Source organism: Asparagus officinalis, chromosome 6 (assembly GCF_001876935.1).
Source record: "Asparagus officinalis chromosome 6, Aspof.V1, whole genome shotgun sequence".
In the NCBI taxonomy this organism is placed as follows: domain Eukaryota; kingdom Viridiplantae; phylum Streptophyta; class Magnoliopsida; order Asparagales; family Asparagaceae; genus Asparagus; species Asparagus officinalis.
This window is the reverse complement of record NC_033799.1, coordinates 40656547-40728635: the sequence shown is the minus strand read 5'-3', so window position 1 is coordinate 40728635 and position 72089 is coordinate 40656547. Positions and strand designations below refer to the sequence as shown.

Genomic DNA, 72089 nt, shown 5'->3' with positions numbered 1-72089 from the left:
TGTGGTTGATAAGGTATTCTATTAAACATGACAACTCAGAAAATTTATTACTCATAATCCAGTGGACCACAAATAAACCAATCCCCAGTCTTGAACAAGTGCATGAGGGGGGAAAGGTAGATAGGGCACATCGCCTAGTGGGCCACTATCCGTCAAGTCATTCATTAACATTGGAGTATAAAAACTATGATTGAAATATGTCACATAGCAGGCCATTATCTAAAGAGTTTGGCTATCAGAGGTAACTGTTAACGTGATAGCTTTATGGACCTGACATCCTATTGAAGAGAATTGGCTTTAGTGGTGGTAGTATCTTCCCTTCTGATTGAGAAGATTGGGCTTGGTCTCATTGCTCAGGTTGATTCTGCTTACTTTGTTCTTCAGCTTTGATCCTGGAAATAATTTTTGAGCATGTTCGCCTTGAGATTAGTTATCTCCAGGAACGGCATTCTGTAACCCTCATTTGTGCTAGAAGGTTGATCTGCAAATTGTGTCCACAGGTCTCCACTAAGGTAGATTGTGTCATACCTGACGAACATCGAAGAACCATGCTTCGGAACCTCTTGACGAAGGCTTTGACGTGCTCCTTCTTCTGCTTAGTGGCGAGAAGGGTATGGATGGAGACTTCTGTATCCTCTTCAAAGAATCTTGACAGAAAAAATCTCTATAGATCCATCCACTTTTGGATACATCCAGCAGGTAGTTTCTTGAACCATTTAAAGATAACTTTCTTTAGGGTGCCAATGAACAATCGAGCTAATATGGCATCGTTTGATATTAAATTTCTAGTCTGTGATTTAAAATGATAGATATGTTGATTCAGTGATCCCGTGCCGTCAAAAGTTTGTAGTGTCGGGACCTCAAACTTTGGAGGATAAGGGGTTGCATCCCATTCGACAGAATATGGTCTAGCAACTCCCTCGTCTTGGAGCTCACTTCTGTTAGCAATGGCATTGACGTGGGCTTCAAATTCTTCCATTTTGACAGATTGGAGATTCTGCTTGTTCTCAGTCTCTCTTCCTTCATCAGAGAAAGATTCTAGGTTGTGGGCTTCTTAGTCAGAAGCAGCACCATCAATCACTTTTTCCTTTCTTTTACTTGTATGAGGTCGGGATGAAGACGTTCTTCCTCTTCGGGAAGATTTTTGCCTTTGTAGTGAATTTGTCTTCTGAGATTTGGCCCTGTCTATGACATATTGAGTCATCAGGAACCAGATCAGTTCATTGATGGCTTCTTGCTGTGCTTTGATCATGGCTTGTTGTTTATCAAGTCTCTTCACGAGATTTTAATGGTTTCCCGTCATATAGGCGGAGCTCTCATGCTCTACGAAAGAGCTAGAGGATTGAGATTCTACGATAGCTGAACGCTCACCATCGAATATAGTTCCTCTAGCCAATCTTCGATAATCGACAGAAGCTATGACACCCCTTCGAGTTCGAGTATATTGGTAGATTCCCTCGGACTCATTTAGGATCTCTTTGAAATTTAGAGACCGGTTCATCTCTGACTCATCAGGACTAAGGATTGATGATTTTCCTCTACTGATCATGTTGGAAGTAACTCCAATGTATTCATCCTCTAAAATCTTCTTCCTGTGCGAACGTCGTTGTTTGTTAGGCAAAGCAACGTTCATTAATTGGTCGAACCCCAACATTTTGGCTGCATGTGAGTAACATTGACATCCCAAGAGGATCGTAGAAATCAGTCGTTCACATTGGCATGAACAAACAACTCATTGCATCGGTCTTTCTCTCGACATAAACTCTCTCAAATCTATTGCAAAGACTCGAGAAGAATTAATCATTGATCATGAGGTTTGAATTGGAACCCCCTACCTATGATTGGGTGAGACTGGCTCCTGGTGAACATGGATCTTGTTATGATGCCTTGAATCCATAGACTTCTTATGTCCGCCCATTAATCTAGTCATGCTACGGATAACCCCCCGGTGGGGTTCGGGGCAGTACCCCAAAGCTCCACGGTATATACCAGGTTCTATATTGGATTTTATTACTCGGGCACAAATCTGTTGTTTGAAATCCATGTCGGTCACCCTGAACACGACTTGACACATCGTGTAAGAAATACGAGGGTCGTGTTTTGTTTGTACAATGCACTGCTGCGGGCTACATTCTGGTTGTGAAACACGGCCCTAAGGGCTATGTTTAATTTGGGAAATGCTCCCCTGAGGATCGCATTTGAGTTGATCAACACAATCTTGGGGGTTGTGTTCTGATAGTAAAACGCAAGCCTGAGGGCTGCGTTCTAAAGATGAGACGTAGGCTTAAGGACTGCATTGTGCTTGAATAACGCGTCCTTGGGGGGTGCATTTTGATCGTAAAAAGTTCGTCTGAGGACTTCGTTTTGGTTGCATAACATGCCACTGAGGGTTGCGTTCAACTTGGTTCACACGAGATTCTTGTTTGGGCTCATAAACACGAGGCTCTTCTTTCGAAACAGAAACGCAGAGCATATGATCGTGTTTCGGCTCACAAACGCAAGGCTCACGTTGGTTGAGAGATCGGCTTTCTCGGAGTTGTGCTCGTCGTCGAGATCTTCTCCTTCGTCGAGCGGCGTTCTTCTTAGCCTGTTTTAAGGCTTTTGTAGTAATGTCACCATCTGTAATGATAAGCCTCTTGTGACCCTATACCCGTTATTTAGGCACGGGCATGGAACCTTGCACGGGCATGGAACCTTCAACTCGATTGAGGAGTTTAGCCAAAGCTAAGTCTTCTCCTTCAGAGAGGGGACTGTATGAACAGTGCAACCCCCAGAGAAAATAGTCCTTTGACGAGTCGGTCACAACTGGAGCTTTAGTCTCCTTAGAGACTTTGCAGATCTTGTGCATAGCCTTGGGGCTAAGGGATCGGGAGGAAAGTATCTTCTCATACTTGGCTTGATCGAACTCGATGATCAGAGTTTCAACGGTCGTTCCAGCGAGCTTGGTGTCGGATTACGCCACCACTTCTTCATCGGTGAAAAAGCTAATCCCCAGCAGAGTTGCCATCTTTTATTTGATGAAAAAATTAAAGAAGAAAAATGGATGTAGGCTATCTAAAAATTACTGCAGATAGTTAATCCCCATCAAACACTAAGAATGGAAGTTATAATTTAACGGCTTTCAGAAGACTACAATTTAAAAAATTTCATGTAGATCGATGAATGTTAAAATCTGACAACCTTCACAATAACCGATGAAAGCTCTAATTTAACAGCCTTCACAATCAACATCGGAAGTTACAATCTGACGATTCTCATATTTTCAAGGAGCCATGACGAATATTACAGGAGGATGATCTTTGCAACGCTCTAGCAAAAGAGACTATAAATTGACGATCTCTTCAAATCAAAACGCAAGTGGCCTCATTCTAGAGTCAAAGCAATACAAACGTAGCTTCAACGTAGCGACAAATGCAGCTCCTAAACGCTGCCAAACGTAGCTCTTAAATGCTTCCAACACAGCTTTCATCCGCTGCCAAACGCAGCTCTTAAATGTTGCCAATGCAACTTCTAACTTCTGCCAACGCAGCTTCCATCCGCTACCAAACGTAGCTTCTAAGGTACCAACGCAGCTTCTAACAAGCTGCCAACGCAGCTTCCAAATCACTGCGTCCGAGCTTGCGGACGCTACCTTCGAGCTTCCAGACACTGCGTTCGAACACAGAATTCTTGCCAGAATGCGAATTTTGCGTTTGACTCATTCAAATACGAGTTGAACGATTTCAAAACTATTTTTCGCGATTTGAGAGGATCACTCCCCCACTTACGAGCGAATTAAAGGAGCAGTTACACCCCTTAATCCCTTTATAAATCTCAACAAACTCAACTAAGTTAAAGGCTGACTTTTTGGGATCAGGAGAGATCTCTTGGGCAGATCGGATCTTGGCAATCTTCGGCTCTTCTGGAGCTACTCTTGGAGATTTTCTTTGGCTTGAAACTAATTTCAATTAAACCAATTAACTCTTCCACAGAGTTATAACTCGTTCAAAGTTCCCTAACTCGTTAAGAGTTATTTTCAAACTTGCCACACAAGTTATCATCGACATCAATCAAGAGGATTCAACCGTGTTCCATGAGTTTAAACGTCGGATCATCAATGAGAAGCAAACTTGACATGAGTTTGAGGGAGGCATCTCATCGCTACCGTGAAGAATTCAGATTTAAACAAAGGAAAGGATCTCCGTCGATCTTTCTCTCTTTTGTAATTCAGGAAATCGATTGAGAAAATTGAAATTTCTTTTTCTAAATTTGTTAGAGAGAGATTGCAAAGAGAGAATTATAATTAATTCTTTTTCCGAGTTTTTCAAAGAGAATAATATAAATTTAATTCTCAATTTCTTCTTTGAATTTTCTCACCAAACAAAAGATGGCGACTCTGCTGGGGACTAGCTTCACTGACGAAGAAGTGGTTTATTTGTGGTTTATTTTTTTCCCTTGAACTTGTTCAATACTGGAGATTGGTTTATTTATGGTCCACTAGATTATAAGTAATAAATTTTCTAAGTTGTCATATTCAAAAAGACACCTCTGTTAACTGTAAAGTTCTTCCCATGTTAAGTCTTAATCAAGACTGGATGTTGGTTACTTAGAATCCACCGGATTAAGAATAACGAATCTTTCACATCGTCGAGTTAACATTACACTTCTGACGATCATCATCCCTACGGAGTATGAATTCAGTTTGCATTACTCACAATTTGTCGCGTTAATAATACACCTCTGACAATCAACTTATCAATCATTTCAATAGGATGATAAGTTCTCAAAATTGCTCAAAATTGCTCAAAATCGCAATCTTCACCAGCAAGACGCTAAGTCTTCAAATCTTATTCAAATTACAAGTACAAATTCATGTCACGTTAATACCACACCTCTGACAATCCACTTATCAATCCTCTTTAATAGGATGATAAGTCTACAAAGTTGCTCCGATCGTAATAAATTCTTGTCACGTTAATATCACATCTCTAATAAAATCAACTTATCGACTCTCTCTAATAGAGCGATAGGTCCTCAAAGTTATCTCAATCGCAACAAATTCATGTCACGTTAATACCACACATCTGACAATCATTCATGTCATGTTAATATCACACCGCTGACAATTCACTTATCAATCCACTTCAATAGGATGATAAATCCACAAAGTTACTCTGATTGCAACAAATTCTTATCATGTTAATATCACACCTCTGACAAAATCAACTTATCAACTCTCTCCAATAGAACGATAGGTCCTCAAAGTTGCCCCAATCGTAACAAATTCCTATCACGTTAATACCACACATCTGATAATCATTCTTGTTATGTTAATATCACACCTCTGACAATTCACTTATCAATCCTCTTCAATAGGATGATAAGTCCATAAAGTTACTCCGATCGTAATAAATTCCTGTCACTTTAATACCACACCTCTGACAAAATCAACTTATCGACTCTCTCTAATAGAGCGATAGGTCCTCAAAGTTGCTCCGATCACAACAAATACTCGTTAAGTTAATATCACATCTCTGATGACCAAATCAACTTATCGACTCTTTTCAATAGATCGATAGGCTCATAAAATACTGTTAAGTTAACATCACACTTCTAACAATCAAACCCCCTAATAAACTTGTTAATCTTTTTTCAACAAGAATAGTAAGTTTTCATTATAAAATCCCTAGTGGATTAAAGCTTTTCTGGAATTATCCTAGTGATAATAAAGAAATTTTTTAAATTTCACTCTAAGTGAAAATTCATGCCAAGTTAATACTATACCTCTGGCACTTCCAACTTTCTTTTAGTGTTTCAAGTGAAAACATAACAGAGAAAGAAACAACGATAAAGCCTATATATTCAATATCGTAGCATGGTGTTATTAATAACACCAAAATCCATGTCTTACATGCATGGAGGACGTTATCTCGATCCCTAAATAGAGATAAGTCTACGCCTAACACGCATTGTTGGTTAGTCTTTTGCCACGAAAAAGACACCAGAATCCACGTCTGGGAGATTATTTCGATCCCTAATTAGAGATAAGTTTACACCTAACACGCGTTGCCGGGTAGTCCATTCCCGTGAAATTGACCAAGTCTATGTATTCGGCATCATAGCACTAAGTCTAAGAGAGCCGGGTAGTCCATTCCCGTGAAATTGACCAAGTCTATGTATTCGGCATCATAGCACTAAGTCTAAGAGAGTTTATTCTTTTAGCAGGTAGTCCATTCCCGTGAAATTGACCAAGTCTATGTATTCGGCATCATAGCACTAAGTCTAAGAGAGTTTATTCTTTTAGCACAATGTTACATGTGAAACGGACTTAGACAATCCACATGCTAGCTTGACTCAAACGGTAATCGATAAAGGCTTATCACATCCATTGATGGCTGAGGGTTTGCTAAAAATCCTATGAATGTTTGCGGGCACATCAACTGAATGGATGCGAGCCGTTACATGACGTTTGAGAGCTTCTGCTCATGAGTAGCTTGTACCATCATTATAGTTTCTCTTTGAAGCTCAGGTCCTGCGTAACAAATCTCTTCAACCAATATGCCTTTGGAGCAGGTACAGAAAATAACTCCTTTATGATAAGGAATCAACAGCTCCAAGATCAGAGTTGAGATCCAAAGTATTTTAAAATTTTATCCCGGTCAACTGTGAACTTTCAAAAACTTTGGAGGGAGTTCTGTAGGCTACCTAAAAATAACTATAGATAGCTGATCCCCGTCAAACACCAAGGATGGAAGTTACAATTTGATGGCTTCCAGAAGGCTATTATTTAAAAACTTTCACGTAGATCGATGAAGGTTACAATCTGACAACCTTCACAATAACCAATGAAATCTCTAATTCAACAACCTTTATAATCAACATCGAAAGTTATAATCTGACGACTCTCATATTTTCAAGGAGCCAAGATAAAGGTTACATGATGACGATCTTTGCAACGCTCTAGCAAAAGAGACTACAAATTGACGGTCTCTTCAAATCAAAATGCAAGTGGCCTCATTCCAGAGTCAAAGCAATGCAAATGCAGCTTCAACCCGGCTACAAATGTAGCTCCTAAATGCTGTCAAACACAGCTCTTAAATGCTACCAACGCAGCTTCTATCCGCTGCCAACGTAGCTTCCAACAAGCTGTCAATGCAGCTTCCAAATCGCTGTGTCCGAGCTTCTAGACGTTGCGTTCGAGCTTCCAGACACTGTGTTCGAACGTAGAATTCATGCCAGAACATAGAGTTTGCATTTGACTCATTCAAATATGAGTTGAACGGTTTTAAAACTATTTTCCACGATTTGAGGGGATTACTCTCCTACTTAGGAGCGAAATAATGAGCCAGTTACACCCCTTAATCCCCCTATAAATCTCAAGAAACTCAACTGAGGTAAAGGCTAGATTTTTGGGATCATGAGAGATCTCTGGGGCAGATCGGATCTTGGCAATCTTTGGATCTTCTGGAGCTACTCTTGGAGCTTTTCTTTGGCTTGAAACCAATTTCGGTTAAACCAATTAACTCTTCCATAGAGTTATAACTCACTCAGAGTTCCCTAACTCGTTAAGAGTTATTTTCAAACTTACCGCGTAAGTTATCCTCAACATCAATCAAGAGGATTCAACTGTGTTTCACGAGTTTAAACGTCGGATCGTTAACAAGAAGCAAACTTGACACGAGTTCGAGGGAGGCATCTCATCGCTAAACAAAGGGAAGGATCTCCGTCGATCTTTCTCTCGTTTGTAATTCGAAAAATTGATTAAGGGAATTATAATTTTTTTCTAAGTTTGTTAGAGAGATTGCAAAGAGAGAATTATAATTATTTCTTTTTCTGAGTTTGTCAGAGAGAATAATACAAATTTAATTCTCAATTTCTTCTTTGAATTTTCCTACCAAACAATAAAGAATTGAATTTATATTATTCTCTCTAACAGACTTAGAAAAAGAATTAAGTATAATTCTCTCAATGCAATCTCTCTCTAATAAACTTAGAAAAAGAAATTACAATTCCTCTCAATCGATTTCCCGATTTATAAAAGAGAGAAATATTGACGGAGATCCTTACCTTTGTTTAAACCTAAATTCTTCTTGGTGTCAATGGAATACCTCCCTCGAATGCTCGCGTCAAGTATGTTTTTCATTGATGTCGAGGAGAACTTGTGTGGCAAATTTGAAAAGAACTCTTAGCAAATTTTAGAACTCAGAGCGAGTTTAAATTCTGTAACAGAGTTAAATTGATTGAATCGAAAGTTATAAGCTAAGCTCTTGCTCCAAGGATCTTTGTTGTCGAAGGATGGATGCCGATCTCCTTATGCAATTACGATGCAAAAATCCGATCTCTCTAAGATTGATTTTCGAACTCAGTTGAGTTTGCTGATAGTTATAGAGGGATTCTGGGTGTAACTGCCCCTTAATCCACTCCTTAATGGGAGTTTATGTGGTGTAACCATCCCCTTAAATCTCTCTTTAATGAGGGTTTATTAGGTATAACCACCCCCATTAAGTGGAAAAATAGTTTTGAAAACATTCAGGTTTGTTTGAACCAATCAAATGAGAAATTCGTATTCTAGAATCTCTGCGTTTTGATCCTAGGATGCAGAGTTAGGCTCTGCAAATTGGGCTGAAAATGCAGCAATGAAAGGTGCGTTTGGATCTGAAACGCAACGATGAACCCTGTGTTTTGGGCTAAAAACGGAACAATGAAAGTTGCGTTTGGATCTGGAACGCAGTGATGAGCTCTGCGTTTGGGCCAAAAACGCAGCAATGAGCTCTACGTTTGGGCTAAAAACGTATCAATGAGCCTTGCGCTTGTGCTTGGATCAGAAGAGATTGTTGACTTATAATCTCTTCTGTCAGAGCGTTGTGAAGATTATCATTTTGTAATCTTCGCTCTAGCTCCTTGAAATGTGGGAATCATCAAATTGTAATTCTCGCTGTGAAGATTGTTGATCAGAACTTTTATCGGTTGTCGTGACGGTCGTTAAAATTGTAACCATCATCGATCTACGTGAAAATCTTTACATTGTAGCCTTCGCCTATTAATGCGAAAGTCATCAGGTTGTAACTTCCATCATTAGTGTTTGATGGAGGGATTACTATCTGCGGTGATTTTTTTAGACAGCCTACAATAGATAGAGGGAGCAACTATCTATACTAAAAGAAAATATTCAATTTTATTTGCTCTTGAATAATGGTTATTTATCATCATAAAAAAGGGGGATATTGTTAGCCCTCTTGTTTTGATGATAATTTACAAACACCATTATTGATGTTAATTGTTTTTTGAGCTATATTGTATAGATTATAATTTTTCAAGCATATTAGTGTCAACGTTGGAGGATTGGATGGAACAAAGAGCTACAACGATGATATCCAAGGAGGTGGAGGTATTATGATGGAGCAAAGCTTTCAAGAGTACAATACAAAAGTAAAGCTTCATCAAAATATGGGCAAATATCAAGACCAAAAAATTGTATTCATATATGTGAGATATTTATATTTTTATTTTCTCTCTAGTGCTTAATGTAGACAAGTTATTAAGTTGGTAATATTTGAAGCTCATTGGGTTCACACACACTTTCACAAAAATATTATTTTTGGACTATTTTAAAAATTCAGTGGTTTTCACAAATGGGAAATGCAAATTGGAAAATTCTATTTGTAACATGTTCATTTATGTGTTTATAAATATTTCACAAAGTTTTACAATTTTTAAAATTTATTTAGTATTTTTTCAGGCACTCAAAAACTCATTTTCAGAACATGCACAGACCATGTGCATGTTCATAAGTCGACTTATAACTTTGAAAAATCGACTTATGAACTGCTCTGGGATTTGCATTTTACTTCTGCTGAGTCGACGCATAAAAGTTATAAGTCGACTTATATGTAGTAAGTTGACTTATGCCTTTTTATAAGTCGACTTATGCTTGTTTTTCAGCCTGTAACAGCTAGTTATAAGTCAACTTATACACTGTAGCAAGTCGACTTATAACACTGTAATGACTATATTTTGGCTGTCTTGAAAATACGGGATTTTGATATTTGTTTGGGATTTGGGTTGTTGTTTGGGGTTTCTATAAATACCCAACCACTCTCATAACTTTTGTAATAAATTGAGCAAGATAAAAAATCCCAAGTTTGATTTTCTAAGTGTTCTTGAGCTCTAATTTTCAATTAATCATTCTCAAGTTTGTTTTAAGCCTTTGTTTTTCTCACATCCATACACCACAACTCTTGAGCTTCTCTTGTTCTCTCTTGATCCTTGTCATACGATTGTTGTGAGAGTTTGCCTTCTTATATTGTGTTTGTGTGGAGAGATCGATCTCGAGGAGATCACTTGTATGTGTTGCAAAATCTCAAGAGGAGATTGTTGTGAAGAAGTTCGGCCTTCCGAACAGGGTGTGATAGTGAAATTCTCCTCGGGAGTGGAGAGCATCGAACCTTGTGAACATATCGTGTGTCGCCATTGACTAACTATTCTCTAAACTCATCTCTCTTTTATTGCTTTTACGTTTATTTTAGTTGTTGTGTTGCATTATCATTTTTTATTGCACATTTATTGTCTCATTACCCTATTCACCCCCTCTAGGGTATTTCACTTCTTTGTTGGACCCAATTCCTTCATGTCAAATTACTTTGACAATTGCTGCTTCAAACTCCTGATATCCTTCATATATGCACCTGCAACCAACATATCATCAACAAACAGCAGTAAGATGATATAACTAGATTGATATCTTTTAAAGTAGTAATAGTAGTCGGTGTTGCACTTCTAGAAACCTTTCTTGTGTATGAAGCCGTCAAACTTCCTGTACCACTGTCTTGGGGCTTGTTTCATGCCATACAAGCTCTTCTTGAGTTTACACACCATGTTCTTCTTCTTTTCTTCTGAGAAATCTTTTGGTTAGTGCATGTATATCTCCTCTTCTAGATCTTCATGAAGAAACATCGTCTTCACGTCCAACTGCTCGAGATGAAGATCTTCAATAGCTACAATACTCATCACTGTAACTGCTCGAGATGAAGATCTTCAATAGCTACAATACTCATCACTGTCCTGATAGTATTTAGCTTCACCATGGGAGCAAAAATATCGGTGTACAATAGCTACAATACTCATCACTGTCCTGATAGTATTTAGCTTCACCATGGGAGCAAAAATATCGGTGTAATCAATTACTTCCTTCTGCTGGAATCCTTTGACAACTAGTTTGCCTTTATATCTTCTGGAACCATCATGTTCCTTTTTCACCCGATACACGCATTTATTGTGAAGTGCTTTCTTACCCGTGGGCAACTCAGCTAGTTCCCACATCTGGTTTAAGATGAGAGACTTCATCTCTTCTTTCATGGCAAGCTTCCATCCGCTCGCATCTCCATCCTAATAAGCTTCATCATAGCTTTTAGGCTCTCATCCATCTGTCAACAACAAATAGTTCATATATCTCCTATTGGGCACAGGAGGCAGGCGGAGCTAGTGCGTCGGGCTCCTGCGCACCGTTCTGTCCAACAGGCTCTTTTGGCTGAGGACATGCTGCATTTGGTTCTTTCGATAGGTCACCTGGGACATCATCTGCATCTACAAATGTTGACTCGCTCTCCTCTGAGTCATTAGCATCTGTCTTGTGCATGTCCTTGTACATTACCTTCTTGTTAAATATCACATCTCTGTTGCGTATCACTTTCTTATTTTCGTTGTCATAAATATGGTAGCCAAATTCATCTTCACCATAGCCGATGAAAGTGCATTTCTTTGACTTGGAATCAAGCTTATTCCTACCTTGATCACTAATATGCACATAAGCTTTACAACCGAAAATTTTAAGATGTGAGAGTTTCACCTCCTTTCTACACCATACCTCCTCTGATATTTTGTGCTCCAATAGAACCGATGGACCTCGGTTGATCAAGTAAGCTGCTGTGTTGACTGATTCTGCCCAGAAGAACCGTCCAAAAATGCTGTGTTGACTGCTTCTGTTTAGAACTGCTCTCTCTATCAATGTGCTGCTCATCCGCTCAGCTACACCATTATGCTGAGGCGTATCGGGAATGGTTCTCTTCATTCTGATCTTGTGCTCATAGCAGAACTTTTTGAATCCTTTGTCTTCATACGCACTGCCATTATCGATCCTGAGCTTTTTTATCCTCACTCTGGTCTCATTCTCAGCCATAACTTTCCATCTCCTGAAAGCCTCAAATACTTCTGACTTATGTTTTAGAAAGTAGACTCATACTTTCCGATAGTGATCATCGATAAAAGTCACGAAGTAGTGTTTTCCTCCAATGGACACGATGGTTGTTAGTCTCCAAACATCTGAGTGAATGAACTCAAGCTTTTCCTTCTTTGGGGTTCCACCACTTGTCTGAAAGCTAACTTTCTTCTACTTTCCAAGTATGCATTCTTCACACATATCAATCTCTACTGATTGTAAACCTACGAGTTTTCCCTTTGTGTGCAAAATCTTCATCCCCTTTTCACTCATAAGACTGAGTTTCTAGTGCCACAGCTTTGAAGTCTTATTGTCTGCTACAACTGAGATCAAACAATGTGCATCTACTATCATATACAGAGTACCAATCTTTTTGCCTCAGGCAATTGTCATTGCACCCTTTGAGATCTTTTGATCATCTCCATAAAAGGTTGTAGTATATCGTTCGCCAGCCAACTGGCCTGCGGATATTAAGTTCTTCCTCAGATCGGGAATATGCCTAACATCCTTCAGCTCCCATACTGACCAGTTCAAGTTAATTTTCACTACATATTTGTCCACAATAGCACACGATTAATCATCATCAAGGTATACATATCTAAAATTTTCAGGAACATACTTCTCGAAGAATTCTTTTTGAGAAGTAGCATGGAACGATGCTCCTGAATCTAACACCCAAGATTCCTCATTGCTCTCCAAAGAGCATATCAATGTGTCGTCTCCTCCTGAGGTGGAAGTGACATTCACCTCTGGCTTCGCCTCCTTCTCCTTCTATGCACTCTTGCACTGATTCTTATAATGCCCGATCTTTCCATAATTCCAACACTCGATAGCCTTCGAGTTGGTGCTTGGACTCCTTGACTTGGACCTCCTATCCTTTGATCTACCTCTGTAGTTTGATTTGCCTTGTCCGTTCCTTCTGGTTGAATTTCTATCTCTTGACTCTGTATGTAATACTGAAGAGGTTGTAGCTTCACTTGACTCTCTCCGTCGGATCTCCTCACTAAGAACCGGATCACAAACGTCATCGAATTTTAACTTGTTACTTCCTGATGAGCTACTCACAATCATGACTGTAGTGTTCCAGCTTTTGGTAAGGAAGACAAAAGGATCATCGCTCAAACTTCCTCATCAAACTCAATTTTAACTGAACTTAATTGGGTTGTGAACGTATTGAGTTTATTGATGTGTTGTATTACTGACGCGCCTTTCGCCATTTTCAGATTGAACAATCACCTCATCAAATAAACTTTATTTGCGGCTGATGGCTTCTCATACATATTTGAGAGTGCTGTCATAAGACCTGTCGTGGTCTTCTTCTTTGTAATATTGAATGCAACATTACGAGTTAATGTCAATCTAATAACTCTGAGGGCTTGTCTGTCTAGAAGGTCCACTCATCCTCCTTCATAGACTCTGGCCTCTTCCCTGAAAGGGGTTGATACAGATTTTTCTAATACAGATAATCCCTTATTTGCATTTTTCAGAATCCAAAATATGTTCCATCGAACTTCTCTAATCTCACATTTTCTTCATCTGCAGCCATCGCTCCCACTTGAATATGACTTTATCTAAATCATTTCAGACTCTGATACCTGTTGTTGGGAAATACACATGGTTATGCTAAACCCCTAAAGCAGCAAGAAACACAGTATAGAGAAAAGTACACCCAGATTTACGAGGTTCGACAAACTTGCTTACGTCCTCAAGAGTCACACAATTAATTTCTTATTAATCAAAGAAATTACAATGCAAGAGTAGATCTGAAACTTGAAATCTGTCAATTCACTGTAGCTACAGTGAATAATTCCTCTTCTTAAATCTCCCCCCAAATCTTCACTGTTGAGAGCTGAGAAGAGAGAGAGAGAGAGAGAGAGAGAGAGAGAGAGAGAGAGAGAGAGAGAGAGAGAGAGAGAAAACCCTAGCGATAGCCTGGCGACAGGCTATCACTGGAGCTCACCTGCGCCTCATCGCCCTCACCCGTTTGAGCTTGCCTGACGCAAGCCTCGAGCTCGCCTGACACAAGCCTTGAGCTCTCCTGACGCAAGCCTCGAGCTCGCCTGCAACTCACCGACAACCTCGCCTGATCTCGAGCTCGCTTGCACAGCGCTCAAGCTCGCCTGGAGGAGCTCGACCTCGCCTACAGCTTCGCGTGGAGCTCGCCTGAAGCTCCTCGAGCTCACCTATGGAGGTTTGGATCCACACCCAAATCCAACAGCAGTGCCCTATCTTTGAGGTCTCCAGGTTGTGCCCTAGGAACAAAATTGAATTTACTGTTTGTACAATGATACGGGTGTATCTTCTCTTCGGGAGCTTAGCGATCCTCATGGAAGCTTGAGGATAGATGATTCTCATGATAGCATGAGAATAGGGGTGTAAAACAGTACAGTGGAACGCAGGTGATAGCATGAGAATAGGGGTGTAAAACAGTACAGTGGAACGCAGGTGGAAGCGTGAAACGAGACGACGAACAGCAGATTCGGAGAATCTAGTTTTCAGCTCGTGAGTCGACCCATACATGAACATGAGTCGACTCATTAGGTTGAGTGGACTCATGACTGTCATAAGTCGACTCACGAAACCCAACCGTTTTGTCAAAAGTTTCTGCTCGGTCGACTTATCAGTTTATGAGTCGACCCATGAGTTACGAGTCGACTCATGTGAGGTCATGAGTCGACTCATCGATGGTTTCTTGATTCGTTTGGGTTTCTGTTCACACGAATTCCTGTTGATTTTGGGCTTGGTTATTTACCAGATTACCATCCACATTTGTACACCTATATAAAGGATTGTTTTAGGGTTTCTAAGTAATCAGAGGGAATTAAGAGAGACTCTAATCATTGTATTAGGGTTTAGAGAGGATTGAGAGGTTGTTCTCGATTGTAGAGAGATTGTGAGGGAGAGATTTGTAATAATTGATTCTTCATAATCTAGAGAAGGTATTTTCCTTCGCCATACTAAATTGTTCTTGTGTTTTAGTTGTCTTCTTCTCAACCCACCTTTTGGTGAGATCCTTATTTCATTGGAAGGAGTCCAGGTTTTAAGGAGGAAGAAAATGGTTGAAGGAGACAATTCCATGGGGATTGATGCATTGGAGAAGCAGATCGAGACGATAGATTCGACTCTCACACAACTCATCAGTCTTATCCATAAAGGTGGCAAACAAGGTGAATCTTCTTCGAAGAAAATTGTTGAGTCCGATGTGAAAAGAGTATATTCAGATTCCGACGAGGAGGAGGAGACCGTTAAGGCTGCATTGCATCAAGGGGGTAAGAATTCTTATCAGAACCTGAAGATTGACTTCAAGGTGGAGATTCATGTTTATGATGGGAGTATTGATGTCGAGAGGCTTGATTACTGGATCGAGCGGATGGAGACATATTTTACTCTTTATGGCTATTCGTCAAAAGAAAAGATTGTGTTCACGACTTTGAAGCTTTCAGGACACGCGTTGACGTGGTGAAAATCCTACTGTAAGCAGGAGAAGAAGGCGGTATCGTGGAACAAGTTTAAGGAGTTACTGAGAAAGCAGTTCTACCCGGTGGGATTCCTTGAAGAACGTTGGTACAAGTGGTACGACTTGCGCCAAAGGGTCAATCAAACCATTTAAGAATACACCACGGAATTCCAGCAGCAAGCGATGGTCCTCAACATTGCGACAGAGGAATATTCCGTGTTTATGAAGTATATGACGGGATTGAGCGATTACATCCGAAAGAAGATGAAGCTATTCACAGTGGAATCAATTGCAGAGGCGAACGTGAAGGCTATTGCCCTCGAGGGCAAGCAAAAGAAGGGCAACGAGACTAAGGGAGACTCTAAACAGACGGGAGGCGAGTCTAGTGGTTCTCAATCTAAGGAGGAGAAGAAAAAGGGTGATCCAGGGAAGGCAGGGCTATTTTGTAGTCACTGAGAGAAGATAGGACACCCAGTTGATCGGTGCTGGGAGAAGTATTCTCATCTCAAACCAAGAGGGTTGAAGAAGGAGGAGAAAAATCATACATTATATCTCAAGGTCCGAAAGAAGTCCCGGGGATGACAGAGCCCAACAGTAGTCTTAACCTTATAGCGGGGAAGCAGACCACGATAGAGGACGATGACCCGAGAGAGCAACTCTTTGTTCTTAAGTTGCAAGTGAAGACCAGTTTGGTTGATGCCATTGTTGATTCGGACAATGAGAAGAATTTGATATCCGAGGAATTGGTTCAGAAGCTTGGTCTGAAAACGATCAAGCATCCGAAGCCCTATCCATTGGGGTGGATTAAGAAGGAGGAGAAACTGAGTGTAGTTGATCAATGTACTGTCAGATTTGCGTTCCACGAGTCGTATATTGAGAGGGGGCTCAGAAGTACACCTTCACTAAGGATGGTGAAAAGTTCATATTTCGTTCGGCATCTCTTCCGAGGGAGACAAACTTGGGGACGGTGACGCGAGCGAAGAGACTAGTGCATACAAGCAAGAAGTTTGTCTCGCTGTGCATTAGACTTCCAGAAAAGCCATCGATAAAGGATTGCAACTTGGGGCGAAAGGTGATTACGACGAGACGCGGGATGGATGAGATATTTCCGATCGGACGTCGAGACCAGGTTCCTAGCAGGGTCAGATGGTGCAGAAAAGATGGAAGAGCTCGAGAGTTTTCTCAGCAAAAATTCTAACTTGAATGGGACTTCAAGTTCCTAAAGAGGAGACCCATGATACGGGTGTATCTTCTTTTCGGGAGCTTAGCGATCCTCATGGGAGCTTGAGGATAGATGATTCTCATGATAGTATAAGAATAGGAGTGTAAAATAGTACAGTGGAACGCAGATGGAAGCGTGGAACGAGACGACGAGCAGCAGATTCGAAAAATCCAGTTTTCAGCTCGTGAGTCGACTCATACATGAACATGAGTCGACTCATCAGGTTGAGTCGACTCATGACTGTCATGAGTCGACTCACGAAACCCAGCCGTTTTGTCAAAAGTTTCTACTCGGTCGACTCATCAGTTTATGAGTCGACCCATGAGTTACGAGTCGACTCATGTGAGGTCATGAGTCGACTTATCGATGGTTTCATGGTTCGTTTGGGTTTCTGTTCACACGAATTCCTGTTGGTTTTGGGCTTGGTTATTTACCAGATTGCCATCCACGTTTGTACACCTATATAAAGGATTGTTTTAGGGTTTCTAAGCAGTCAGAGGGAATTAAGAGAGATTCTAATCATTGTATTAGGGTTTAGAGAGGATTGAGAGATTGTTCTCGATTCTAGAGAGATTGTGAGGGAGAGATTTGTAATAATTGATTCTTCATAATTTGGAGAAGGTATTTTTCTTCGCCATACTGAATTGTTCTTGTGTTTTAGTTGTCTTCTTCTCAACCCATCTTTTGGTAATTCCGCGACCAAAGGGTGCTCGCACGGCGACTCGTATCAAAGGTGGGACCCTATAAACAGAAGCCATATGCTATAAATATGGAGCTTCACCCAGCTATTAATTGGATTCAAAAGAGAATATAGAAATGACAATGGAGAGATTAGCATTTGAGAGATTGACTGCAATCCTTACTGATTATTAGATAATTAATCTCATTGATTGTGGAACTTAATTAAATCCCCGTATATCCAGGATTATTTCTCTTTGTTTTCTTTCTTTCTTTCGTCAACCTGCAGTAGAATTCTGCTATGTTGCTAACAAACTCATGATTTTAGTGAGACAAATCCCACACCCACACTTAAGGGATGTGAAAGGCTCCTAACAAAAAAAAAACAACCGAATGGATGTGAAATGCTCCAAATTATAAAAACAAACCAAATGCGTTCATGTTATATGTAGTAGGACAAAACTGTATCGTAACACTATCTAAACGACAGAGGACTAAAATTCAAACCTTTCATGAATATCAAGGGTAAGCACAAATAATCCATATGAAGTACAGAAAACAGGCATATGCAGAACACAATCATACCTTAAACATTGCTGGCCCGTGTAATTCAAATAGTAATGCATCACCAAGTTCCAATTTATGCGCTCTCGCAAAATTTAACCACCCACCACTAAAACCAGTGCTATGACTAATATAGTTGACCTTATACTCCAAACCCTCCTCATCTTGTAATATCATTTGCTGATCATAAGCAGGGAGGTTCTCCTTGCAGAATTTTACAGGAATATTCTAAACATAATAAAAGAAAATTTAAAATATCAGTGGTAGAATATGTCAGTCACAATGCATTTAACTCATGTTTATAATCTTTAACTTACAAGCCAAAAGCTACCGGAGACATGTGACAATCCCATAGTTTTAATGAATGTGGGGTTGCAAGACCTCCAATTTTTTTGCAATTTTTGTGCTCTCTTTTCTGCATGTTCACGTTGTTCAGAAGATGGAGTTCTGCCAGTATATACTCGATGAGTTTGGTTCATAGAGTTCCTGATAGAATGATGAATGCACGAGAAGGAAGAATAAGGACACAAAATACATCAATATGCTAAACAAACATGCTCAGTAATTGTCAAATAATACCTTCTGTTGTAACTTGGAACTCCTTTCTCGGCAACCTGATAAAAATGCTTAAGCACTTCAGGATTCAAGCTTTGCTTTCAGGAACAAACATAGAAAAAGTAGAACTCAACTATAGAAAACAAAGTATCCATAAACCTTCTGTAACTCAAAAGGTGTAAGTGTCTCAAAGAGACCAGATTAGCTATGAATCCATCTTACATAGTTGCGTAGACATATATTTAAGCCTTAGAAACCTCGTGTTTGATCACCATATGCAATAATACCATAGTAATGAATCTTGCAAAGTTTAGACAGAAGAGAAGGAGGGAAATTTTGAAATTACAATTACAAAGATCAGATGTCACTGTATAACATATGTTTGTGTTACTAAATTCCTTATCTTTCTCAAAAATGAAACGACTAAAGAAAAATGGCACAAGTTCTGCATAAAAGAGAATATTGAATACTAATTCCACAAACATATTCTTAAGCATAGACAAATAGCACATTTGGAAAAGATCCTACCAACTTGAATAAGTCAAGCACTCACAGTTTAAGAGCTTTGAAATGTGTGATTATCATTGAGCATGAAACTCTTCATTATGACAGCATAATAGGATTTGAAATGTAACCATGTTAATCCTAGCTCATTAGAAAATTATGTTTATCAAAAGGGTTTTTTTCTGTGATGCAGAAAGTTAATCTAATTTTAAATAAATGTATAAACGTATAACACATCTGGGAATATACTTAGAAGTGATATGTGCATTTAGCAGCCATAAAAACGTACAGGTGAACAAGTATTGTGCACATGTACCACGACACTAGAAAAGAACATAAACCCTTGTTCATGAGTATATAACATCCTCTAGGCAAGCTCTGGATACTACTATCATGTATTACGTTATATTTTTTCTTGATGCGATAAAAATGGAAGATAACTTACCCCAATGTAACCAATAGAACTTCGTTTTCTTGCTGTTAAAGAGCAGCTCAAATCAGATTTGTTTAACTTTTTCCTTAAACTTGGCCCTCTGTTAATTTCCTGTAACACAAAAAAGGTATTATAATGTTTTCATTCAAATCCGAATAGTGAAGTATAATAAATACAAATTTAAACATATACAAACATTTTAAAACATTCTATTATACATTTATACTAGCAGAAAGCTTCTGTGTTTGACTTCTGTAGAAGTACGCTTCCATGTAGAAAGGGATCAAACAAGTCCACCAGACACTAAACTATCTAAAATGCAACTTACAATGAGAATGAGACAATTAAAAAGAGATTGATTCACCAAGATTTCTTAATGCTTACCAAGAGAACGGATTTAGAGTCTTTGTTTGTGTGCATATTTCCAATTTCTTCTGATTTCTTTGTAATCATGCTGCAGTTCTTGAGAACGGATTTTCAATCATTTTTTTTTTGGTCAATGAAAACTTTATATTCATTTACCAATTTGGAAGAATTAATTACATCATATCAAAACCAGATAAGAAACTGGTTCTCAAAACTCAACTAAGATATATACAGACACTCAACTCTATCTCTTACATGAATTGGGATTTTTTCATTCAAAATTTTTGAGAAAATAGAGAACTTAATATCTCGGAAGATTGCCACAGGTTGTCTAGCTTTACTCTGGAAAATTCTTTGATTCCTCTCCTGCCAAATCAGATATACTGAGACAGATAAAGCAATTCTCTTGAGTTTTTCAGTATAACCCTTCCTCTTCAGCCTATGACTGTACCAATTAACAATACAACTCCAATCACACGACCTCCAGCTGAAGTTCAGCCAATCCAGCACCAGATTCCAGACAGTATTTGAAAACTGACACTCAAAAAACAAGTGACTGCAGGATTCTTGATATCTTGAACAAAGAACACATTGATTTGTATTGAGGATGTTCATCTTGCATAGTCTGTCCTGAGTTAATAATCTTGATTGAACAGCAAGCCAAAGGATGAAAGCATGTTTAGGAAAATGTATATTGTCCCAAACAGTATTTGCCCAGTCAACTAGAGGTGCAGGTTGTATCAGTAACCTGTAAACAGATGATATATGTACTTTTCCTCCAGAGCAGCATTTACCAATAATTTCCTGCAGATTATCTACATTCCCAAATCTGTTAATCAATTTGTCTCTGGCTTTTATTATTTGTTTCCACATCCAAGAGTCATTTGATCTTGACTGAACTTGCCAGATATCAGCTCTCTGCAGATAATGACCATGAATCCATTTTATCCATAAGATGTCTTTCTTAAGATGGATCATCCATAAGAGTTTAAGCGCCGCTGAAAGATTCCAAAAGCTAGCAGAGAAAACACCTAAGCCTCCAGATTTTTTCTCTTGACAGATTGAAACCCAAGATACTAATGATATCTTATGGTTCCAAAGGAAATCAGAGCACATACTATCAATTTTCTGAAGAACTTTCTTAGGCAAAAGATAATTGCTAGTCCAATATATATATATACCCAGGATAACAGTTTTAATCAGCTGCAATCTGCCAGCAAAGGATAGTGATCTTTTCTTTTGCCAATTCTGGATCTGCTCTGAGATTTTGCTAATCAAGGGGGAACAGTCCATCCAGGTCAATCTCTTTGTAATCAATGGCATACCAAGATACCTCACAGGTAAAACCCCCTCAGGGAAATTAAGGTATGAGCAAATCTGAGCTTTGAGATTCTCATCAATCCCATTCATGTAGATTGAGCATTTGTTAGGGTTAATACTCAAACCAGAGACCTGACAGAATTCTTTGAGGCAGTTGTGAAGCTTAATAATAGAGTACATATCAGCCTTCCCAAAAAGCAGCAAATCATCAGCAAAGAACAAGTGGGTAATGTTTAATCTTGAGCACATTGGATGAAATTTGAATAACCCATCATGTCTGAGAGAGTTGAGTTTTCTAGACAGGTATTCCATACCCAGTACAAAGAGATAAGGAGAAAGAGGATCTCCTTGCCGTAAACCCCTAGCACTTTGAAAAAATCCATGAAGAGATCCATTAAGTGACAGGGAAAATTTTGGTGTAGTGATGCATTCCATAATCCATTTAATCATTCTATTTGGGAAACCAAGTCCCACCAGCATAGCTTCAATAAAGTCCCAACTAATGGTGTCAAAGGCTTTTCTCAAATCAATGTTGAGAGTAGCTCTAGGTGATGAATGCTTCCTACCATAGTGCTTGATAAGTTCATGAGCAAGAAGGATATTATTAGAAATAATTCTCCCCTTAACAAATGCACTTTGGCCTTCACTGATTAGAAAACCCATAACCCTCTGAATTCTGGAAGCAATAATCTTAGAAATGATTTTGTAGACACAATTACAACAAGAAATAGGACGGAAATCAGATGGAGTTTTAGGATTTAAAACCTTAGGCACCAATGTGATTGAAGTGGTATTTATAGCACCCAGAAGTTTGCCAGAGCTAAAGAACTCTTCCACTGCAAGGTATAGGTCCTCATCAATTATGTTCCAAGCTGCTTTAAAGAAAGAGGCATTATATCCATCAGGGCCAGGAGCTCTATCATCAGGCATAGAAAAGATAGCTTGTTTTATCTCTTCTCTGGAAATAGGGAGAATCAGATCATTGCTTTGAGAAGAGGAAAGAATAGGGTCATTTGCAATCACTTCAGAATCTGGTCTGGAAACAGGTGGAGATGTGCCAAGGAGTCTCTGATAGTATTCAGTGAATTCTGTAATGATATCATCCATTTCAGTGATTCTATCTCCATTATCAGAATATAGAGATAAGACTCTATTATTGTGCCTTTTTGCTTTCATAATGGCATGAAAATAATGAGTGCATTTGTCACCATAGATCCCCCATTTGATATTGGCTTTTTGCCTATAGAAAGATGTTTCACAGTTAAGAAGCCTGACATATTTGCTTAAACATTCCCTTTCTTTAGCAATCAGCACAGGACTGAACAAATCAGAGTTTAGTTGCTTTTGAGCCTCTGCAAGTTGATCCTTAGCCCTCAACACTTGTTCACTAATGTTCATAAAATGCTTTTTATTCAGCTCCTTTAAGACAACCTTGAGCTTCTTTAGTTTAGTATGAAATTTGAACATTCTGTAACCCACAACATCTTGGTCCCAGACTGATTTTACTGCTGAGAGGAAATCAGGGTGGTTAGTCCACATTTTAAAAAATTTGAATGGCCTCTTACCCTCATAAGTATCATCAACAATGGTAATAAGGGCTGGAGAGTGGTCTGAACAAGATGGAGGTAGGAATTCCACCTGGCTTGAAGTATATTGTTGCACCCATTCTTCATTGATAAGAACTCTATCGAGTCTACTCCAGATTCTTGTGTCTTTATCTTGCTTATTACACCAAGTATAAAAGCATCCTGTGGTTTTGAGATGCACAAACTGACACGAGGATATAAAATCCTGGAAATCTTCAGTTTCTGACTCAGTTACCATAGCACCACCAATTTTCTCTCCATTATTGATGATAGAGTTAAAATCTCCTCCAATAACCCAGGGACTGGTGACAGATTGTTTGAAAGCCAAGATATCATGCCAGAGGGATTTCCTTCCAGATATATCATTAAGAGCATATACCACAGTGATTATACCTGATAGTTTGCTGTCTTTTGAAGCTATTGCACATGTCATGAATTGATTTGAGGAATTTATGAGCTGAACAGATAAAATCTCACTATTCCAGAGAATCCAAATCCTAGCATTATTTGCTTGATGACAATTAGAGATCCAAGTCCAGTCTTTAACCACTTTTTTAGCAATAGATTGCAATTTATCACTAACAACTTTTGTTTCTAAAAGAGCTATAAAAGGAAGATTATATTGATGTATGAATTGCTTCACCATCATATGTTTAGAGGATTTATTAAATCCTCTAACATTCCAAATAGCTAGGTGCATCCAGATATAGTACCACCTCTATCAACACTAGAGAGGTCTAATTCTTGCATCTGTTGATCCAGGGGGGAGAAAAGTGATACCTGAGAATATGATACACCTTCAGCATTTGCTTTTGCTTTAGAGTTAACTCTGCTGGCATAATTTCCTCTGCTGATACTGGTAAAACCTGTGGCATTCACTGTGGGAGATTGTAGAACATAAGTTAGGCCAGCATTTTCACCATTGACTTTTACTGTTTGTGCATGTTTTTCAGGTGTTTGCTCCTTATTTCCAGGTTGTCTTATGAAAACATGCTCAACCACTTCCTGAGTCTGAGTTTGCTCTCTGGAGATTTCCTTTTCCTTTTCAGATGTCACCACACCATTTTGTTTTGCATGTGCACCAGAGACTTGAGTGGCTGTCTTATTAACAGGAACCCAAACTTTCCTTCCAGCTTTCCTTCTACAATGTTCAGTTACATGGCCAATAATATTACAAGAATCGCACCATCTTGGCTTGAGCTCATATACTACTTTCTGAGTATAACATTTCCCATCAGGATCCTGAATTATGAGCTGATCAGGCAAGGGGGTTTTTAAAGGGAGGTTAATCTCAAGAAGCACTCTAGCATAGGAAATCCTCTGTCTTGATGCTGTAAGTTTATCAGTAGTGATTGGTTTCCCTATAAGGCTAGCAATTTTACTTATCCCAGTAGCAGACCATAAATTCAACCTCAAGTTGGGGAATTGAACCCACATAGGGTAGCTATTGTCTTGTAACTTCTCCATGTCAATGTCTATCTTCCAAGGCATAAGAACTAAAGGTCTTGAGCCAAAAAACCAAGGTCCAGCTTCCAGAATATCATCCTTATGCTTTTCAGATTGAAAATCACAGAGGAAGATACCAGGTCTAATTAAATGCACTTCAGGGATAGATATTTTCTCCCACAGCTTCTTTACATAAGTTTCCATTGATTTATACCTGACATTAAGCCCAATAACATGCCCAATTAAGGCATGCTTCCAGTATGATTCACCCTCTTTCCACTCATCCGCAGTAAATGAGACAGAATTAGCCTGAGCAGGTGGGATAAAATTTAGATTTAAGCCATTTCCTTGCTTCCTATTATCTGTGAATAAACTCACAAAGGATTTCAAATTTCCAGAATTTGCTGGTATCTTTTCATTTTCCTTGGAAATGTGATCAGAATCAGCATTTCGATTTTCAGAATCAATATTATGATCGACATGAGAGCTTAGATCTTCATTATTCTTTCCTTCTAGAATAACATCCTCAACAAAACCAGATTCAATATCTTCCTCAAAATCATCTGCCCAATTGGTAGAGTTAGAAGAGTTACCAAGCTGGCGAGAGATCAGGACACCAGATTTCAATAGCGGAGATTGAGGATGAGATAATGGATAAGATTTAGCCAGAACCTCATCCATTAGCATCTTCTTTCTAGCACCCTTTGGACCAGTACTATCCATCATCATCTCAGAGCTCAAGGAAGTAGACACACCTTTTACTGTTCCATTGTTTCTCTGATCATCACTATCGATTTCCACAGCATCATCAGATCCCTCAGCCATAGGAGATGAGGAAGGGTAGACGAAGATGGAATCCCTCAGTGCAGTATTAGCAATACCCTTACTCCCATTCTTCTTCTTCTTCATCGTAGATCTAAGCGGAGGCGCACAGTAGCGGGAGAAAAATCGCCCGCTAACGTGCACCTAACAACCCGCTACTTTTTTACAGCAACGCATTGGATTTTCAATCATTGTTTGCATGCATATTTGACATCTATATTTCGGGAATTCCGATCTTCTCCTATTCTTTTCCAATTTCTTTTGATTTGTTTGTAATCATGATGGGGTTTTTCAGAATGGAATTAGAGTATTTTTTTTTTGTGTGTGCATATTTGAGGTCCATATTTCAGGGTTCTTGAGAATGAATTCTTTGTGAAAAATATTGGTACTTTTTGGGTTTTCTGATAGTCAATCCGGAATCAAGACAATGCCACCAACAGTTTATTGGTCATTGGTCAGACTAATTCCGCATGAAGGATCTTTCATATTTAATTATATGCGTCATGGTTATATTGAGATCTGTTTAATATATTCTGATTGTTTCTTTCTATTTTACAATTATTTTATTTCCAATCAATAATGTAAATTCAATTGGCTTAATCAATGCCACAAATAAATGCATTTCCTGTAGTATAGTTTTCATGTTTTGTTTCTCTATCCTTCTTTCTGAGATTTTGAATATTGGAAGTACTGCTCCCTGTTTGAAGGAGGTTAAACAATATACCACACGCAAGATTTCTTCAGAACTAACAGGCCTTCTGGCTTTTTCAGAAGCGCATTCTTGTCTCTACTAATATAAGATTCATAAGATTGGTAGGCATTGTAAAGATGCGGTGCATTCGTTTTTTCTATTTATAGGTTCTTGCCGATCTTTGAGGATCAGTGCAAATGATCTTTGACTTGGGACTCTTTATAGACCAAGAAGTCCAAATATGATAATATATCTACTGAAATTAACATTTCTGCAGATGTATACCGAGAAGTTAAAACGGCATATTTGCGATATAGCATTTATGTTTTAGAGTTGAGGACTTCTAAGAGATATAATGTTCATTTTTTTCCTTGGTGATTCCTTGCAGCGAATCCCGAAGTGGTGGATTTGGCTTTATTATATCAACCCCATGGCTTTCCCTGATTGTTTGCCTCCATTTTGTGATTTTTTATAATGAATTGTGTTTTGAATCCGTTCGACTTCATCCAATTTTTTCCGAAATAGGTGACTGCTTCCTCGATTCAGCGATATAATTCTATCTGAAGCTAAATTTTGATATTGGTGAACCTCGTTCTCTTTGATGCCGAGACCCTCTTGTTTAATTTTACATGTGCACTTTAATTTTCAGTTAACTCACTACATAATCAATATGCGTTGGGACTACTATATCTTGCTCTTTGAGTTAGTATCACCATGAATGTGACTCCCATTTTATATACATTACTGATTCATGAGAACAGATCTATTTGATATTATTCACAAATTAATAACAAGAGTGATAAGATAAAAAATATATTAATATATAGTCATCCACTTCCTGATAACTATATATAGTTCGCTCATGGGATAAATTTCTGTTGAGTCTGACTGAAAATTCAACTCATGTCAAGTCTGATTTAGTTATTTGAAATGTGTTTATATGTTCTTCTCTTCTATAATTAGATGATTGTATGAGAGTTAATTTAATTAGTGCTAAATATAAATTGTTTCTTGAGAGTTTTGCATATGTTGCTTGGTGAGAGTTTATCAAGAGTTTTTTATGTCGGATTCCAGGCATTTTCAAGTTAGATTTGTGAATTTATTTGGTATTTTGTTCATAGGAACAGCCCTAAATACTTTGAAAAACTCAGCAATAACTTGTCACAAAATACCTACTCAGTTATACCAATGTAGAATTTATTATTGATTAATTAATTTGATATCATCTTAAATATCCATGCGCTACACCAAACTTAAGTGTTTGTAGCGAAGGCTCACAGTTACTTATAATTTTAATTTACACCACATAATTTTTCTTGTATCTTTATTTTTCCACTTTTTCCCCCTAACGCTCAAGTCTATTAACTTAAAGCAAAATTAGAAAATAAAGCAAATTCTAAGCATAAATAACGAATAATAGAAAACAAAAAAAAATAAAGAACAACTTAGAATCAAAGTAGCTTTAATTCTCAACTCATAATTTGGCCAGAACTTTCACCACAGACCTATTCTGCTTAGATTGTTTTGATTCCTTGTGCTTCTTTGCATCCAAGTTCAATCGGTTTCAGAGAAGCAAAACATTTCTTCTCTAACAATGTGGGTGTGAACTTACCTTTTCCAGTAGATGAGGCTAACATTTATATATTCTGCTCTAACAATCAGATTCAGGATGCCATTTATGCCTAACACAAAAGAAAATTCTAGTAATAATGATTTAAAGCAAGGGAGAGAAAATGTATTTCATCCAATAGAAATGCACATCCACTCAAATATTGATGGTGTAAACCTGTCTCTCTTAAAGGCCCTTCTGGCCACTTATCCAAAATTCTGAAATGGTAATGAGTAAAATTCTATCAGTCCCGTAGACTAATTATCCTTTTCATGACCGAAACTGGCCTTTTTTCTTGAATGTGTATATTTCTTAGTTTGTTTTTTAAATGCTTGGCCAGTGGAGTTTAAATCTTGATTAATTACTTTGATATATCATCTTAAAGATCCATACACTACTGACAAATTCTCCTCCAATCTCTGCCGCTTTCATTCACCATCAAAGAGTATATATATTACAATCGGTTGACTCACCAAAATCTCCTAAAGATCCTCCTAATCACAAAGATCTATTTACCTAAAATAACAATAAGTTGATTCACCAAAATCTCCTAAAGATCCTCCTAATCACAAAGATCTATTTACCTAAAATAACAATAAGTTGATTCACCAAAATCTCCTAAAGATCCTCCTAATCACAAAGATCTATTTACCTAAAAATACAAAGATATTCACAATAATCTTAATACCCCCCCTCAAGTGGGAGCGTGAAGATCTCGAACGCCCAACTTGCGAAGTAGAAACTCAAATTTTGCTTTTCCCAAGGCTTTTGTAAAGATGTCTGCCAATTGAACACTAGTGGAAACATATGACGGACAAATCATCCCTTCAGTCACAGCATCTCGAACAAAATGACAGTCAGCTTCTATATGCTTTGTTCTTTCGTGAAAAACTGGATTTTGAGCAATGTACAATGCCGACTGACTATCACAATACAACTTCATACCCTTCGAATGGCGCACACCCAAGTCACCTAAAAGTTGTTTAAGCCACTTTAACTCACACACTGTTGCCGCCATTGATCTATATTCAGCCTCCGCAGACGATCTAGACACTATTTGTTGCTTCTTGGTCTTCCACGACACAGGAGAACATTCAAGTAACACGAACCAACCTGTCAAGGAACGCCGCATAAGTGGACAACTAGCCCAATCTGAGTCACACCACCCTTCTAGACTTAGATCACTATCAGCCCGAAGCAAAATCCCTTACCCCGGACTCTTCTTCAAATATCTCACAACCCGGAGAGCCGCCTCCCAATGATCCTCACGAGGTTGTTGCATAAATTGGGACAAAATATGAACCGAATATGCAAGATCAGGTCTCGTCACAGACAAGTAAATCAATCTTCCTACAAGACGCCTATACGGCGCCGGATCTGCAAGTAATTCGCCCTTAGCCAGGTCCAAGTTGTGATTTTGTTCCATAGGAAATGCCGCAGGTTTTGCTCCCAATAAACCTGTTTCAAAAATTATCTCGAGTGTGTATTTTCTTTGGCAAAGAAAAATTCCTTCTGGATTGCGGGCTACCTCTAGCCCTAAGAAATATTTCAAAACTCCCAAATCCTTCATATGGAAGCACCTGCCAAGGGAGTTTTTAAAAGTTGTCAATGCAACTTTATCATTCCCTGCAATAATTAAGTCGTCAACATAAACTAACACATTGATCCGAGTTCTTCCCTTGCACAACCCAAATAATGAATAATCTGAATAAGATTGCACAAATCCATAATTCTTCAAAGCTGTTGACAGTTTTGCAAACCAACATCGGGGAGCTAGTTTCAAACCATACAAGGATTTTCTCAACCTGCAAACCAAGTTAGGATTTGTATTCTTGAAGCCTGGAGGAACTTTCATATAAACCTCCTCACTCAAGTCACCGTGAAGAAAATCATTATGCACATCCATCTGATGAACTTCACAATTTTTAACAGCAGCAATTGCAAGAAAAATACGAACCGTCACCATTTTTGCCACAGGAGCAAATGTCTCGTTATAGTCAATTCCTTCCACCTGATGATTACCATGAATCACAAGTCTTGCTTTGAGTCGCTCTATGCTGCCATCAGACTTATACTTTATTTTATATATCCACTGGCTCCCTAGTGCTTTCTTTCCAGGTGGAAGAGTCTCCATTACCCAAGTCTCATTGTCTTCAAGAGCTCGTATCTCCTTACCCATCACACCTCGCCATCCCGAGTCTTTCATTGCTTCTTTAAAATTCTTTGGCTCATGTCCCATTGTCACGGCTGCAAGAAAATACCTGTGTCTCACAGAAAAACGTTCACAATTCACAAAATGTGTTATAGGATAGGGCATACCTGAGGAAGATGAAGGAGTTGATGAATTCTCAGATGGACTTATTTTCCGTATAATATGAGTAACAAAATCACGATACCGTGTAGAAGGAATTCTGGCTCATTTTCCTCGTCCTAGCTCACTGTCAACTTGCACTCCTTGCTCCTCCACCATATTGTCTAGCCCCTCAACACACACATCCTCTTGTGCGGGCTGCTGCACGGGCTGCACCGCAGCACCAGACCCCCCTTCGAGAGTAGACGTTGCCTCCAACGCCCCCTCAACGCACACAGCACACTCATCAGCACCCTCATCCTCACTCCATGCCCCATCCTCACTGTTCGCTAGCATAGGAGTCACTACATTCCGTGGTTTGGTAGTCGCAAAAGGAAATTCTTTCTCAAAGAACTTCACATCCCTCGATACGAAGTATTCATGTGTTTCTAAATCATACAACTTCTAACCTTTCTTCCCAAAAGGATAGCCAACAAAAATACACTTACGACTCCTACTTGCAAATTTATCACCTTTGTGTCGTTGATTATGAGCATAGCAAAGGCAACCAAATACACGAATAGCATCATAAGAAGGCCCTTTCCCAAACAGCATTTCATATGGCGATTTAGACTGAAGTAAAGTAGAGGGTGTTCTATTAATCAAGTGACATGCTGCCAACACACATTCTCCCCAAAATTTGATTGGTAAGTTCCCTTGAAATCTTAATGCTCTGGCCACATTTAATATAAGTTGGTGTTTTCTCTCAACTCTCCCATTTTGTTGTGGAGTGCCAACACAAGAAGTCTCAAAAATAATTCCATTATTTTGAAAATAATCATGTAAACAGTTAAATTCAGTCCCATTGTCACTTCTCACCCTTTTTATCACTTGTTCAAATTGTCGTTCAACCGTAGTAACAAAATTAAGAAACATAGATTCAACTTCCATTTTATTGCATAGTAAATATACCCAAACTCCTCTTGAGAAATCATCAACTATTGTTAAAAAATAGGTAGCTCCACATGAAGAACGAGTCTTGTAAGGCCCCCACAAATCCAAATGAACAAGTTCAAAAATCCTACCAGCATTATTCGTACTGATGGGAAAACTAGACCTAGGTTGCTTTGCACACGGACATACATCACAAGCTTTATTACTTCTCCGACAAGAAGGACTCATAGTTGGAATCATCTTCACTATTTTCTCCGACGGATGCCCCATTCGTTGATGCCATAACTCGAACGACGAATTATCATCCACTGTTAAGACTTTCACTTGAGGAACACCACGGAAAAAATAAAGTCCATCCAATCTTTCACCCGCTCCAATCACCCTCCTCATTAGTTGGTCCTGTATAACACAAATATTATTAGTGAATTGTACAACGCAATTTGATTCATCGATTAATTGAGTCACAGAAATTAAATTGCATGTTAATTGTGGGACATAAAGCACATGATCAAGCTGTAATCCTCCTGACAACAGACACTTCCTTCTTAGTTTGCTTCTGCCGTGTTTCCATCAGGCAATCCCACCAGGCAGTTTTTCACTCTTCGCACATTTCTCAAAGTAGTTAAGTCACACGTCACATGGTTCGATGCTCCTGAATCAATAATCCAACTAAAAGTACTATTCTTACCATACAGTCGCTCTTTTATTTTGGCTAAGTTCAAAAGATCAAGAAGTTGCTGCAGTTGCGTTGCTGAAACACCCGCAAGACCCGCAGCTTCAGTCGCACCCGCCAGGCCCAGCCCCGTCGATTTTATTTGCGCGGACAGGTGGTGCACCATGGCCTCTGCCACGACCAGAACTAGCACGCCCACCTCCTCTACTTGTTCGTCCTCCACCACGACCTGGTCCCCTTCCTCCGCGAGGTCTATCCCCCCACCATTCGGGGAACCCGTGTAATTGAAAACAAGAGGATTCGTCGTGGCCTTCTCTATTACAATGTTTGCAAAACTTGTCATTATTATCCAGAACACGAGACTTACCACGCACATCATGCTGAATTGCAAAGGCCATGACACTATCTCGTTCTTCCTTGGATGAGGACAACTCTCCTCCACGCAGTCTTTCCGCTTGAATCACTTGTTGATATGCTCTATCAAGCGTCGGCAATGGCTCTTGTCCAAGCAGATGTGTTCGAATAGAAGCATATGCGCCATCGAGGCCGATAAGAAAGTGATGCAGATAGTCCACTTCTCCCATTCTTTCTACCTGCATGACTATGTTACACGTGCAACTTCAACACGTACAAACCGGCACCTTCACATATGTTGTCAGTTCGTCCCAGATTTTTGACAAACGACCAAAATAAATGGCCACACTCTCGGTTTTTCCTTGCTTGCACTCCCCCAAGGACGTCTTTAATTGGCAAATACGAGTGCCGCTCACCACACAAAACCTGTTTTTGAGATTGTTCCACAGGAGTTGTGCATCATCATATTCTCCAAGTGTCGACCGAAAGGATGGCTCAATGGTATTGGTCAGCCATGACACCAACATCGAATGCACAACTATCCAATCCTCAAGTTTCTCCTCTGTTGTTGGCTTCGGAACCTTCCCTTCCACAAAGCCAAATTTCCTCTTCGACTTTAGCGAGGTTCGAACTGCCCTCGCCCATTCATCATAGTTCTCACCACGTAATTGAATCGGGGTAATGATGTTTCCCGGACCATCACTCGATCCAAGATGATACGTCATGTCCACCTTCTTGTCACCATCTCCTTTCTTTTCTCCCTCTTTGCCAGCCATGAGGGCTCTCGTGGAGGCTGTAGTATTGAAAAGAATTTGAGTTTGCCCTAGAATCACTTAGGCTCTGATACCATGACAAATTCTCCTCCAATCTCTGCCGCTTTCATTCACCATCAAAGAGTATATATATTACAATCGGTTGACTCACCAAAATCTCCTAAAGATCCTCCTAATCACAAAGATCTATTTACCTAAAATAACAATAAGTTGATTCACCAAAATCTCCTAAAGATCCTCCTAATCACAAAGATCTATTTACCTAAAAATACAAAGATATTCACAATAATCTTAATAACTACACATTCCAAAACGTAAATGTTAGTGGTGAAGGTTAACAGTTATAATTTTACACCGCACAATTTCTATTATTATCTTTTTCACCCTTGTTTGCCTAATGTCTTATGTCTATTAACATCGAAAAATTTGGCAAGTAAAGCAAATTCTAAGCATAGATAATGAATAAATAGAAAACAACAAAAAAAATGAAGAACAACTTAAGAAGCACAATAGCTTTCCCAACTGATAATATACGGGATGCATTATGGATACAGAAACTGGAAATTCGGGCAGAACTTGCTTCACTGACCTCTACTGGTTTGGTTGTTTTGATTCCTTGTGCTCCTTTGCATCCAAGTTCAATCAGTTTCGGAGAAGCGGAACATTCCTTTAAACAGTGGGAATCCTTCCTATCATCCTCATACACCTCTGCAAGTCTCTTCTTTCTGTATAATTTGCTAAGAGGAATCTCATCTTCCCCATCATCAACCTCAGCTGTAAGCTTCTTCTCTTTCTCCTTGTGATGAGAATTCACTTTTCCCTCGAGAGTGCAGTTTTCATCAGAAACCCTCACTGCCCGAGCCTCGACATCCTTGTTATCATCTGCAAGCTTCGCTAACTTCTCTTTGAGCTCCACCTCTTTCCTCTCAAACTCTGCAACATCCTCACCTGCATGCTTCTTCGATACCCGAGCTTCGAGCTCAGCATACTCGTTCTTCCACTCGAGAACCGCATTCTCCACTTTCTTCTTCTTGCATTCAATCTCCAAGAGCTTCTCTCTGAAATTTCTTTCTTTCTTCTCCATTTCTTCCAACAAACGCTTTATGGTTTCCCGATCACTTTGCTCTTTTTTTCTGAGATTTCTGCAGTCTTCTTCAAGCCTGGCCACGACTTCCCTGAGTATGACAGAGACCCTCTTGTGATCTTCGACTTCTTGACTTGCCACAAAGCTTGAGAACTCCGACCCATCAACCTCCATGATTTCTCTCTTTCTTCTTCTTCCTCCCCCGCTTTCCCCCCCTCTCCCGGATGGAGAAATGATGTGAGAGATGGTGAATGAGGAGGGAAAATCGAGGAAGATGAAAGGTCTCGCAGCTTTTGAGTTTGTCAGAAGATGACAAGTGGAAGTGGGAAGTTCAAAAGATGGCCATAGGAGCGGCGATTGTTTGGTTGGCTATAAATAAGGAAAGCTATCATACAAAACCCAGTTTCGATTTATTTTTTCTTTTTTTCGCTTGGTTTCTTAAATCGAAAAAAGAGATGAATTGCCAACATGTTATTAACGTTATGACTCATTTTTTAAAGAAACTCGTTTTATAGTTTTTTAAGGAAAAATATATAAATTAACTTTTGATGATTTTTTTCCTATTTCTTTTTCTTTGATTCTAGGAAATCAACAAAACAATTGGTTTATCTCGGTGGACCTCATAATTAAATATTTTTAATATAATTTAAATAATTAATATTATTTATGGGTCTACTGAATGAGAAGATTTTCTTGATGAATTGTAAAGTTTCTCTACAATTAATGATGTGAAGGATCACTACCCCCGTGAGAACTTCTATTACCACTAAACCTCTGAGTATTTTCACTCACACTTATATTATGTTCGGTCTAACATCTAATTTGCGAACGATGAAAATGCCCTCGACCATTAAAAAAATCATGTAAATAATAAAAGGATATAAGTGTGATATTGTGATGGCTAAAATTAATGTAAATAATAAAAGGGTATAAGGTTTGATCTTGCAATGGCTAGGGGATATCTTCTCTTTCTTGGTCATGTGCATGACACGTGACACGTTAGAGTTTATAGGATGTCTTAATTTGGAGGGCTAGTGAAACATCTTCAAGGAAGATTTACTAGAATAAACTTCTAATTTATTGATTTAACAATTTACTAAACTTCTAATTTACTAACTAAATTTGTAGTTATATTGGTCATAGTTCTTTATTGATTTAACAATTTACTAAACTTCTAATTTACTAACTAAATTTGTAGTTATATTGGTCATAGTTACTATTTACACAATCTAATTTACTAACTAAATTTGTAGTTATATTGGTCATAGTTACTATTTACACAATAAGTAATCTGTCACTATCCTAATTCACGTAGTCTATGAATATAAATGTAGTCCGAAACTCCAGCATTTTGTTGAAGAATTCAATCATAAAATTTCAAAAAGTCTATCTAAATATCCAACACAAATTTTTTTTAGTCTTAATCAAAAGTATAGGATGTATGATTGGGCAATTGTCCTAGCCTAACAATCCCAAACAGATAAGCATCCTCTCAATTTAGAGTTTGTCTGGTTCCGTCGTGTTAATAATTTCATAGAATGTCTTCTTCTTCTTCTTTTTGTTTGTTTTGTTTGTGGGGGCATAAATTTATAGAAATGTTCACCCAAAATGAGACTTTTCTTTGGAATCCATTTTCCTAGGTTTTGAGCTTGGAAATGGGTTGAAACCCACTTTTAGCAATGAAGTATATAGAGAGGGAAAAAGTGCTTTTGGTAATAAAAATAATGTGACGCCGCAAAATTGCAATCGCGGACTTTTTGCATATTAATCCCTCAAAACTTCAATAATTTCATATTAGCCTCTCAAATCTTGGAATTCCATGTTAGTCCCTCAAATCACATAACGTCATGCGAAATCATCCCTATAATTAATTATAATTATTTGAGTAGAATATTCTGTCAAATCTAAATATTAGAAGCAAAATTAGGGCTTTACTCCTCTATAAACTTTCTAAATTCATTTCATAATATTTTCAACCAAAAACCCTCTTTAAAAAAAAAATCAAATTCACTTGAGTTCTTCCCTAATGGTCATAAAAATACCATAACTCAAAATTTCTCATTTAACGAATCTATCATCTTCTTCTCCATTTTTTGAAACATTAAAGGAGATGATTTTTACATCTTTTTATTAAGAAGAGGGGGTAATGTGATAATTAACAGTGTTTGGCTTGTAGTCAACCCAATCATGATTTTGTTTTTTCATTACCAAACTAGCATAAGGTTGATTTCGTAAGACTCGGTAGGATTGGAGGGACTAATATGCAATTCCAAGATTTAAGGGACTAATATGCATTGTCAAGATTTATGGCACAGATTTGTGACCTTTGAAGATTGAAGGGCCTAATACCAAAAACCCTACAATCAATTAATTTATTTACCTTTACCTGTCTTGGTACCATGAATTCCTATTTTTGGGCACCTATATCCAGACGATAGAAGAACAAAAAGTAAAATTTCCCCTATTTTTGGGTTAGATCTGAAACGCGAACGAAAACCCTAACTCTAGTCGCCGCCGCCGCCGCCTCTTTCAATTGTAGGCGGCTGTCTCGCGATAGAGAGGGAAATTCGTCAAGATTCAGATCCGCCGCCGCCTCTTTCAATTGTAGGCGGCTGTCTCGCGATAGAGAGGGAAATTCGTCAAGATTCAGATATAGGGCTCAACGGCGACGATGTACGACGACGATGAAGACGAGGATACGAGTACCGGGATCTCAGGATCTTACACTGGATTGGGAGGTGTTGGAAAAATATCACGTGAGAATTTTTGATGATTTTCTTCCGTCACTTTCCTTCTGATACGAAAAAGTTACCGCATAAAAGCTTGCCATTTTAAAAAAATTAACAGATGCGCTTATGCTTGAAAATCCTTCTCCGGCTTCCCCTCATCCCAGCGAACTAAGTCCCCGGAGGAAAAGACGAGGATACGAGTACCTGTTCTGAAATTCCTTTTGAACATTTTATGCTTGCTTTTATGTTTAATACGCTCTGAAAGTAGGGCCCGGAAAGCGAACTAAGTCCCCAGATGGATTCTATTTCTTTTTACTGGCGTAATGAGCATAGTATTAACTTAATACATGTCATTTGTTATTTTGAGACTGTTTGCCGATGCACCCATGAACAAGGATTTTTCCGGTCTTTTTACTAATATATATGTAGGTACATGTTCTCGAGCATAATTATGCACATTTATTTTTATTTGACTACTAAAATGAAGTTCATTTTTAAGTATAATCCTAGAACAAATTTTCACTGTAGCCACATTTTCACTTTTTATTACCAAAATCGACTGTAGCCCATTTTATTTACCGGAATCGACCCGGTTTCTCGCCACGTCAGCGCGTTGGCGAGAAAGCGGGTCGATTATTTTTTAATCGTCTTCGTAAACAGTCGGGGTTGCCAACCCCGACTGTTTAGTTGATCCGCTGGCCAGACCCTTAACTAATTGGTCGGGATTGGGAACCCCGACCAATTCGTAATGGTCCCATTTCGAATTGGTCGGGGTTCCCAACCCCGACCAATTAGCAGAGCCCAGCCCCGCTGGTTTTAACCAGTGCACCAATTGGTCGGGGTTGGGAACCTCGACCAATTCAAAGCCCATTTACGCCAAGTCAGAAAGTAGTCGGGGTTGGGAAACCCGACTACTTTCTGGGCCCATATATATCTTACACTGGATTGGGAGGTGTTGGAAAAATATCAGGTGAGAATTTTTGATGATTTTCTTCTGTCACTTTCCTTCTGATACGAAAAGTTATCGCATAAAAGCTTGCCATTTTAAAAAAATTAACAGATGCTGTTATGCTTGAAAATCCTTCTCCGGATTATCCTTTCGGTAAGTGTAATAAATTCTTTTTGAACATTTTATGCTTGCTTTTATGTTTAATACGCTCTGAAAGTAGGGCCCGGAAAGAAGATAATTAAAAGATCTCCTTATGTTCTTCTCTTAAAAGGCGAACCAAGTCCCCAGATGGATTCTATTTCTTTTTACTGGCGTAATGAGCATAGTATTAACTTAATACATGTCATTTGTTATTTTGAGACTGTTTGCCGATGCACCCATGAACAAGGATTTCTTTCCGTTCCTTTTACTAATATATATGTAGGTACATGTTCTCGAGCATAATTATGCACATTTATTTTTATTTGACTACTAAAATGAAGTTCATTTTTAAGTATAATCCTACTTATGTTATATTTCTATTTGCAATAGACAAATTTTCTGCTAGTGTGAAATGGTGTTTTTCGAATTAGTGTCAGATTGGTGCTGTTGTCTTGCATTTTAGATCCTTATTTGGGACCTTATTCTAGCTTAAGATTCATGTTCTTATCTTGCATGTCGGATCCTAAATTTGGAAACTTGTTCCACTAGTTCAACACTCGAGCTTAGTCAAAACTGCTCTAATACTTATGGCTTTGTTGCCAAAAGCAACTTAAATCGAGTATGGTTCATGAGTTATGACATTATGTATGGAGATTTATTCAGAATCTTCACTATGAAAAAATGCCTGTGGATACAGTAACTAATTTTGCACCTACATAACTAAAATTTCCCAATATTAGTACGCTTAAAGAGACAAATCTTAAAATCATGTTTAAGTCCACTTGTATAGGTGGAATACTTGTTGGATTGTATTAATATGTTGTTACTCTGTGCGCGTCTGTAAAGCCAACCATGAAACCTCAAAAACCTTCGTCAAGGTTGCTAGTCTCAGCACCACCAATCTGAAATTCATTAATGGCCAGTTTGGATGGAGGGTAGGGAGGGGAAGAGGAAGAGAAACATAATTTTAACCTTGGTTGGGAGTTTTCTTAGGAGGGTAGAGTGGGAGAGGGAAGGAGAAAAACAAGGAGAGCCCCCCTATTCGTGCGGTAGAGGAAGGAAGGTGTAGTATCCCTTAACAAATAATAAATTTCCCTTCTCTTGAGATAAAATAATATATGCAAATCAAAAAGTTTGTGGGGGGTGGGTGTTGTGCAAAAGTTTTTCATTCCCTAATCTCCCTATCGCCACATCAGAGAACCGGTGGCCTCTTGCCATTTGAGCAAGGGTTGGCACCGCCTTAACATGGGTATAAAAGATAGGAAAAAAAGAGAAGAAAAAAAAATCTAAAACTGTATCCTTGCACACTCCTCTCAAGCTCCGATTCTCATCCAACTTGAACCCATGCTACTATAATAAACAGTGAGGCGTAATTGAGAAGAAAATACGGAAGAGAGGGGAGAAGGTGAGTAGTTAATCCAACAACTCATAGCAAGGTACGATTTTTCTTTAATACGTACTTGGCCGTCCGGCCGAGTTGGCTGTCTCGACCCCTAACGATGGCGAGGTCGGCCTCGGGAGGCCGCTTCAACGAACAACCTGGCAAGCGCGCCGACTGGCCGCGAAAAAGAGAGAACCGAGAAAAAAATGAAATGAAAATGAGGAGGAAACGGGAAGAAGAAAGGATAGATGAGAGAAAAATAGGACAAAATTAATTAAATAACCAAATTGTTTGAGACCCTGAAAGATTATTAGTTTGTGTATGGTCCAAAAGATAAAGAGGAATGAAAATATTCATGAGGACCCTGTTGTTTAGTAAACTGCAACCAGACCCACAAAATTCTAAGTTAGTGATTAAGCTGGGTAAATTGTTAAGATTAGAAAAGAAACCTACAAGGAACCTATTTATAGATTTTAATTATTATTAATTATATTTGAATTTAGTTGGCTCTAGATGAATGAATTAATTACCTGTAATATATGTTTTTCTTGAATTAATAATTAGTCTTATATCTTATATTATATGTTCTGGTTGATATCCAAGGGAGTAATATTTTGGGGAAGTCGTGTCCACTAGAGGTGAGTTCATTTCTCACTAGTATTTTTACGATATATAATTGCATGAGTACATAGTACTATGTTTGAATAATCTTATGCTCGAAAAATAAATAGTCTATTATTTTTCGTGTATATGAAAGTTAAATGTGATTTCATCTATTTCTGTTGTGGTTTATCCTATAATATGATGTTAGCCTCGTACAAGATATGAAAAGCAAATTTGATTTTATGTAAAATATAAAAAGTGAATTTGGCTCTCATGCAGTTTCAAATAATTGTGGGTATTGCTTTATCTGAAAGTTTTTGATGAAATATTTTGAACGTATTTCAACAGTTTAACGGATTTAAAGATTTTCTGTGATTTAGTATCCGATAAAAATAAAGAAAAGTGAAAAATCTGTAAACTGTTTTAACTGGGATGAGGAGTTTTACCTTATCCACTTCATTTAAAAATTTCTGTAAATTCTGATACACAAGATATTACTCATTTGATAAGTGATTCTCGATGTTTTCAAACCCTCAAAAAGTCCACTATGGAGTGATTCTGCCTGTCATATGGTGAATGCACCTTTATTTGGCCCTTCTATATTGGTCATTTTGTATTAGCCCTTCTGAAGTTTGTTCTGGCCCCTCTGTATTTGGCCAGTAACTTATGATAGTGTTAGGTGCATTTGATTCCCAAAAATTATCTGTTATGTGATGCGTTTTACACATTCTCATGTTATTGGGCTATAATTCGTAGCCTTAGTGTGACCTATGAGGTGATTTTTACATTCATGAATAACTCATCGAGAATTAAGATTCTGACAATTGACTGAAATTGAGAAAATAATAATCCTCTGGTTTTGTACAAATTAATAGTTCTTTTCTTTCTTAATGTTTACCTTGATTTAAAAAGGGTTTGATTCTAGAAAATGTCACAGTATATTCAGTTGCACATAAGAAAGAAAATATAATTGTTGCATTCTTTCTTAAAGACGACAATATTATGATATTTGGATCGTATTTTGCTATTTTTGAATTTCTGATGCAAAACTTATAATTTATTATTTCTGGGAACTATTCTTATTATTATTTTGTTAGCTATCTAGGAACTCTAGTGGGAAATGTTCTCACTGAGCTCTAGCTCACCTCGACGTTTTTATTTTTTTCAGATTCGGTGTAGCTTTATATTATCCGAACTTTTGGTTGGAACTTTTGGCTAAAAGGCGTTATATGAAGAGCCTCTTTTTTTGACGTCACATACAGTCAACAGTGTGCTTTATTTTGTAAAATGCTTATAACGGTGAGCTTGTGGGTTATAAGTACTGATTATATACATATATAGTTACTCTGAACTTCTATCATCAGCAGGTTTATAAATATTTTGTGATAAACTATGTGATATGAAGTACCAGGCTTGACTCATGCATAAGACTTGTCTTGTGCATGGGTCGCTGTTGCGTAACCCGTGTTTATGAATTTTCACTGCGCTATCTGGGCGTGACAGTAAGATGGTATCAGAACCTAAGTTTCGATGTTAGAAGCTTTGTAGGGCACATTAGCATAGTGTATATGCGCTAGATGAGTGTTATCGTATGGGTTAGCTATGTGATATATATGCCTATATACATATGCATATACGTGCTATGATGCACGGATACGGATACGAGACACGGATACGACACGGACACAGATACAGGATACGGCAAAATCCAAAAAAATAGGATACGGGAATATGGCGAGGAATTTTTTTTTCAAATTATTATTATGTATAGAAAATTATATAAAATTCAACTAACAATCTAAATTATGAATGTATCACAAAATAACAAATTTGTAAACAAAAAGGAATTGGAGTACATACTCATTCTATCACAAAATAACAAGTTTTAAACAAAAAGGAATTGGAGTACATACTCATTCTATCACAAAATAACAAGTTTGTAAACAAAAAGGAATTGGAGTACATACTCATTCTATCATAAAATAACAAGTTTGTAAACAAAAAATACATCAAGATGAAGTGAAAGCTAGTTCGATGACTTCTTCATTGCCTTCATCATCAGCAAACAATACAGCCTCCATGGTGGGTTCATCAAGAGATAAGGTGGCAACATCAAGAATACCGGCACCCTGAAATGAGTCGAATGCATCTCCACCAATATCTCACAGCTGCGATTCTCCTTGATATTCTTGGGATGATCGATAAAGCAAACGAAGATTGCTATGCACATACACAAGATCTTCTGCCCTTAACGGTGTCATCTTGTTCCTCTTCAAAGAGTGAATGAATGAGTATGTACTCCAATTCCTTTCGCAACAAGAGGATGAGCAGGGTTGGCCTAGAAGCTTTAAGGCCAACGCTTGAAGATTTGGAGTTGAGGATCCATAGAGCGCCCATCATGATTTTGAATCCATCAATCCTCTATCGGTAAGAGAATCTGGATCCCTAAAAGTGTCAAGAGCAGTCGAGAATCTAGCAAATTCCAAGTTAACTGTCCTCCGTTCATCGGCATTACGATAATATCTCCTCAAACACTTGGACCTTTCGGAAGAGATCTCCTCATCCTGATGGGGTGCTTGCCGATGGATATTCTTATTGAGCCATGTCTCGTGATAATATCTATTAAAGTTTAACATTGAATTAGACATTATTAATAAAAATACTCACATCAAAAATAATGAATTGATAACATAATCTAAATTATTACCTTGGATTCAAAGAGTGCGCCAAGCACTGAAGTGGCGTGTTGCTCTTATTCCATCTATCCTCCAAGATCTTGTGTACGACATCATAAAATGAGGAGGGATCATTTTCTCTTTTGCTCTCATGTCTATAAATAACAACCTTCACCTTCTCAATCATTGTATCCTACATATCATATACCAAATGAAGACTGGGCTTGTTGGTATCGGTGAGCCGAATCATATCATATATAGGAGCAGTGAAAGCAATAATATAATCCACCCTATTCCACAACAAATCATCAAGCATTTTCTCCTTAACAAACTGTGCTTTTCCCACATCATCATCTCTGTACGAGCTCCAACGGTCGCTAAGAATCATATCTTGGAGGCTTCTCTTGATCATCGTGAACCTCTTTAGCATGATGATCCATGAAGCAAATCGAGTATCAGCAATTGAAAGAAGCTTCATCTTCGAATACTCATTGAACATAGCCAGCCTCATTGAGTGATTCATGATGAAGTTCTTAATCATCAAAGCATCATCATATACCTCTGCATAAGGAATTGCATTAGCCTCTGTAATTTTCGCAGTACAAATATTCTTAAGGGCAAGATTGAGGGTGTGAACAACACATGGAGTCCGGAAGATGTGTGGAAATTTGCACTCCACAATTGCCCCTGCGGCCTTGCATGTCGAAGCATTATCAGTAATGATTTGTATCACATTTTGAGGCCCCACCTCTCTAATGCAAGCTTTAAGCTTCTCTGTAATGAAATATTTATTCTTCTGCTCTCCCTGGGCATTCACGCAGTGCAAGAACATTGGCCCGTTGTTTGAGACCGCAATGAAATTTATCAGTGGCCTCCTTTGTGCATCTGCCCAGCCATCACTACAAATAGAGCCCCCATTCTGCTTCCATGTACCCCTGATGGGCTCCAACAACCTCTCTACGTGAGCCTTCTTACGTTGTAAAAGAGTGGTCCTCAAAGAATTATAACCCGGAGGCGGCAATTGACTTGCTTGCGGCATATGTGATCATCTCGGAGAAATAAGGATTTCGAAATAAGGATTTTGAGCCTTTGATTACAATCGATGAATTTGGTAGTTAGGTTTACCCATTGGAACCGGTGCTTACTCAATCAGTTGGTTTTTGTTATCACGGGTAAATTTTGTATTGTTTGCATAGCTAGGGTGAGAAACATTGTGTCGAGTTACAATGCAATATAGAATCTGGTGATGTATTTGTATTTGTATTTGACTGATCAAGGAATTTGATAACTATATAAATGTCAACTACTTAGTATCTTTATTTGATAAGACATGTATGAACTGTATTTTTTTTTTCAAGCAACCGGAGCAAGATTTTCAGAAAACATATGAACTGTAATATCTTCAAGCCATAATACTTGATTCCATTAATTACTTTCTTTAACTTCCACCATTTTTATTTGATAAGACTATTATTATATATTAGTTGTTCATACATGTCTTGACTATTGTTCACAGCTATAGATTGAGCTTGGCCTGGCAAAATGAACTTGTGTAAACCAGTCTCCAAATCCTTCCTGATATATGCTTGCACACAAAATATCTACACACAAAATATCTACTTGAAATAGGGTTCCAACTGACTGCAAGAGGTTCTACTAATGCTTCTTCTAATATACATGGCTTGTTGAATTGGGAGGGTTGTTGGTTATGATTGGGACGTGCTCACTATAGAAAGTGTTTGAATTTGTAGACAAAAGAAGATGATGAATGGGTTATACAAAGGAAAAAAAATAAAATGTTTAGCAAGGATTGTGGCTGCATATTCAGGTGCTATTATGACAACTAATATCCAAAAGTGGAGTATATAGATAGATCAATCTTAGCTCAAAAAGATGAACATAAGAACTTATGGAGCAACTTACTCAACAAAGTGATGATTATCGTGATCAACTACGTATGAGAGTTAATGCTTTTGCTAGACTGTGTCAGTTGCTTAGGGAGACGGGACGTCTTTATGATGATAGATGCAGTTTTGTAGAGGAACAAGTTGCTAAGTTCCCTCAAATTCTTTCTCATAACTAGAAGAACTGAGTAGTGAAGTTCTATTTTATGCATTCGGGTGAGACTGTTAACCGACACTTTCACAAATTATTAGAGGCATTACTCTTGAGGATCAATTTATTAAACAACCAGATGGCTTCGAAGTTCCACTAGAAATTCAGTCAAATCATAGATTTTGGCCTTATTTCAAGGTAAAATATAAAATTTTTGTAATAAATATTACATTATAATAATAATAGTCAAGTTGCTAAATCACTTTGTTAATCTATTATAGAATTGTATTGGCGCAATTGATGGATCTCATTTTCGAGTGAAAGTGGTTGTTAATCTATTATAGAATTGTATTGGCGCAATTGATGGATCTCATTTTCGAGTGAAAGTGGCAAAAGAAGATACAAGAAGGTATCGAGGCCGAAGTGGCAAAAGAAGATACAAGAAGGTATCGAGGCCGAAAAGAATTTCCAACTCAAAATGTGCTTGCCGTTTTCACCTTTGACTTGAAATTCACATATGTTCTAGCTGGTTGGGAAGGGTCTGCATCAGATTTGCGGGTGTTGAACAATGCATTAATACGACAAGATAAAATATTTGTTCCTCAAGGTGACAACTCTTATGTCCAATCATTTTCAAGATCAGATAAGACCTTGTTTATATAAACAAATTTTAACTGTTAAAATTTTGTTCAATTTTAGAAAAATATTATTTGGTTGATGGTGGTTTTATGCTGAAGTCGGGATTCCTTACACCATTTAGGAGCACGCGTTATCACCTCAAGGAATATTCAACAAGACAACCTGAAAGTCCTCGTGAAGTGTATAACCATCGTCACTCTTCACTACGAAATGCAATTGAGCGTGCTTTTGGAGTCTTGAAGAAGCGGTTTCCAATCTTGGGTAGTGGAACAGAACCTCATTACCCAACTGAAACACAAAAAGATATCATTTATGCATGTACTATCCTACATAATTTTTAATGGGTGTTGATCCTGACAAGGGACTTCTTGAACAAGTTGATTAGGAAGTTTTGAACGAGATGATAGATGTTGAAGAAGCTCCTGTAAATGATAACGAAGAGTATAGACGAAGAGAGATTCTAAGGCAACAAATAGCCGATGATATGTGGAGAGATTATTAGAAATATTTTCATTCTTCAAATAAAAATTAAATGTGCTTTATTTGCTCTTGTGTTTTCACTATATTTTGTTCAGTTGCATTTAAATGGGTATTCTCTCCATACTTTGTATCTAGTTGATCAAATTCTAATCTTTTAAGTAATGATGCATATTAACAAATAGGCAGCTCAGATGGATTCACAACTTGGAAGTCAATCAAGTTCAAAGGAAAATATTGTATAGACAGAGAAGATGGATATTTGCTTAACTAAAACATTGAGAGAACAAGTGCACAAAGGGAAAAGCCCGATCGAAGTTTCTCATATCATGCTTATCAAGCAACATGTGCGGAGTTGTACGCTAAATGTGGAATAAAGGTTGAAGTGGATCATATTAAAAACCAATTGAAGACACTGAAAAAAGATATGGGGGCATTTCAAGACATGCAGAATTCTTCTAGTGGATTTGCAATTAATCGAGTGACGAGGATGATGGATGCGGAGCCAAAAGTTTGGGAAGATTACATAAAGGTATGTTGAATAAATAGTCATTTATTAATTTTGTCTAAATTGTTTAGACTTTGCCCTTGGTACTAGCTGACTGATCCATTATGCTTACTTCTCCTTGTATTTTGTTCAATTGTAGCTCATTTATGTGCAAATATATAGTAGAACTTGATCTGGAATCTTCTCCTTGTATTTTGTTCAATTGTAGCTCATTTATGTGCAAATATATAGTAGAACTTGATCTGGAATTAGTCAGGTTGCAATGTGTTTGGACATTATTGAATCTTGTATAGAAATTATATTTTAAACCTCTGGACTTATATGTATTGTTGTCTGAACATTTGTGTGTTTGATTGCTGGACTTAAATAAACGTGTTGTTGATATTCACATACGATTAAAGTGGTCTGTGAGATAATTAGCATTAGTTAAAAGGGCACGGCATAATTCTTTTTGTGCATAATTATGAAGATAAATATTGTCTTTCTTGAAGGTAACTAGCTGTTAACTATACATGTGTTTTTTTAAATAGATAAACTTATATATTGTGAATTGTGATGCAAAAATTGAAGTTATATGCATGAACATGGTCATTGAGATCATTATCGCTCAACTATTATTAGTTTTCAGTTGGAGTTATAGATTTGTAGTTTTATAACGAAAGGGATTGAAGCAACTTCTTTGTCATGGTGCCCAAGTAATAATCATGTGTGTCATCCTATGCCAAATGCTACAATAAGTAGGGAACAAGATAAGCTTGACCCACCAAAAATATATTCATCCTCATGATTTATTCTCTCAGCATGCCCTTGGTATCCAAAGAAAGCTCCCCAAGCTCAATAATGGCAGGGAGGTCAGGCTCACTCACATCTTTTCATAGTATGGTGTCATGTCATTTAGTTGCTGTCATTAGTGGGAGTGGCATCAATAGCACACATGAAGTCCTCTATTGCTGCTGCATCTGTTGATTCTGTTCCCTTGTTCATGCCTCATTTTCTTTTTCGATATCTCCGTTCACCGCATTGTAGTTTTTGTTCCATGTTAGATTTCTTATTATCTCTGATTTTAGCATTGTCATCAAGGTTTTTGGTGTTGAGATCACATCTTTGAAAACAGCAGGTTCTAACTGATGTATTTTTGTGAAAGTAATTGAAATTATCGTGTCTGAGCTTAGACTGTAGTAATAAGTGTTTAGCTTGATGTCAATGATATTTACCTTATCGGACACATACAAGATTTGTCATATAAAATTCTTGCTATCTGCCTTTACATTTGCCAGGGATAACAATCATGGGAACTGTTACCTCAAACAGTCTGTTCGTAGAACTGCGTTCCCAAAAATCACTTGCTATCAGGTTTATATTTAGTAGATTTCAATGTGTACACTTGCATTGCAGCCACTGAAAGTGCTTAGCATTTAAAACACACAACCATCAATTAGAATGCTGGAAAACCACACGTGCATGCGCGCGCACACACAGAGGAACATGGATATATACACACTCACTGTTTTAAAAAACCTCCGCCTAGTCCGCTTAGGCGTACGCCTAGACCTAGGCGGTACCTAGGCCGCCTAACTAGCGCCTAGCGCCTAGGCGGTATTTAGGCTGCCCACCTAGATTTTACGAGCGTTTAGGGAGCATTGTCTGCTTACGTAGATTACACCCTGTAGGCCTTGATTGTGATTTTATGTGTCGTAGCCTACACGTCCTCCAAACTCCATTAACCTCCAAATATGAACATCTCCACTACCTCCTTCGACCTTCAGCAAGACCTCATTGATCACCACTTAAATGAGAAAGAAAAAAACGCCCAGAAACCGCTTAGGCGCCTGCCTAGGCGACTAAGCGTTAGGCGCCAAGTCCGACGCTTAGAAGCGCCTAGCGTTTAATGTAACATTGTACACACTAGTGGGTGTGAAAATATAAAGAACATTTATGTTCAGGAAGTTGCTGTTTTGTTTCACACAAATATTCAATGTTACTTATCCTAGCTCATGTAAATGACCTCCAACAGGATTATTAATCCATTGATCATACCAACATGGATATATACACACTAGTGGGTGTGAAAATGTAAAGAACATTTATGTTCAGGAAGTTGCTGTTTTGTTTCACACAAATATTCAATGTTACTTATCCTAGCTCATGTAAATGACCTCCAACAGGATTATTAATCCATTGATCATACCATCTCATCATATACTTAATCAACACAATAAACTGGATCGAATGTATTTTGAACTTACACTACAACAAATTGCACTTTTCCCGACGCTTATTCCCGACGCATGGTTAAAAACGTCGCCAAAAATTATGTTTTTCCCGACGCTTTTAGCTAGCGTCGGCAAAAAATATATATTTCCCGACGTTTATAATTAGCGTCGCTAAAAGTGTATATTTTTAGCGACGTTTTAACTTAACGTCGGTAAAAGTTATGGATTTCCCGACGTTTTTTCATTTTCGTCGGCAAAAGTATAGTTTTTTAGCGACGTTTTAGTATTAGCGTCGCTAATAGTATGCATTTATCGCGACATATTAAGCTAACGTCGCTAAAAGTGTTCTTTTCCCAACGTTCTTCCTCGGCGTCGCTAAAGCTTACATTTTTTACGACGCTTCTTTGTTTATCAGCGTCGCCAACCCCCCACCCCCTCCCCCCGAAAATTTCCCCACTCGTACAAAGGAGGGAAAATTCCCCCCATTTATTTTCACGAAGAGCTAAAAAACCCTCTCGCTCGCTCTACCCCGCTCTAATGGCGGTCAAATCTAGGGTTTGGATCTCTTCGATTTTTCTCGCTTTATTCGTTTTTTCTTCGGTTTCTTCAGTTAGGGTGGAGGAGGGGACCGAAGCTAAGCAGGAGGATTCGTCGGTTCTCACGCTCGACGCGTCGAACTTCGACGAGGCGATCGCTAAGCATCCCTTCGTCGTCGTCGAATTCTACGCTCCTTGGTAATTTCTTATTCTTTGATGTTTGATTTGGGGTCGTGATCGCTTGATTGTGTTTTTGGGGGATGAGGGAAAGAATATCCAAGAGTACAAAGGTTCTAGGGATGCTGATGGCATAGTTGAATACTTGAAGAAGCAAGTTGGTCCTGCTTCTGCTGAGGTCAAATCCTCGGATGATGTTGCAAACCTCATCAATGATAAGAAAGTTATTATTGTAAGTTCTCAATTTGTGCTTCCTTCCTTTCTCAGTATTTTTTCTCTGATTTTCTCAATAGCTCGTTGCAAGCTCTCAAATCCTGTTAACTGTTATTGTAGGTGGGGATTTTCCCTGAATTTTCTGGTCAGGAGTTTGAGAACTTCATGTCAGTTGCAGATAAATTGCGTTCTGAATATGAGTTCATCCATTTATCGGATGCTAAGCTCCTTCCTCACGGGGATTCATCTGTTAAGGGACCCGTAGTTAGATTACTCAAGCCCTTTGATGAACTTTCTGTTGATTCTCAGGTACTACTAACATACCTGTTTCAATACTCCATTCCTGTTTACAAATTGGCAGATACATATGCTTTGCAAATTTCTACAAAAAAACATGTATTGGCATCTACAGCAAGCAGATGTGTCTATATACTGGGGACGTGATTCTTCTCTTTTGATTCATAGTCTAAGTAGTGGATCCATTATGTTTTCCCCCTTTTGTGCAGGATTTTAATGTGGAAGCATTAGAAAACTTCATTGAAGTTGGTAGTGTGCCTATTGTCACAACTTTTAACAAGGATCCCGCCAACCACCCTTTTGTCATTAAATTCTTCAACAGCGACAATTCCAAAGTAAGAATTGATTTTCCCCTTCTCTCCTCTCCGCACAAGCGGAATTGCTAAACAATATCACTGTTTTCCTTTCGTGTCTATGTAATATCTGTTACAGAGTCCATGTACAACATCGCATATTTGGAAATTGACATGGAAAACATGTTTACCATTCTCTCTTTTCCATGTCCTTGCATGTGACATGAAATCATGTTTCCTCAAGTGTTTTTTTTATAATTTCATAATAATCTTTTCCGTGTGCTGCTGACATGCCTGCAAATTGATGGGACTGTGTCCTTACTGACAAATTAGCCACAAGATGCATTTATAATACATTTCCCACTAAGATTTCAGTGCAAAAATATTGTTGTTGAATTACATTAGTGAAGGGGTTATCCTCTTTCACTATGCAAACAACATTTTCAGTCTGAAGAGTTATTGGCTATGAAATTGCTAAGTTCTCAGATTTTAGTCTTTATCCAGTACACTTATTGTTAATATTCAATCAGTATCAGTATTCAACTCATTCATCTGATCACAATATCTTGAAGAAGCTCTTGATATTATTTATAGCCGGAAGTTTCTTTAGACTACTTGTTCATGCTGAAACCTAATCATTTCGGGCATCAATATTTATTACTGGCTTTCCTTATATTTAGGAACTAAATGCAACTACAGGTTTATATCATTTCATATGAGTCCTCCTGTACTTGAGACCTGATAACTTGAACTACCAAACCTCATTTCTCGTAGGTCACATGGAATATCATTGCACCCCATTGCATAGTAGCTCTCTCCTGAACAATTAAAAATTAGTGTCATTTTGATAGAATGATTTTGGATTGCAATCTGAACAATTGATACTTCCTTTTCATGTTCTTATTTACTTTCATCTTGTGATGCATAGGCTATGCTATTTGTGAACTTCAGCAGTGAGCAATTTGATGCCCTGAAGTCTAAGTACCACGAAGTTGCCTCGGCCTTCAAAGGAAAAGGCATAAGCTTTCTGATTGGTGATCTTGATGCCAGTCAAGGTGCTTTCCAGGTATTCTCCCTGTTCTCATTTTGACTTACCTACATCCTAACATTCAGTTAGATTGTCCTTATAAGCTTTATTAATGTGCAAACAGTATTTCGGCCTTAAAGAAGATGACGCGCCTCTTGTCCTCATACAAGAACATGATGGGACAAAATATTTTAAACCAACTGTGGAACCAGAGCAGATTGTCACTTGGTTGAATGATTACCAGGTATCTTAAGTCCTATCTTCAAATAAATGTTTCTGTGCTATTACTTGTTATATAAGGAATCTGTTTCTGGTCTTCTGACATGATATATTTGTCCAGGAGGGCCACTTGAAACCGTTCAGAAAATCTGAAGCAATTCCTGAGGTTAATAATGAACCTGTCAAGGTGGTGGTTGCTGACAATCTGCATGATGTGGTTAACTCTGGGAAAAATGGTTTGTTTCTCTTTTCATTTGTTTGCTTATGTCTTTTATATATATTACTCATGTGGATCCATCAGTCTCTGCTGTTCCTTTGACAGTGAATTCTTCAAATAAAATAAAATAAAATAAAATAATTGTGTGACAATTGTCGATTTAAATCTCCTTTGAAATGTCTATTGTGTTGCTTCTTGATATGCTATTTTTTACATATATCAAGGTATTTTATATGGGCAGACAAGAAGAATACATGACGTGTTCTGATGATATTTACATACACCCTCCTTTTCTTATTCTCTCTCTTTTTTCTTACGTTGATAGTTCTATTTTTCCTTAGTTCTATTTTTCAAAATGTATAAATAGTAGAATGGCAATTCAATTATTTGTTGATGTATTTTTTCCTTAGTTCTATTTTTCAAAATGTATAAATAGTAGAATGGCAATTCAATTATTTGTTGATGTATCTCAGAATCAGACATCTCCATCAACACTGGAATTAATAGCTTAATCGTTCAAAGCTAACGTTTGGGTTGGTTTCAGTGTGAGTTGAATTCAGACTTTATTATTTGCAAGGTAAATAGAGTAGCACGCAATCACGACTACGGCAAATAACAATAACAGTGACAACAATAAAGCCTTTTGTCAATTTTTTTTTGCAGTCGGCTACATGAATCCTATTCTTATATTCAGTTCTATTAACAACTATCTCCTCTGTTATGTTAACAAGTAGCACATACCTAGTGGTTCTTTTAAGACTGCATCAATCGTACATTCATCCTACTCATTTTAGGCTTGTCGCTGACATGCATGATATGTGAATCGGCTTGGAGGGTTTTATAGGCAACGGAACAGTTGGTGATTTGCGACTTGGAGCATAAATTTGCAAGTTTAACCAAGCTAGTAATATAAAGTTATTCAGTATATAGAGTAGCCATCAATTTTAAAATGTTTCATTCATAATAAAATACAAAAGTTTTGAGAAATCTTGTGGTTGTACCATAGATATTATTACTTAAAAGTGGCGTAGCCATGGGAATATGGATGCTTAGAGATGCCAAAGCTTTACAACTCAACAAAAACTGTGGATGCGTACTCTATCTTGGTGCTGATACAAATAAGCAGTGTTTCTTTTTTTTTTCTTCCCCACAAGATCAATGATTCGTAATTAAGAATTGGCAGAATACTCCCAATCTCATTTTCATAATGAAATGTTCGTAATTCAGAATTGGCAGAATACTCCCAATCTCATTTTCATAATGAAATGTTACCATTTGGATTTATCAGTTTGCAAAAAAGTGGGCACAATTTTAAATCATGCTTAGACTTGGTTGAATAAGATCAGACTGACTACCATTTTGAAGAAAAGTCAATATCGATCGATATATGCTGCAGCTTGTTCCTCCTCTTGCCTAAACTTTTTGTATAGAAGATTGGATCATTAAGAGGATGTTGATGGCTGGGACGAAGTCATATGGTAATTCTCACCATGACAAGATTTATAGGTATACACGCATTCTGTGGTGCCAGCCGAGGCTAAACATAAGGTTGAAGCATCAGTTGCTGCATTAAGCTGGCTTCTGCTTTCTGCATAAGATATTCTTTCCCTTCTTGTCTCTCTCATTTTCTTTTGCGATTGACATCATAAATGTACATATCAGCTTTAAGTTAAAGTTTTCAGAAGTACGCGTTGCTATCTTTCAAGTACTGGTCTAGTAAAATACTTCGGTTTGCAGGTCTCTACAATCATCGCCAGTTACTGGCACACATGGGAGTTCTTTAGCTTTCAAGGTCAGCTGAGAAATGTTTACAAGTTCCTCTTTTATTACTGGCCAAGTGCTAATGTTACTTCTTTGATGCAGCCACTTGTTGAAACTCGTTCTTTCTCATCCACAGGTTTTGTACCCTTTACTTCGTACATGAAACATGATATTTCTTTACATAATACTGAAGTAATAAATTAGCTGCTTTACTTGAAAGGTTTCTTGATCTTTTATATTTAAACCTGTCACCTTCCAGGCCTTTATGCTCAAATGATTTTCTTTTAAATAAGTTACTTTCAACGTGAATCACGAAGCTCGTTCTATGCCTGCTTTTATATTCTATGTCGGTCTTATTAGTTTCCATTCAAAAGGGCATGCCTCCTTCTTGTCTTCTCGGGATCTGTGCCAGTATCATGGAATTCAGCTAATGTTGCACAGAGCTAGCATGTTTGCTCAGCTTTGGTGAGGAGAATCATTACACTCTGGGTTATGTAGAATTATTCTCTATTCAGGTACATTTCTCTGGAATGTTGTTGTTTTGATTTGTTTCCTAATTGGCCCTAGACGCGGGGAAATGCTTCCGCGGAGACTGTGTTGCTGTTATTGGCTTTGCTGTACATGTCCATGTGTGGTCTCGCTACCCGGAAAAGCTGCGTTTGCCTTTCTTTGTGAAATGGTTTACGTTTCGGAAATCACATGTAGCAAGTCTTCGTCTTCTTGCTGGAAAATGGCCATTTTGTGCATATCAAAATTCACTGTAGCAGAGGAAGTGTTTGTAATTAATGATACAAATTTGCATATTGTTGTTTCTAGTTTTGTTGATGTAATCTGTTTTTGATGAGACTTAGTACCTGGTTTATGCAAGAGGAGTTTGTAAATTAACGCTTTAGCGCTTCAAGGGAAATAGAAAAATAGACTTTTATGTTTGATGTGAATGAGATCAAATTTTTTGTGGATGTTCAGATTCAGTGTAGGCTTGTATTTGACAGAAAATATATTATTTTTGGTGATGCAAATTAGTGTCGATAAGCATCGGTAAAAGTAATATCTTTTAGCGACGCAATCTTGCATCGGCAAAAATACACTTTTAGCGACGCGGAATGGAGCGTCGCTAAAAAGCTTATCTTTGGCGACGCATGATTTGCGTCGGCAAAAGTGTAGCTTTTAGCGACGCAAAATACAGCGTCGCTAAAAGCTACACTTTTGCCGACGCAAATTATGCGTCGCCAAAGATAAGCTTTTTAGCGACGCTCCTTTCCGCGTCGCTAAAAGTGTATTTTTGCCGACGCATTGCCCTTTAAAAGTGTAGCTTTTAGCGACGCAAAATACAGCGTCGCTAAAAGCTACACTTTTGCCGACGCAAATTATGCGTCGCCAAAGATAAGCTTTTTAGCGACGCTCCTTTCCGCGTCGCTAAAAGTGTATTTTTGCCGACGCATTGCCCTTTGCCGACGTTAAGTACGTCGCCAAAAGTGCAAGATTTCCCGACGCCGTTTCGCATATGGAAAAATTCAGCATGCTTTTGCCGACGCAAAATAATATGCGTCGCTAAAAGATGTACTTTTCCCGACGCATGTCGTGTCGCCAAAAGTGTACTTTTGGCGACGCAGTGTATTTGCGTCGCTAAATACTTTCCTTGACGCACTTTTGGCGACGCGTTAGCGACGCTGTATTTTGCGTCAGGAAATATTTTTCCCGCCGTTTTTTAAACATTTGCCGACGTTTTTGTTTCGTCGGCAATGTTGTATTTTGTTGTAGTGTTATTTGAATTCAAACTATCATTATAGGTAAACTGGATTTTACAAGCTTTCCTAACTAGTTGCTCTTTCTTGGATGGAAAAGTTGACATGTCTGGTACAACACTTGATCTCTGCTTATATTCTTTTCCAAAACATGTTACTGTTATATTGTTGAAAATCGTACCATGATTCATCTTTCTGAAAACATCTACGAATTGATACAACATGCAACAGGACCTCCACGCACACAATGTGCTAAGCATGCTACTCCACTCTGTCATGGTCATTTAGAAAATTCTATTGTAAATCCTGCTTTGCATATTTTTCTTTCTGTTTTCTATTATCATGTTATTTACTTTCACTAACTAAAAGAAAACACTTCTTTAAATGCCTGGACCATTTGTCGGAATTTTCACTGTAGCAATATTTCTGTCCTGATATGCAATTTTTTCCCATTATTTATCGGAGTTTCACTCACTATAAGACCTTCCCCATAAGATTTTAACTGTTCTTACCATGAGATTGGTAATTAATACAAATTCTTGAGACAAATTTATGTACAGTACACTGGACAAAATTGATGTCAACAAACTGTGCTTAGGCCAAGTACTATACTAGTTCACCTTGGAATTCTTAAGCGTCTCATTTACTCCATTTTCTTCATTTACTCCATTTTCTTCTTTTCCAGTCTAACACCTATGCTTTGCTGATTTTTTCGGTTCTATTTGTGTCGATTTTTATTCTCTATAGACTTTTATTTTAAATTTCGGAATAATTGAATATCCATTTGCTTTCAATGGGATAAGTCCTTGAGATAAGTCTGAGATGTATACGACATTCTAGAATTGTGTTCCCTGCAATATATCCCTTTGAACATACCGGTTGTCAGTTTATAGAGACCTCAGGTATTCACACATGCCACATAAATGTTGTTCAATCTAGTCGTAATTTATATCTACCTCTGATTTTTGGTTTTGAATTCATCAACTGGAGGAGGTTCAAGTTATATTGACTTAAATCATTATTAACCTGATTGATCTTGTGTCATGTGTTTCCTCAGTTGCTTAGACCTATATGTAGCCTTCCTATTTCATTTTTTGTGTATCCTAGCTCATGTAAATGACCTCCACCTGGATCATTAATCCAATGGTTCTTTATCTATTAATAGGCACATCCTGGAGCAGAACAATTTCGTTACAAACCTGTACCGTGTTTTGAAAACTTGCAAATCATTTATGGGAAAGACAGGACTGTTGGTTTAGCTTCTGAAACTATCAAAGAAAGACGTGCTCGCATAGAAAATGAAAGAGATGAATCAAGTTCTATCAACACAAATCAATAAGATGATAGAGAAGTGTTGATAGAGACATGTGGAAGGCTAAGGCGGTGGTTTCAAAGCAGCATGTGATTTCTATGCGTGTGGGGACCACTCATCAAAGAACTCGTTTTTTTTTGGTTTTTCGTTTCCACATGAGCCCACCCGAACCTTGACATGACCCGACTTCCAGCTGCTATAAAAGGGTCACCTAGGGTTTCGTGAAGAGGTGGTTCAAAAGGTGAGGGGTGCTGCAGACAGAGAGCAAGGCTACGGGAACTTTGCGGCTGCAGGTGCGAAGGAGAGTTGTGCAGGAGGGCGTGCAAAGGAGAACTTTTTCGGCTTGGTGTCTTTTGCGGCTACAGTGCAAGGGGAATTGTTTTCGGCTAAGAAAAGCAGAGGCTTTTTTTTAGGGATTTGTGTACCTCTTTTGTAGAGAGATATTTGTGAGGGATTTGAGAGTTTGTGTGAGGGTTTAAATTGTGAGTGATTGTAAACCCTAGTTGTATCTCTCCCTCTAATAGTAGATCTCCCCCTCCTTGCCCCGTGGACGTAGGCAGTTTGCCGAACCACGTAAAATTGATTGTTTGAGTTTGTGGCCATTGTAATAGTTTTTAGGATCCCTCGACGCGCAGTCCTAGAGCTGACGAGAGGAAGAGCAAATATCCCACTTTGATGGGATATTAGGCTTTCAGATTCTTGTTCCCTTTGAGAAACAAGAATTCTTATCGATCTTTCTCTCTTATTGTGCACCAGAAACTCTGCCGAAATTTCCGCTGCGCACAACAAGTGGTATCAGAGCCCAGATTCCAGATCTAGGGTTTGGTTGGAGGAGTAGATCAATTTGGAAGCTCGTCTAAGGCTTCGTTTGGTGATAAAGGTGGAATCTTTTGTGAAAGACTCTGTCTTTTCAGTTTTGGATCTATTCTTCGTTCGTTGGTGCGTAAGATGTCGGGGAAAGAAGGTGCTTCGGGAGTCGAGGGTGGTTCTTCTGGCGTGAAGACTATTCAGAGTTTGAATATCCACTCTATGAAGATAGATGTGGAGAAATTTAATGGCACAAACAACTTTGGATTATGGAGATGCGAGGTTTTGGATGCGCTGAACGCGCAGAATTTGGAGGATACCTTGGAGTTAGATGGCAAGCCAGATGAGATTGAAGAGAAGGTTTGGAAGAAGATGAATCGAACGGCGTGTGGTGTGATTAGGTCTTGTTTGACTCAAGATCTAAAATATGATGTGATGAATGAGACTTCTGCGAAGAAGATTTGGGAGATTCTCGAAAGCAAGTATTTGACCAAGAGTGTGGAAAATCGCTTGCATTTGAAGAGGAGACTTTATCGTTTCCAGTTGAAGAAGGGAACCTCCATTAGAGATCACATGAACCACTACACAAAGCTTCTTGCGGATTTGGCGAATGTGGATGTCAAGATTGAAGATGAGGACAAGGCGTTGCTGTTGTTGAGTTCCTTGCCCGACGAGGAATATGAGACCTTCGTTCTTACTCTGATTAATGGGAAGGCATCACTTTCGTATAGTGAGGTCACCGCTGCACTTGTGAATTATCAGCTTCGAAAGAAGGATAAGGAGGCTTCGGTTGAGCCGGTAGCGGAGGCGTTGGTCGCAAGAGGGAAGGGTCCAAACCGAAAGAATTGGAAGTCACAGTCTAGAGTAGGAAAAGATCAGTGTGCTTGGTGCAAGGAGACTGGTCATTGGAAGAAAGACTGCCCAAAGCTCGACGAATGGATGAAGAATAAGCAGAAGGGAAAAGGGAAGCAACCATCATCAGAAGCAAACATCGTATCGGATGGTAATAATTCTGACTCTTCTATTTATTCGCTTTCTATCAGTCCTACAGATAGCTATTCGGAGGAATCTGAATGGATGTTGGATAGTGGTGCGACCTATCATGTGTGCCCTAGAAGGGAATGGTTCTTCAGTTTTGAGAAGCTGGTGGATAGTGGTGTGGTGTACATGGCTGATAACCGTGCATGCCAGATCCTTGGGATAGGAAGAATTCGCATAAAGATGTTTGACGGGACTGTTAGAGAGTTAAACGATGTGAGATATGTTCCTTCTTTGAGGAAGAACTTGATCTCGATTGGAGCTTTGGTTGGAGAGGGTCTGAAGGTTCGTGTTGAGGACATGGTTCTCGAGATTGCGAGAGACTCTCGTATTTTGATGAAGGGCGTCAGGAGAAATAACCTGTATTACTTGACTGGAGGTATAGTGGCAGGGGGGGGGGTGGGGACTTCTGTTGATTCGACTAGACTGCGACATTTGGGACTGGAGGTATAGTGGCAGGTGGAGAGCTGACGACTTCTGTTGATTCGACTAGACTGTGGCATTTGGGGCTTGGCCATTCCAGTATTGATTCCTCGCATAGATTGAAAGAGGGTGCAAAGACCTGCAGTTTGAAGTCCAGTGAACATGTTGATGTGAGCAAGAAGACCGAGGTGAAGTGTGGCACCTCTATTCACCGTGCTAAGGGTCGTTCTGGAGGAGTTCACGTGGATGTTTGGGGGCCTTCCAAGGGGGCATCATTGGGAGGTAATAGGCGTTTGGTTTCCTTTGTTGGTGGCTGTTCTAGGCGTGTTTGGGTTGCAACCAAATCCCCATTGGAGAAAGTCCTAGTAGTCTCTAACAGATTGAAGAAGTGTGTAATAGACAGAAAGGTGAAGGTACTCCATTCTGGTGGTAGGTCGAGACACTTCGTTGGAAAGGAAATCTTGGGGCAACTAAATAGGGTGACAAATTTGGAGAACCGTGCCTTACTGGAGGAGGATCGGTGTTTGTGGTCGAGCAATGGTTTGCAGAAGAGTTTCTGGACAGAGGCTTCGACATATTTGCGTTATCCTATTAAAGAGTTGTCAACTGCTGTGATAGGAGGTAAAACTCAATTGAGTGTTAGGTCTGGTAGTGTCACTTCGGTTGAGGTTTCGATGAGGAGGCCAATTGACTCTCAGCAGGTGGAGAGTTTTGGACAGACCTTAGAGGTATCACAGCGGGTGGAGAGTGATGCTACTCCACATTGGGTGAAGATTACTCCAGGTCATTCTGCATTGTTTGGGATTCTAGCTGAGGTGACACAGCGTGGAAGTCATTTGGATTCGAATGCGGATGATGAGTTGGGTTTTGATTCGAGTGTAGCTGATAGATGCAGTTTGGATATGACCATTGGCTCACCTCAGGTGGAGGTGTTTGAGGCCATTGGAGGTGCTATCAGCCGCAGAGTTGATGATATTGGAGAAGGGTTGCGAACTCTTCTATTGGTTTGAGGTCGTTAGCGGCCATTTGGGTGAACTACGTTCGGCTTGATTCCTTGGGCAAGAGGATACGTAGGCAGTCTTTATGATGCAGCCGGGGTTTGGATTTTGATGGGGGTGAGATCGATTTGGTGAGTTGATACTGACATTTGGAGAGTGTTTGCATTCTCATTTGGATTCTCGACTTGTTATGGATTGAGTCTGTTGTCGTGAATTGTTTCACGGTGTACTGGACACAACAAGTGAGACATTTAGTTTGGTTGGTGTCGGCTCAGTTTTGGAAAAACTTCGCCGAGGTGGAGAATTGTTGATAGAGACATGTGGAAGGCTAAGGCGGTGGTTTCAAAGCAGCATGTGATTTCTATGCGTGTGGGGACCACTCATCAAAGAACTCGTTTTTTTTTGGTTTTTCGTTTCCACATGAGCCCACCCGAACCTTGACATGACCCGACTTCCAGCTGCTATAAAAGGGTCACCTAGGGTTTCGTGAAGAGGTGGTTCAAAAGGTGAGGGGTGCTGCAGACAGAGAGCAAGGCTACGGGAACTTTACGGCTGCAGGAGCAAAGGACGGCTGGTAAAGGTGTAGTACTAAAAGCAAAGAGCAGTTGCAAAGAGAGAGAGAAATCAGCGGCTTTCTTTGGCTTCGTGCAAGTAGGCTTTTGTGCTTTTGAGAGAGATATTTGTGTGAGGGTTTAGATTGAGTGATTGTAAACCCTAGTTGTATTATCTCCTCTCTAATAGTAGATCTCCCCCTTCTTGCCCCGTGGACGTAGGCAGTTTGCCGAACCACGTAAAATTGGTTTGTTTGAGTTTGTGGTCATTGTAATAGCTTTTAGGATCCCTCGACGCGCAGTCCTAGAGCTGACGAGAGGAAGAGCTAATATCCTACTTTGATGGGATATTAGGCTTTCAGATTCTTGTTCCCTTTGAGAAACAAGAATTCTTATCGATCTTTCTCTCTTATTGTGCACCAGAAACTCTGCCGAAATTTCCGCTGCGCACAACAAGAAGCTGTTCAAGAAAATGATGTAGAATGCATCGGCCCTTCAAAAGGTAAAGAACAAGATCCCAAAACCCATTTTGCAACGGGAACATCTTTAAAGGTGATATATAAAAGAAAGCATAGTGTCAGTAGCAACTTGGATGAAGAGCTTGATGGTCTAAGAAGCGGAATGGAGTCAATTGCTTCTACAACTTGGAAGACCGGTCCTCGTTTTTACACAGGAGTGATATTTGAGGAGCTTTCAAAAGTTGAAGGGCTCAATGAGGACGCGAAGCTTGTAGCCTACGACTATCTTACCGAGGACGCGGCTCGAGGAAGGAACTTCATTGGGTTACCAATTCATCGGAGGAAAAGGTGGTTGGAGATTAAGCTTGAATGGGCATCATACAATCTTGGTATCAGTACTAGAAGGTAATTTAATTTACACTCTAATTACATGTTTGTTTTTTACCACCTAGTTCATTAGTTTAAGGTATAATGACAAAAAAACTGACTAACATTCCTTTGCCTAATATAAAATCCTTCCTGCCTTTCATAACAAAATTCATGTTTGCCTTGATGTTTCCAATGAGCGTAGTAACCAGTATGAATCCCCCTGTTATGGTGATGATGTTGAACACAATCTCCAGTCATTCTGTGGTGCTCTCAAGGTTTCCAAAAGTGCTGGACAAATACCCAATTGTTGCATTATAATTTTAGGAAATGTTGCTAAAATGTTCAATATCTAATATATTGTTTCTTGTTTTCTATAGAAGTTGAGTGTACTTTTTTGATTGATGGTCAGTATACAAGTACAATTATCCACCATTAGTTCCTTGCTTTTCTAACTAAAGTTTATGTTATTCACATTTCATGAAAATTCTTCCAAAGCATGATGATCAACCAAGTAATTGGGGCTTTAGTGGTTATGAATCTGTCAAAGTTCTTCCACTTATAATGATAGTTTTGGCCGTCTACAAGCTACTTCCATCATTTCTGATGATTAGTCTTATGAAAAGAACCATGATACTGATAATCACATTTTTATTACAATTTTATACCATCATTATCTGTTTTACATGAATAAATATACCACTAATAACTATTTTTATCTTAAACTGCAGGTTAATGAAAAATAAAAGCCCAAGATCTTATTTCTCAACAAAAGCCCAAGGAGTTAATGAAGAGTAAAAGAAAAAAACCCAAGATCTCATCTCTCAACAAAAGCCCAAGGAATTAATGAAGAAAACAAACAAAAACCCCAAGAGTCAAAGCTCAAAAGCTCAAGGGTTAAAATTGAGTGACTTGGGGCTCAAGTTTGATCCAAGGACTCTCATTCATTGTTGTAGAGTATAAATAGGGGTAGAGAGTGAGGTGTTGAGGGTGTAAAAAATTTTGTAACTCTATTTGGAGATGAGAGTTACTCTTAATTGAAAAGACCTTCCAAATTTATAATTTTTTGTTACAATTAATAAAAGAAAATTTTCACCATTTTAATTTTTTTTCTCTTTGTTTGATGATGAAGATGAAGATCAATTTGAAGGTTTTTTTATTTTATTGTTAATTTTCTCTTTTATATCTTATTTTTTTTAGTAATTTCTTTTCTTATTGCTTATTAGTTTAGATTTACATTCATGTCTTGTAGAGTAGATTTATTTTCTTGTCTTTATTTTATTTTGTATTTTTAATTTGTAGAGTAGATTTATTTTCTTGCATAATCTAGATTTTTGTTTCTTTTGTAATTTAGTTAGATTTATTTCTTGTTCATAGTGTAAATTTTCTTTCTCTTCTCTGTAATTAATTCTTATTATTTTTGTTTTATTTCTTGCTTTTATTTTTTAATATGTGAACTAATTCTTGTAGGAATTTTAGAATTGTATGTAACTAATCTAAATTCTTTTATATTGTGTGAATTATTCTCTTGCATTTAAAATGATCATGAGTAGGATTAATCAATTAGCGAACTAATTTGTAGAAGAAGAATTTGATAATCTATGCTTATCTTGAGTGGTTTGATATGTTATGTTTATGAATTCTAAAATTACTATTTAGTTGTTGTTCTTGTCATGAATTTTAATTTTGCTTAGATGATAATTTGATAGGTTATACTTTCCTTAAATTGTTTGATAGTCTATGCTTAATAAATCTAAAGTGAAATGTGATGAAAAGAGAATAGTTCGTATTTTATAATTGAGATTAGCTAGTTGATTCAATTCTAAATTCCTCATATTTTTAATTGAATCCTCCATCTTTTGTTTTATTGATTTTTTCTTTAACTCTTGATTTTTCTCTTATTGGTTTCTTGATTTTTATTTCCTTCATCTTTCTTTCTTTCCTTTTTGATTGCATTTATTCTTTTATCACATCCACTCTTCATTTCTCTCATTTCAATCTCATATTATTGACATTTGCATATATTCACAATCACTCATCATATCTATCCACAATCACATTTATCATCACTCCTAATTGTCACACACATAACATAAGAACCGATTCTAATAATTTTTTACAAACGCCTTTCTCGTGGGATTGATAACTTTTTATACTATAACTTGATTGATTGTGGACTTGCAACTTTTGGGATATCATTTATGCCCCCATCAAGTTTTTGACGCCGTTGTCGGAGAAGGTGCTATTAAGTAGGATTTTAATGAATTTGGTTCTTTAACTTGTGTGTTTTCTTGTGAAGGAACCATTTGGAGCTTGAAGATCATGGTTTAGAGATCAAGGAATTAAAGATTTGCTTTTGGTAACTCTTCTTTCTAGTATTTTCAATTCCACCATTTTAGTTAGCTCTTCACAATTAAAGACAATTAGGATTTAAATAAAAAGAAAAAGATTTTATTTTTGTCAACCATAATAAAAATTCACCCTCCACTTGAACAATTACTAACAAGATAATAAATTCAAACAAGAGCTCTCTTCTCACATTTGTTTGATTGTTAACCCTATTTTTAAAAAAATTCTTTTTATCATCCTTTTGTAGTCGCTTTTAATTCATAGGGTTGCATGGTATATAATTAGTAGGAATTCACCAAAGTAATTTGAGCATCTTGATTTGGCACACACTTGAAAATATTTTTAAGGGCAACACCCCCTAATCAAGATAAGATGAGGGATTTTATCACCCTTTCCTTAGCCCACAAATCATTAATTCTTCACTACACAAACTCAAGCTTTTTAAAACTCATTAGACGTTGGCCCTTAAGGATTCGAGCTCATTAAGAAACAAGAAATTCTTAAGTGAACCGGTTTAAGTTTACTTGAATCCGTTGGTGTCTAAGGCAAGGTTTAGGGGTTGTGTAAAGCACTCCATAAAGAACGAGGTACTTAATTGATCTTTGATCTCCCTCTAGTAGTATCCATACATGGCTAACTGACCAAGTAAACTTTGATCTTTTCACTAAAAAAGTTTTTTGTTAAGAGCTGGTCTAGCTGAGTTAGGCTTAACCATTGAATTTAGGGTGATTGTCAAAAGTGATTGTTTTGATTTGTTTTAGTTAGGTTTTTTCCTTTTCTCTTATAATCTTTAAAAAAAGGAATTTGTTTTGATGTATGCGAGTGTGGATTAGGGGTAATACTAATCGCTTAATTCGTGTTGAACCAATTTAAGAGATGACTAATCAACCCGTTCTCCAAGATATGTGCTATCCCAATAGGAATGTAATCCCTTCTTGCATTAGGCTCCCCGAAGCAAATGGAACTAATTTTGAGCTTCGACCACACTACATAAACATGCTTCCAAAATTTCTAGGAAATAAAACTGAAGATGTTTATATTTTTATCTCAGAATTTGAGGAAGTGTGTATTATGATTAAAATAAGAGAATTAACTGAAGATGTGATCAAACTTAGATTTTTCCATTTGCTCTCAAGAACAAGGACAAAAAAATGGCAGTATAGCTTACCCACAAATTCCATCTCAACTTGGTATGAATTTTTCACCGTTTTTCTCAAGAATTTTTTTTGAATTTATAAAACGGCAAAGCTTAGAAACATCATTCAAAACTTTAAAATTGTCCCGGGAGAGCCATTCTTGAAGTACTTTGATAGGTTTAAGGATCTTCTCATTCAATATCCTCACTACGGTCTCGAGAAATGTTATTCTTTAATTAGTGGAATTGTGGTTATGCTTTTGCTTGTTAATATTTACAAACTCGATGTTGATGGCCACTTAAGTTTTTGTGTTAGGAAATTGCCCTTTTTTTAAATACATGTTTATTAACCTGTTACTTCCCAAGATATGAATGATACTAATTTTGAATAATTATGCTTGAACTGCATCATTGTCTAGAGCTTATTCAGAATTATCTTTCTTCACCTAAGGTTATGAATAACTTACAAGTCCAAGACCATGTAAGATTATACGCAAATTAGAGTCATCGTAAATTTGACTAAATTTTCTTGAGTTAAGATTGTACAACATGTTCGGTAACTTGTAAATTTTTTGAAAATATGATAGAATCACAATTTAATTAAACTATTTTTGTAAATTATTTAAAATCCAAATCTAATTCCAAAAAGTATGAATTAAAATTATGTTGTGATAATTTTCTTCCACTTTTTCTCAGAAAGGTAACCAAACAAGAGAAAATGAATTTCTTATGAATTTTCTTCTAACCAAACAATAAAAATAATATTAACTTTCCTTACAATATTCTTTCTAACCAAACAATAAAAATAATATTTTTTCTTTTTCTTTTTCTTTTGCTTTCTTTTTTTTACTTTCTTTTTCTTTTGCTTTCTTTTTTTTACTTTCTCTTTCTTTTCTTTTTCTCTCCCTTTCTCTCAAACCAAACATAGCCGAAAGGTCTCACAGCTTTTGAGTTTGTTAGAAGATGACAAGTGGCAGTGGGAAGTTAGAAAGATGGCTAAAGGAGCGAGGGCTGTTTGGTTGGCTATAAATAAGGAAAGCTGTCATAGAAAACCTAGTTTCGATTTTTTTATTTTATTTTATTTTTTCGCTTGGTTTCTTAAATCTAAAAAAGGATATAAATTAACTTTTGATGATTTTTTTTCCTATTTTTGATTTTTTTCCTATTTTTTTCTTTGGTTCTAGGAAATCAACAAAACAATTGGTTTATTTCGGTGGACCTCACAATTAAATATTTTTAATATAATTTAACTAATTAATATTATTTATGGGTCTACTGAATGAGAAGATTTGCTTGATGACTTGTAAAGTTTCTCTGCAATTAATGATGTGGAGGATCAGTACCAGAGGTTTTGCTTGTAAGCCCCCTGAGAACTTCTATTACCACTAAATCTTTGAGTATTTTTCACTCACTTATATTATGTATGGTCTAACATGTAATTTTCCAAAGATGAAAATGCCCTCGACCATTAAAAATTTAATGTAAATAATAAAAAGGGTATAAGGCTGATCTTGTGATGGCTAGGGGAAATCTTCTCTTTCTTGGTCATGTGCATGGCACGTGACGTGTTAGAGTTAATAGTATTAATTAATTTGGAGGACTAAAGTGAAACATCTTCAAGGGAGATTTACTAGAATAAAAGAATTTAAGAGGCATCACGTGCAAAATCTGTTAGATGTTTTATAGAATTAAAATACTTAAGGGAAATTATATGCAAAAACCCCAAAATTCGGGGGGTTTTCTTTAAAATTAACAAACAATTACTGTAAAAGCTCTCCTTAGAAAAACATATAGGGAGAAAGATATGACACTACTTTTTACCGGTACGTATGTACGCTAATATTTTTAGAACTGGGGTTTATTACCTTCCATAGTCAAACATGAGAATAAATTTTCGAATATTCTCGTGTTATGCTCATGTGCTAATTATAGAACCTTTTAAACCATATTATTTGTGGAATTTATAGTTAACCACAGCCAAGTTCTATTATAAGCTTATCACTATTTTATTTTAAAATAGATTAAATATAATTCATAACATTAAATTCGACAAACATCATAAGAAATTCTAAAATTAACATGTGGGTATCAAACATGCATATTCGGATAAATATTCTTACGTTTGCAGAACAGAAAGCATCGATCAAGTTTGGACATTCCAAGTTGCACAAGTGTTGTCAAAAACAAGTTATTAGGGTATAAAAGAACGATATAGCAATATTGATTTTTTCCCATAAAAATAGGGGTTTTGAGATATTAGTCTAGCAAATATTACGTATTATAAAACCCAAAGCCCATAACTAACCTCAAATAAGCCCTCTGGTCAAACACCGTTAATTTAACCCATTAATGGTCCTCAACTACTCTGTCGTACATCTTGCCCCTAGTAAGGCCCCGTTTGTTTCTCTCTTTTGAGAGGTGAATCCCTGTCACAATTCTGACTTTTGTCAGAATTGTGGCAGCTTTCAAGCCAAAACGTCCATAACTAACCTCAAATAAGCCCTTTGGTCTAACACCGTTAATTTAACCCATTAATGGCCCTCACCTACTCCGTTGTATATCTTGCCCCAAGTAATAAGCGTGAGCAAGTCTACAACATCACGTTAAAGCCCATTAATGGAGCGCAAAGTTTTCTTTAGCAAGTTATGAAGAAGTCTTGTAGAGAGATTGTGTGATTCAATACAATGTTTCCGATCATAGAAAGCGGTCTTGGTAAGATCTTTGGATTGGTACTCACTTTATAGAAAGTAACTTCTCCCAAAAATTTGTGACCGAAGATGATGGTTAGTTAACATAGTTCAACCAATTAATATTTAAGCTTGTCTTTCGTTCCTCCTGCAGTGAGAGAAATAACAATTTGGTATTCGCCGTATAACTATTTTCACTCCTAGTCGAGTTAGTTTCTAACAGAAAAGGCTATTCGAATAATTTGGGACAAGTTGTAGGTTTTGAGAGATTTATTTAAAAATATATATCAGGATTTGGAGGACTTCTTTCAAAACACATAAGATTTGAGGCACCAATATCTCGAAAACCCTAAATTATATAGCTAATTAACTTTATTGATTTAACAATTTACTAAACTTCTAATTTACTAACTAAATTTGTAGTTATATTGGTCATATAGTTACTATTTACACAATAAGTAATATGTCACAATCCTAATTCACGTAGTCCATGAATATAAATGTAGTCAGAAACTCCACCATTTTGAATTCTATCGAAAAATTTCAAAAAGTCTATCTAAATATCTAGAACAATTTTTTTTAGTCTTAATCAAAAGTCTAGGATGTATGATTATTGGGCAATTGTCCTAGCCTAACAATCCCAAACAGATAAGCATCCTCTCAATTTAGAGCTTTGTCTGGTTCTGCCATTTTAATAATTTCTTAGAATGTCTTCTTCTTCTTCTTCTTCTTCTTTTTGTTTGTTTTGTTTGAGGGGGCATAAATTTATAGAAATGTTCACCAAAAATGAGATTTTTCTTTGGAATCCATTTTCCTAGCTTTCGAGCTTGGAAATGGGATGAAAGCCACGTTCAGCAATGAAGCATATAGAGAGGGAAAAAGTGCTTTTGGTAATAAAAGTACTGCGACAAGGGCTTTAACCGCATAATTGCAATCACAGACTTTTTACATATTAATCCCTCAAAACTTTAATAATTTCATATTAGCCTCTCAAATCTTGGAATTCCATGTTAGTCCCTCAAATCATATGACGTCATGCGAAATCATCCCTATGATTAATTACAATTTATTTGAGTAGAATATTCTGTCAAATCTAAATATTAGAAGCAAAATTAGGGCTTTACTCCTCTGTAAACTTTCTAAATCCATTTCATAATATTTTCAACCAAAAACCCTCTTTAAAAAAAATCAAATTCACTTAAGTTCTTCCCTAATTGTCATAAAAATACCGTAACTCAAAATTTCTCATTTAACGAATCTATCATCTTCTTCTCCATTTTTTGAAAAATTAAAGGAGATGATTTTTACATCTTTTTATTAAGAAGAGTGGGTAATGTGATAATTAACAGTGTTTGTCTTGTAGTCAACCCGATCATGATTTTGTTTTTTCATTACCAAACAAACGTAAGGTTGATTTCGCAAGACTCGGTAGGCTTGGAGGGACTAAGATGCAATTCCAAGATTTAAGGGACTAATATGCATTGTCAAGATTTAAGGCACAAATTTATGACCTTTGAAGATTGAAGGGCCTAATACCAAAAACCCTACAATCAATTAATTTATTTACCTTTACCTTTCTTAGTACCATGAATTCCTACTTTGGGCGTCTATATCCAGACGATAGAAGAACAAAAAGTAAAATTTCCCCTATTTTTGGGTTAGATCTGAAACGCGAACGAAAACCCTAACTCTAGTCGCCGCCGCCGCCGCCTCTTTCAATTGTAGGCGGCTGTCTCGCGATAGAGAGGGAAATTCGTCAAGATTCAGATATAGGGCTCAACGGCGACGATGTACGACGACGATGAAGACGAGGATACGAGTACCGGGATCTCAGGATCTTACACTGGATTGGGAGGTGTTGGAAAAATATCACGTGAGAATTTTTGATGATTTTCTTCCGTCACTTTCCTTCTGATACGAAAAAGTTACCGCATAAAAGCTTATCTCAAGCCGGACCTGCCGTTTTAAAAGATTTAACAGACGCTCTTGAAAATCCTTCTCCGGCTCCCCTCATCTCAGGGAGTTATTCTTTCGGTCTTTTTGAACATTTTATGCTTGCTTTTATATTTAATACGCTCTGATCTGAAAAGTAGGGCCGGAAAGAAGATAATTAGGGGGTGTTTGTTTCAAATCCTATAATTTTTAGGATATGGATTTCACTATGTAATTTGAAATCCATAGATGATTTGTTGTGGATTTGGATTTCTAAAATGTTATTTATTTTATTAATATTTTGGGATTTGGAATACTACAATTTGTAATATTTTGTTTATTTCAAGCTCAAATTGTAGCATTACCAAATATTAAAATTTTATAATATGATTAATATGCTATTTTGGTGAGGTTACCTCCCACAAAAAGATAAAATTGGGATTTGTCAAATCCTCTTCAATTGAGAGATAATCACACATATTTATGGGATTTGTCAAAATCCTCTCCAATTGAGAGGATTTGATAAATTCTAAAATTTAGGTACTTTTTGCACTTTTGGAATTTAATATTTTAAAAATTTTCTCAAAACAAACACCATATATGGAATCCCAAAATACAAAAAAAAAACTTACTTTTTGATCCCAAAACTTGTAGCCCATACTAAATGCCAAAATTTTTGGTGAAACAAACACCCCCTTAAAAGATTTCTTTATGTTCTCTTAAAAAAGAGAACTAAGTCACTGGATGGATTCTATTTCTTTTACTGGCGTAATAAGCATAGTATTAACTTAATACATGTCATTTGTTATTTTGAGACTGTGTTTGACGATGCACCCATGAACAAGGATTTCTTTCCGCTCCTTTTACTAATATATATATAGGTACATGTTCTCGAGCATAGTTATGCTCAGTTTGTTATAAAGCTAATGGATAGCAATACTCTCTCTCTCTCTCCCAAAAAACCCCCGACTCCTCCTCCTCCGTAGCTCTCGTCGGCGCTCCTGAGAGAACCAAATCAACAGCGTAGTCTGAGATCACTCCCTACCTTCCTCCTCTGCCAACGTCACCCCCCCAAATCCGAGCCCCAAAACCCCCAACTCAAATCAACAGCGAAACCCCCAAATCCGAGCCCCAAAATCGGAGCTCCCCCAAAATCGACGCCGACTACGCTGTTGATTTCAAATCCTCGACGAAACCCCCAAATCCGAGGAGTACCCAACTCCGCCGCCGACTGCTGGTCTCCCTCGACTACCCCAACTACGCTGCGGAAAACCTAATTTCTCCCCCCTCTCTCGACCAACTCCGCGACTCACCCCCTCCAGCTCTCGATCAACGAAGGTGCGTTCATCAACCAACTCCTCAACGAAACCCTAATTTCTTATTTTCAGTTTACAAAATTTTCAGTTCATCAATGATCAACCAACAATTATCTGAATCATGTTTAACAGTCAATTAGTATTTCATATAATGTGTGATCACAGTGCTTGTGAAATTTTCTGGGTTTGGAATGTTGAAGGCTGACTAGAATTTTCTGGATTTGGACTTGTTCTTATTTTATTTCATTATCTTGTATTAATTGGGTGGAAATAGCTTTGTGGAATTCTCATGTTCGTAAGAAGCATTAGAGGAATTATTGGCTATTTCTAGCTTGAGCAGACATTTGGTAGATTGATCATTATAACGGCGTCATGGTTTATGCTATTCTTAATTTGTTATATAGGTAATATGTGTTGGGTTTTATTATTTAATGCAGACATTTGCTACAACTTGATCAGTATAATTTTCAAATTAATTTTTTAGTTGCCAAACACGTATTGTTCTATATTTGTTGCCAAACGCTTAAGTGATGAAGTTGTTAATTGTTCAAAATTGGCAGATTGAAAATTTTGTTAATTGTTAATTGTTCAAAAATTAACCGTGGTAGAATTTTCTCAGAATTTTGTTAATTGTTCAAAATTGGCAGATTGAAATGGCTTCATCATCAACTGTGGAAGGTAACTCCTGTGTTGAAGTTGATATTAGATTCATATTGAAACAATGCGAGTGTGGTGAATTAGCGGATGTGAAGATAACGAAGTCGAACAAGAACAATAACCGTGGTAGAATTTACTACTCGTGTAAAAGGCAAAAGTGCGGCTCGTTTTTGGGCTGGTGCAAGATTTCATCAGTTGAACAAATACCACTCGTCATTGCCCCACCAGAGGCGCGTGACGTGGTTGTTGTACGTGAAAAAGTGTTGTGGAAATGGTTAACTGTTATAGCTTTTTTGTTGTCTTTTTCTTTGGCCATGAAAGAAATTATGTGATGTGTTGGAATGAAACAAGACTTTGTAAGCGAGGAAATTATGTGTTGTGGAATCGGTATTTTGTAATGCTTCACGCTTTGATGTGTTGGAATGAAACAAGTTTGTTAATTTTTGCTTTTTGTGTTGAAATAACCGTGATGTGTTGGAATGAAACAAGCTTTGTTAATTTTAAGCTTTGTTTTTTTTTTCGTAGGTCCATAATTGGATGAAAGGAGCAGTGGTGTTTTGTGTATTTACCATGTTACAGAGTTGATGAGCTTGCATTGTGTATTTACCATGTTACAGAGTTGATGAGCTTGCATTGGTTAAATAAACTGATTTTTCACATGCCTTTACTCATGAACCTGGTTACACGAAGAGACAAATTGGAAACATATAATGACTAAGAGAGTCGGCCTGTATTGTAATGTAGATAATCTCAGTTCCTGTATCTGATCAGTACTAGCAAGTTGGAATAAATTGAACACCAAGAGACGCAGAAGGATGAGAACAAGAAACCAATCCATAAATAATGACTATGAGAAACTTGCATGTTTACAACTCAGCACAAATGGAAATTCATTCATATTAACAAAACCAGCAACACCATAAACTCTTGAGCTAAAAGGGCTTCTTATATTAGACAAAACAATGACTAAGAGAAACTTGCATGTTTACAACTCAAGTCCCAGCAGAAAATTCAGCAACACCATAAACTTGCATGTTTACAACTCAAGTCCCAGCAGAAAAATCAGTACATATTACAATACATTGCAATCAAACATAAACAACTAGGTAGTTAAATGTTGACAATAATCAGACCACTCCTGATTCAAGCTCCTAGTTAACACACCCCTGATTCAAGCTCCTGATTCATAAGCTCCTGATTCAAGCTCCTGATTCAAGCTCCTGATTCAAACAACAGAAATCAGTTTGAGAAACATATAAGCTTTTGAAGTAAGTTAGGTAATTATTTAAAAAATTAGTATTATTGAAGTAAGATAGCAAATCTGTTATTGAAATCAAGCGAGGGAAAAAAGAGGTAAAAGCCTTTGTACATCACAAATCAAAAGCATATACTTGGATCTAATTACTACTATGTTTTGGGACTCACCATTGATAATCTTCATAAGAAAGTCCACAGAAATCACAAACCTTGGATCTAATTACTCTATTTCATACTGACCAAAAATGAAGGATCAAATCAAATGATTTTGAAAAAAAAAAATAACCACCCAGCGAATAGACAGCTTTTCAAAGGAGTCCTGGCAGTCTTATGTTACGTAGTTTTTCTCCGCTTGGAAAGACTACTAGATCCTC

General features: G+C 37.7%; 5 protein-coding genes across 5 annotated transcripts; 4 read left to right on the top strand and 1 right to left on the bottom strand.

Annotated features, from left to right (window-relative positions):
- Nucleotides 18012-33891, bottom strand: LOC109845123 (B3 domain-containing protein Os06g0194400-like). Its single transcript, XM_020414335.1, has 5 exons — nucleotides 33080-33891; nucleotides 19619-19717; nucleotides 18694-18728; nucleotides 18432-18600; nucleotides 18012-18342 (listed from the first exon to the last, which is right to left on the bottom strand). The coding sequence occupies exons 1-5, from the start codon at nucleotides 33746-33748 to the stop codon at nucleotides 18130-18132; spliced, it is 1185 nt and encodes a 394-aa protein (XP_020269924.1). The 5' UTR covers nucleotides 33749-33891; the 3' UTR covers nucleotides 18012-18129.
- LOC109845032 (protein ALP1-like) lies at nucleotides 37364-45311 on the top strand. The gene is made up of 4 exons (XM_020414223.1): nucleotides 37364-37405; nucleotides 44452-44516; nucleotides 44554-44714; nucleotides 44807-45311. The coding sequence occupies exons 1-4, from the start codon at nucleotides 37364-37366 to the stop codon at nucleotides 45085-45087; spliced, it is 549 nt and encodes a 182-aa protein (XP_020269812.1). The 3' UTR covers nucleotides 45088-45311.
- LOC109845030 (protein disulfide-isomerase-like) lies at nucleotides 48377-52885 on the top strand. Its single transcript, XM_020414220.1, is given in 8 exon segments — nucleotides 48377-48889; nucleotides 48991-49179; nucleotides 49377-49502; nucleotides 50389-50526; nucleotides 50612-50731; nucleotides 50828-50942; nucleotides 52661-52715; nucleotides 52787-52885. Coding segments are annotated over 7 exon segments (1143 nt in total). The 5' UTR covers nucleotides 48377-48481; the 3' UTR covers nucleotides 52708-52715; nucleotides 52787-52885.
- Nucleotides 60020-61180, top strand: LOC109846086. The gene is made up of 2 exons (XM_020415310.1): nucleotides 60020-60421; nucleotides 61114-61180. The coding sequence occupies exons 1-2, from the start codon at nucleotides 60180-60182 to the stop codon at nucleotides 61178-61180; spliced, it is 309 nt and encodes a 102-aa protein (XP_020270899.1). The 5' UTR covers nucleotides 60020-60179.
- On the top strand, nucleotides 68164-70902 carry LOC109845031. The gene is made up of 2 exons (XM_020414221.1): nucleotides 68164-68426; nucleotides 70449-70902. The coding sequence occupies exons 1-2, from the start codon at nucleotides 68355-68357 to the stop codon at nucleotides 70788-70790; spliced, it is 414 nt and encodes a 137-aa protein (XP_020269810.1). The 5' UTR covers nucleotides 68164-68354; the 3' UTR covers nucleotides 70791-70902.

Coding starts and splice junctions, on each gene's coding strand:
- LOC109845123 (XM_020414335.1), bottom strand. CDS start 33,748: ATGGAGGTTGATGGGTCGGAGTTCTCAAGCTTTGTGGCAAGTCAAGAA. Junction 19,718..33,079: donor AAACAACCAAACCAGTAGAG/GTCAGTGAAGCA, acceptor TTTGTGTTACAG/GAAATTAACAGAGGGCCAAG. Junction 18,729..19,618: donor GTTCTATTGGTTACATTGGG/GTAAGTTATCTT, acceptor CATTTTTATCAG/GTTGCCGAGAAAGGAGTTCC.
- LOC109845032 (XM_020414223.1), top strand. CDS start 37,364: ATGCTGTTATGCTTGAAAATCCTTCTCCGGATTATCCTTTCG. Junction 44,517..44,553: donor GCAAAAGAAGATACAAGAAG/GTATCGAGGCCG, acceptor AGATACAAGAAG/GTATCGAGGCCGAAAAGAAT. Junction 44,715..44,806: donor TAAAATATTTGTTCCTCAAG/GTGACAACTCTT, acceptor GTTCAATTTTAG/AAAAATATTATTTGGTTGAT.
- LOC109846086 (XM_020415310.1), top strand. CDS start 60,180: ATGGAGTCAATTGCTTCTACAACTTGGAAGACCGGTCCTCGTTTTTAC. Junction 60,422..61,113: donor CTTGGTATCAGTACTAGAAG/GTAATTTAATTT, acceptor CTTAAACTGCAG/GTTAATGAAAAATAAAAGCC.
- LOC109845031 (XM_020414221.1), top strand. CDS start 68,355: ATGAAGACGAGGATACGAGTACCGGGATCTCAGGATCTTACACTGGAT. Junction 68,427..70,448: donor AGGTGTTGGAAAAATATCAC/GTGAGAATTTTT, acceptor CAAAATTGGCAG/ATTGAAATGGCTTCATCATC.